The following is a 72,089-nucleotide window of genomic DNA, read 5'->3' as shown; positions in this document are numbered from 1 at the left end:
TCCAACATTTCTCCGGAACCCAAACTGATCTTCCCTCGAGTTCATCTTCTACCAATTTTTCCATTTGTCCATAAATAATTCGTGTCAGTATTTTGCAACTTTCACTCATTAAACTGATAGTTCAGTAATATTCACATATGTCTGCATCTTCTTTCTTTTGAATTGGAATTATTACATTCTTATTGAAGTCTGAAGGTATTTCACCTGTCTCATATATCTTGCACACCAAGTGAAATGGTTTCATCATGGTTGACTCTCCCGAGAACCTCTCTAATTCTGAGGGAATGTCATCTACTTTGATGGCCTTGTTCTGACTTTTATCTTTCTGTGCCATATCAAATTCATAATGCAGTATCATTTGTCCCACTTCATCTTCATCTACTTAGTCTTCCCTTTCTATTGACAGGAATATTAGATTGTGTAGTGTTACTAATACTTAATAAGTGCTAATAACATGCTGAGAACAGACTTGAACAGTTTTATAAACATGAAATAACAGAAGGAAAAGAGTACATGAGTTACAAATCCAAAGAATAAGTAGTAAACATTAAAACAGCAATCCAAGATGCAGACACAAACTTGGTGGTCAACGCCATTCAATTTGCACCACTCAGCCATGCCACTCGTGCCACAACTGTATCTCTGGATAGTGTGAACGGAGCTAACATCCATGACCACAGTAGTTGACATATTTAGCAGTCACTACAGGAGACCCCTTGGTGAAACTGGATCATGGAAAATCTTCTCTGAACTGGGCCAGACAGTGGACATGTCATCCAGACAGGGTGGTGCACGTTTGTTCTGCGTTGACTTCTTGTGGCAGCAGGGCTTGAAGTTGGGGTGTTGCATCTGACTGGTGTGCAGATCTTGACCACAAGGTGGGTGATGCCTCCGTGAAAATGTAAGTGGGCTGCACTCCACTAAGAGACACGATGGCCTTTTTTCTGCTCACTATGATGACCATCATGTGTGTTTCAGTGCAGGGTGCAGTGGAGTCCAGTATAAGGTGGTTGCAGTTGTGGCTTGACACAGTCTGTACGTAACATGACGCGCAAACAGCTGTCGAGGTTGTTGTGCACAAATGTTGTTGGACAATTATTCCTGCACGTCTTTGAATGTTTTATGTGTTTCACATCTTCCAGTAAATTTCAAAGGAACTCAAGTTGGTTGTCCGTTTCTAACAGGAGGCTAGCATCATAAATCCACTGACAGGCTCAAAGTCTTGCCATGAACCAATTTCGCTGCCAATGACTATATCTGGTTTGTATGTAGCTCGTAGGCCCAGCAGGTTTACAGGCAGTGCCGATGTCCAAGACAACTTATGACACATTAGCGCAGCTTTCAGCATTGATGTCACTGCTCCATCACACCTTTGCAGGACGGATGATAACTGATCTTCTTGTGTTGGACATAACAACTGAACTTCACTAACTGCACGAACAAGTCTGACTTGAACCGTCAGCCTCTGTCTGTAGTGGTATGGAGCAGACAGCCATACCTCACCAGCAAGGTTGATTTGAAAGTGGTGGATAGTGTTTTTGTGGAGATGTTGTCTGCAGGGACTGCTTCAGGCCATAGTGTGTATTCATCAATCATTGTGAATATATGACATCGGCTGCCCAATGGAGGAAGGGATCCCAACACAGCAAAGTGAACGTTGGCGAATTGTGAAGAAGTATCTGGGAACTCTTTGATCAGCAAATGAACGTGGCGAGTGATTTTGAAAAGTTGGTAATGCTAACAAGTTCTCGTCCACTTGCAGCGGTCTCTTTCTATCCCCATCCACTGATATACTAGGTTGAATGTCAACTTGAACAACATGCTGCAAAATGCAATGGGAATGAAAGGGCATGATCGGCCATGAGACACCTCACAACATAATTTCATGTTATTGCCAGGCATGTCGACGAGCTGCAACTTAAGTGCAGTAGTGTCATCATGCAATATAGTGTGCAGCTCGGGATCTTCTTGAAGTTCCTTGTCAAGCACCATCATATCCACAGGCCATGAGACACTGGCCACTCAAGAGACAGTCCACAATCACATTAGTGATGTCCAATATGTGGCGAATGTCCATCCAGAACTGGCTAATGAATTCCAATTGGCTATACTGCTGTGGGGAGCAAGTGTTGCTGTTTTTCTTGAAAGTGTATGTTAAAGGTTTGTGGTCAATGTATATCATGAGCTCTCTCGCTTCAACCTAGTGGGTGGTAATGCATTCGCATAGCTCAGGATAGGAGGCCAATGTGGTGTCTGATCGTGTAGCCTCACCTCTTCACCCTGTGAATGAACAGGTGGCTGTACCTTCAGCAGGGTCTGAGCAGGAACATGTGGGCAGGGGTTTGCTAGTTATTGGGAGCTCCAATGTTAGGTGCAATATCGAGCCCCTTTGGAAGATAGTGTTCAAGGCTAGAAAAAAAAAAGCCAATATGGAGGCAGCCTCGCCTGCAGATATCGAGTGTACAGGTTGCTGTCGTCTGCAAGTTGTGGCTCACAGCAGCACCAACGATAGGTCATCCTCAGTTCTTACAGGAAGCTGGTGGAGATGGTGCACACTGCTGTCCTTGCATGAGGGTGCAAGCAGAACTCGGAATTTGCTGCATTGTTCCCAGAGTTGATTGGGGTCCTTTGGTTTGGAGCCGATTGGAGGGTTTCAGGCAAGGGCTTCATCGTCTCTGTGATGACCTTGGCTGCAGATTTCTGGAGCTGCATCATTGGGTGGTAATTTGTAGGACTCCACTTGATAGGTCAGGGCTGCACTACACAAAGGAAGCAGCTACTTGGATAGCAGAGTATTTGTGGAGTTCACATGGGATTTTTTTATGGTTGACCTGGCATAGTTCTCATGAACACTCACCAATCGATCCAAATATAGGGATATCAGACGTTGTTAAGAGTAAAGACAGAAATTTTATCAGTAGACAGTCGAAGTATTTGAAACAAACTTCCCGAATTTACTGCCCACCAGGCAAGTTCTCAACCTCAAATTAATCTTGGGACTGAGATTTGGCTAACACTCGAAGTAAAAACTTCTGAGATATTTAGCGAGGCTTGTAATGCTTATCAGAAAGACATATTAGATGCCGTAGGATGGGGAATGTTCATTGCAGTAGAAAAAAATATTGTCTCAACTCAGGGTTATATCAAGTGTGATTGTGAAGTTATCTGGTCACGCATAACAGGTTTAGCTGAAACTAAGTTAATTGTTGGATGTTTTTACCGACAGCCAGACTTCGCTGTGATAGTTCTAGAGTCATTCAAAGAAAATCTATGGTCCTTTGTGAGTAAATACCCAGATCATGCAACACTGACTGTAACCTACTGAGTATAGACTGGGACATGTATTGATTCATTGCATCTTGTGAAGTAGAGGAAAGGTGCCTATTATGCGATAGTTCCCTAATGTGAGACACCCCAACTGTGCTCATGTTAGGGGTTGCACTCTGGTGGAGAGGTCTATTGCGTGCCAGACGACGACACAGCGAGTAGGACGCCATAGTTGAGCCGGACACAGTACGTAGAGGTTGACACAAATTTTCTTGTGTTTGGAGTTTTTGTGACATCGGTGTTGAGACAATACTTCAGCTTAAAGGTGAGTGGATATTACTGTACTCTTTTATTGTTGTTATTTGTAATGGTATTACCTATAATTATTGGCAATTAGGTTCATCTTCCAACGAACGTTGTTAGCAAGTGCGTGATTCTTTGTGTAAGATGGCAAAATTCCTAATATGCGATAGTATGGGAATCCAAATACGCGACAGTGTCGCATATTACGATACCTATCGCATATTGGGGGAACTCGTTCTTTCACGATTTTTTATATGTAATTTACGCAATACTATGATGAGATAACAATATTTCATCATTTTTTGTAGTAAAATTTTGGCAACTGCGTTTATTTTAATTCGATTAAATTATCATAAACAGGGATTACTTTGACTGGTCTTATGATCAGAAATTGGAATGTTTTCTGGAACTTGATGGACGGTGCACCTGCAGGATTAATATCAGCTTGTCATCCAAGTGGCTGGATACAAACTTACATTTTTGCTCAGTGGTTTGCTCATTTTGTGAGTCATGTAAAGCCATCTTCAAATGACCCTGTCATTTTGATTCTTGATGGGCATTATTCCCCACAAAGAATCTCGATGTGTTAGATAAAGCACGTTAAAACACTGTTCATATTGTATGTTTGCCACCTCACTCCACGCATAAAATGCAGCCACTTGACGTCGGATTTATGGGGCCTTTGAAAACCTACTATGCCCAAGAGATAGAAACGTGGTTGGCAAGTAACCCAGGTCGTGTTATCACCCCATTATTAATAGCCAAGTTATTTGGGGCAGCTTACAACCGAGCAGCAACAATGGAAGCATCTGTGAATGCCTTCAGAAAAACAGGTCTCATCCAATGCAACAGAAACATCTTTAGGGAACATGATTTTACAATTCATCGCCATGCTAACGCTCTTCAAGAAATAGGTGCCAAAAACGAAAATGAAACTACTGATGGAGATGGTCAAGCTGTCAACCCGGCAGACATCAGACCTCTCCCACACATCGCAAAACCACCTGGAGTTAGTCAAATAGGTCAAACATCGCGTTCGTGCTCTGCTGCGTTACTAACTTAAACTCCTTATGTGAAGCAACTGCAAGAATCTAAACAGAAGAAATCAGAGGCTGAAGCTAAGAAAGCAGCGAGAAAGTTATTTGGGGAGAAGAGTGGAAAATCTTCCAACCGTAGACCTAAAGCAGAAGAATCGTCTACTGACTCGGCATCCGATGTCCATCTTGATGACAGTGGCGATTCAGACAGCAGTGATGACGACGCAGAGTGGATACACGACGCATGTTCATATCTGCAGTTAAAATTGACTAAACTGCATCGAATCTTAAATTAAGTTCATCAGCCATCTCCCTAATTGTAAGTCTACGACCAGAGCACACTAAGTCACAATCTTTCACAAAATTTTCATTCGTTTTTGAGATGGAAGGACGGCCAGACCGTGGTTCATCTTCAGATGATTCACGGCCATTTTTAAACCTGTTGAATCAGACAAAAACATTTGACTGTCTCATACAATTATCTCCAAAAACTGTTTTTAATAGTTCGCAAGCCTCAGAAGTTGATTTTCCAGTTTTAAAACAGAATTTCACACAAACTCGTTGCTCCGTTTTTACGTCAATTTTCACGCAGACAGACTCGCACAGCCGGCCGGGGTGGCCGAACGGTTCTAGTCGCTGCAGTCTGGAACCGCGCGACCGCTACGGTCGCGGGTTCGAATCCTGCCTCGGGCATGTATGTGTGTGTTGTCCTTAGGTTAGTTAGGTTTAAGTAATTCTAAGTTCTAGGGGACTGATGACCTCAGAAGTTAAGTCCCACAGTGCCCATTTTTGAAGACCCGCACACAACGAGCTGCCACAACAAACTGAATAAAGGAAAAACAGTTTCCTGTTACAGGGCGTACAAGGACAAGGCAATGACTCACTGTTCTGTACTGGGCGTTTTTCTGAAGGCAAACACGGGGAGAAATGGGCACAGTGCACGAAATGTTATCGCTGGTCTCATGAAGATTGCGGTGTCACAGAAGACAATTTTGTTTGCCCAGGATGTCGTAAATATAAAGCTAAGTAGTGTGAAATGAGTGGAGGATAACAGACATGAATGAACATGTAAAAATTGTATATTCATATGTCATTATTATGTAATAAAATAATTAAAGCAAAATATTATTACTGTCTCATATTAGGAAACCTTGATCTCATTAGAACGAAATGCCTTGTTTGTGATGATTTAATAACTACTCTGAAAGATTGTTTATTACTGCAAATACGATAATTGTATGATAAAATTAAATAATGCCAGATATTATTACCATAATAAAAAATACAATTGGCACTTACTTTTAGGTCTTTCAAATGGGTTTACAAAAGTGTGTCTCATATTAGGCACCTTTCCTCTGCTCTTGAACACGTTTTCCAAAAACTGTCTTAAGCAGCTAGTTTGGCAGCCCATACGCAATGGAAGTTTCTTGGACCTTGTAGCTAGAATCTGGCTGGACCTTATCAATGGGGTCAGTATAGAGAAGGGGACTAGTGATCATGTTATCATAGTGACTATGGTTACGAAAGTTAATAAATCTCTCAACAGGGCTAGGAGGGTATATCTGCTAGAAAGAGCAGACAATGAATCACAATCATTTAATTCCAGAACGATGACCATAGAGGAATTATGGGTAACATTTAAAGAGACTGTAAATCATCCTCTGGATAAATACGTGCCTAAAAGTGGGTTCAGAACAGAAAAGATACACCGTAGTTTAATAATGAAATTCACTAAATGCTGAGGAAGCAAAGGCTGTTACACTCTTGGTTCACAAGAGGATGCACAAATGACGACACACAAAGATTAGTAGAGATCTGTGCATCTGTGAAAAGCTCTATTTGCGAAGCCTCCGAAAGCTACCACCACATACCTTGGCTAAAAATCTGGTGGAGAACTCGAAAAAATTCTGGTCCTATGTAAAATCTCTAAGCGGGTCTAAGGCTTCCATCCAGTCTCTCGTTGACCGATCTGGTTTGACAGTAGAAGATAGGAAAAGGAAGGCCGAAGTTTTGAATTCCACATTTAAGAAATCGTTCCTGCAGGAGAACTGTAAAATTGTAGCGTCATTTGACCATTGCACAGTGTCCTGTATGAATGACATAGTAATAAGCACTCGCAGTGTAGAGAAACAACTGAAGAGTTAAAAACAAATAAGTCACCAGGCCGGATAGAGCCCCAATTCGGTTTTGCAAAGAATACTCGACGTCATTGGTCCGTTACTTAGTTTGCATTTATCGTGAGTCACTCAACCAGTGCAAAGTGCCAAGCAACTGGTAAAAAGTACAGGTGACTTCTGTATATAAGCAGAATAAAAGGACAAAGCCATAAAATTACACACCAGTATCCTTAACATTGGTTTGCTGCAGAATTCTAGAGCATATTCTCAGTTCAAACATAATTTCCTAGAGACAGAAAACCTCTTGTCCATGAATCAGCATGGCTTCAGAAAGCATTGCTCGTTCGAAACCCAGCTTGCTCTTTTCTCATATGATATACTACGAACTATGGATGGAAGGCAACAGACAGATTCCATATTTCTAGATTTCCGAAAAGCATTCAACACAATACCCCACTGCAAACCGTTATAAAAGGTACATGTATGCAGAATAGGCTCCCAGATATGTGTTTGGCTGAAAGACGTCTTAAGTAACAGAACGTTGTCCTCAATGGCAAGTGTTTATCAGAGACAAGGGTAACAGTATGAGTGTTCCAGGGAAGTGTGATGGACCACTGCTATTTTCTATACACATAAATGATCTGTCAGACAGCATGGGCAGCAATCTGCAGTTGTTCGCTGATGACGCTGTGGTGTATAGGAAGGTGTCAAAGGTAAGCGACTGTAGGTACCCTCTGCTATGCACTGTATGGTGGCTTACGGAGTGCGTGCGAGGTGTGATTGGGAAGTTTTAAGAATGGATCCGCTACAGTTTACTGGTTTGGCGGGCGGGTACACGGAGGGATGGGAGTGAGTCATTGCCTTGTCCTTGTACGCCCTGTAACAGGAAACTGTGTTTCCTTTATTCAGTTAGTTGTGGCAGCTCGTTGTGTGCGGGTCTTCAAAAATGGGCACTGTGGGACTTAACTTCTGAGGTCATCAGTCCCCTAGAACTTAGAACTACTTAAACCTAACTAACCTAAGGACATCACACACATACATGCCCGAGGCAGGATTCGAACCTGCGACCGTAGCGGTCGCGCGGTTCCAGACTGCAGCGACTAGAACCGCTCGGCCACACCGGCCGGCTGTGCGGGTCTGTCTGCGTGAAAATGGACGTAAAAACGGAGCAACGAGTTTGTGTGAAATTCTGTTTTAAAACTGGAAAATCAACTTCTGAGGCTTGCGAACTATTAAAAACAGTTTTTGAAGATAATTGTATGAGACAGTCAAATGTTTTTGTCTGATTCAACAGGTTTAAAAATGGCCGCGAATCATCTGAAGATGAACCACGGTCTGGCCGTCCTTCCATCTCAAAAACGAATGAAAATTTTGTGAAAGATTGTGACTTAGTGTGCTCTGGTCGTAGACTTACAATTAGGGAGATGGCTGATGAACTTAATTTAAGATTCGATGCAGTTTAGTCAATTTTAACTGCAGATATGAACATGCACCGAGTATCCACAAAATACATTTCAAAAAAAATATCGACTTGAAGTGTGCCAAGAACTGATTAATCGGACTAAAAATGACCCAGATTTGTTAAATAGGGTAATCATAGATGAAGAATCGTGGTTATATGAATATGATCGTGAAACCAAAGTGCAGACTTCACAGTGGAAGACGCCAGCTTCACCACGACCGAAAAAAGCGCGGCAAAGTCGGTCGAAGGTGAAGACAATGTTGGTGATTTTTTTCGATTTTACCGGTATTGTGCATCATGAATTTACCCCTGGAGGACAGACAATTAACCAGGAATACTACAAATGCGTCCCTGAGCATTTGCACGAAAAGGTGCAGAAGAAAAGGCCTGCATCGTGGAAAGACAGCAGTTGGGTGCTACACTATGGCAATGCTCCAGCTCATCGTGCCTTCTCCATCACTGAATTTTTGACCAAATTCAAAATTCCTGTGCTTCCACAACCACCATATTCCCCTGATTTGGCCTCTGCAGACTTCTAACTGTTTCCTAAACTGAAATTTTCAATGACAGGGAAGCGATTTGACTCGACTGAAGACATCCAGGCAAATACGGAGAGTGTCCTTAACACACTGCAGGAAAAAAATTTCCAGGAATGTTTCCAAAAGTGGAAACATTGTTGGAGTCGGTGTGTTCAGTCATAAGGGGTCTATTTTTAAGGAGATGCATCACAGTAGCATGTAAGTACCACCATTGTACAATACAAGCCCATTCTTAAAACTTTCCAATCACACCTCGTATATAGGTGTAGATGAACCTGTGGTTGGAAGTACTTGATTACTTAATATACGGCTAAAATTTCCTGATCATATGTGCTTTATCTTAGCTGGAAAGATGATATCTTGTGCAAAAAATAAACCAGCAGCTGCCCACACATCGTCCACCCATTGTTGGCTGACTGACTGGTGTCCGCCATTAATGCCAGTGGAGCTTTGAGATTGTGGTGCACCAGTAGTGCAGGCTCTTTTTGATTGCTTCAAAAGCTGCATTGATCTTCTTGGTCCATTGCACAGGAGAACTGCTCTTAACCTCGGGACCAGCCAGTGCTGTGTTCAACAGTGCCTGCTGCTCTGCAGTGTGTGGTAAATGCCGGCACTAAAAATTGAGCATTCCTAAATATTATGTTGCTCTTTTATTGTAGACCGCTTAGGTAGCTGCAATATAGCTTCAACCTTCTCAGAGAGTGGTAATGAGCCTGCTGAAGGTATTCGATGACCTGACTTCAGGTTGTCCAAACACACATTTCGCCATGTTCAACACCATGCAATATTTTTTTTTAAACACTCAAAAACTCCTCTCAGGTGCTGGCAATGTTGATCCTTCGCCAGTGAATACATTAAAATGCCATCCAAATAGGCAAAACAAAAGGCCAACCCAGGCAAGAAAGAGTCGATCAACCGCTGCAGATTTTTGAAGCATTACATAGGTAGAGTGTCAAACTTGCTCTCACACAAACCAAATTGTGGAATAATTGCAGTCTTTAGATTGTCTTCTGTTGCCACAGGAATATGAGTACATGCCTTCACACAGTCTATAACAGTGAATACAGTGGCTTCGTGCAGCATGTAGTTATAATTTCTCATAGCGGCACTGGGTAGCAGTTAGGCTCGGTTGGTGAGTTGAGTGCTCTATAATCACCACACAGACTCCAGGTCCTTGCTTTTTTGGGTACTAAATGCAGTGTGGACACTCATGGGCTGCTGGAATGTCAGATGATGCCTTCTAACATTGCATCGAAATCCACTTAAGCAATGATGAGGTGTCCTGCAGCCAATCTTCTTGGCTGGTAAGACTAAGGCAGTCTATCCCCGGTTCACGATGTACGCTCCCCGGTTAATGGCTGTACCATGCAACACTTGCTGTGACACACCTGGAGGTCTCATTAAGGTTTACAACTCACACAGTAGTGAGTGGTACTCCTCATCCGCAACCTGTATGACCTTGATGTCGTATGTTCTGCATCACCATGATACCCAGTGTCTGCAAGTCTGGTAATATTGTCCACTAGGTGGGCATTTGCTGTGTCAAGCACAATCTGGTAGCGAGCTAAGAAATCAGCACCTATAACTGCTTCAGCCACATCTGCCACAGTAAAATCCCATGTGAAATGACAGCAGAATCCCAAATTCAGCTCTTCAAGTCACATGCCAGACATCATAACTGCTGAATTATTTGCAGCAGATAAGCTAAATGCAGTGGGCAGTCTGCAACAGCATAGTGATACTCTGGACAGGACTCTAATGCCAGGCCCTATATCTATTAAAGACCCAGTCAGTAATTAATAGGTACCAGGAAGTTGTTGGGCAGTCAGTGGCACCTACAGCTGACCACTGTTTGCATTAGGGCAGGAGCAGGGGATACTGCATTTTTTAGCCTGTTCTCCGAATCTCCTGTGGTACATGAAGGTTGGCAGACCACTGTCTGATATGGACTGAGTCGAGGAATGGCTCCTAGATTACCTGTGGCTACATCCTGTTTATTGACTATGAGCTCCTTGTGACATCAATGTCTGCTCAGTGCATCAACTTTGGTGGACATACCATTGTAATCTGCACATGAGACGGGAATGGTCACAGACACGCCACTACCAGACGTTGCCACAGTACTAACCTGTTGATTCAGAGCAATGGCTTCTTGGATGCTGCTTCTTCCACAACAGCATCCAGAGACACCTCTGTCCATGATGCAACGATCGCTTTTACCTGCAGCGGCAGATGGCCATTCCATAGAGTCCGCACAAGATTGACAAGTACTGTTCCGATTTCCCCCTTGCTCTGGAAATGGCCCAGGTACTGGGATGGTTTTCTGTCACCTATGTCTTCCTGAGTCAGCACTTGTCTGATATGGTCTTCCTGTGATGCTGCGACTCTACAAATAAGCTCTGTCTTTAATCTTCTGAATGTGTTCTCTGCTGCTCGAGCCAAACTTCAGAAACATAGCATTGATCGAGCTGACTTACTGTTAATTCAAATTTAGTTGCATCTGTTGTAATTCTGGCGTAGCAAATGTTGGCTCTGACCTGGGCAAACCAGAGAACTGGATTATGCAGCTAAAGCAGTACGAGGCGTATGGCCAGTCGCGATACTTCAGGCAGTTCCATCCTGTAATCAATACTGCTGCTGACCAGTTTCTCAGCACTGACCACATCAGGGTCACCACTAATGGGAATATTAGATCATGTAGTGCTACCTGTACTTAATAAGTGCTTAATCACACGCTAGAATAGGCTTGAACAGTTTCATTAACATGAAGTAAGAGAAGGGAAAGAACTAGTTGCTGTAAGTGACTTGCCAATATACAGCAAGCGAAGAGCAGAATAAACATAAAGTAAACAAGTTACAACTCAAGGAGTAAGTAATAAACATTAACACAGTGCTCCAAGCAGTGGACACGAACTTGGTGGCTGACGCCATTCGTTTGTCACCACACATTCACTCAACTCATGCCACAACTGCATCTCTCGATGGCGCAAATGGAGCTAATGTGTGTGACCACATCAGTCAGCCTGTGTAGTTGTTGCTACACTATAATATCATAGTCAAGTTCATTTCCCTTGCAGAGCCCCTTTGTATAATATTCTTTTCAACTTCCAGATTTCTTTTCTTTGCTTGGTACTCACCATCTGTGCTGTTAACAGTCATTCTCCCTGTTTCAGTCAAATGTTGCTTACTGCTGCCACTGAAACTTTCTACTTAATGCTGTCTATGAACCTCTCAGTAATCTTAGTCTGGAGAAAAAGCCATCATCAATGGCATAGCATTCATCGTCTTCCCTGCCCCCCCCCTCCACCACAAAAAAAAAAAAAAAATCCCAAAATTAAGATGACATTGATTGCCTTTTTTCAACAAAAAGGACTTGATTCATCATGAATTTCTGTACAGGGGAGGCAGGGAAGATGAACACCACAGCACTGACTGACACTTGGTCTCTGAATTGTATTGGTAGCACCAGGCCTCATCTCCTAAAATGACATGACTATTGAACAACGTGAGGCCACAGTACTCTGACTGACTGCACAACAGGCGTTTGTTGACAGTTTCCCATGGCTTTATGACTGATGTCGAAAGTGTATAGTTGCAAATAGTGATTACTTGAAGGCCAGTGTAGGTATTTTGTTTGCAACTCTTGTTTCTTTTATTTTACGATACCATTCACCAAACTTTTCAGATACACCTCATATATAAATGATTTAGAGGTCAATATGAGCAGCCCTCTTAGATTGTTTGCAGATGATGCTGTCGTTTACTATCTAGTAAAGTAGTCAGAAGATCAAAATCAATTGCAAAATGATTTAAATAAGTTACCTGTATGGTGCAAGAAGTGGCAACTGACTTCAAATAACGAAAAATGTGAGGGTATTCATATGAATATCATACTAAAAGGAATCCATCAAATTTCAGTTATGTGGCAAATTACACAAATATGAAGTCTGCCAATTTAGCTAAATATCTACGGATTTCAATTACAAGGCATGCTGTGGAAGGGTTGGTGTTATTGTGAAACAGTGTGTAGTTTTCTTCCTGTGATATAGTGGCATTGAGAGTGGACTCACTTGATCGCTCTTCATTTTGCAGACACGCAAAAGACGGAAATAAGTGACCACATTCTGTTGACCTGCCTTCCCTCACACTTCTATCCTTGACATTTTCTCTCTCCCACTGCCACCAGTTACATCCCCAGAACACAATGTACATGTCTCTACTGTATTTAGATACGGTACAGTCATTTAATGGTTGATCCTAACCCACTTCATTTAACCATAAACATTAATTTGATACCATTAAATGTTTTTAATAATTTATGATATTTTAAATCCTCTGCAATGCAGGGATTATTAGTTCTTGAGAAAAAATTAACTCTTAGGAGTACATTATCAGCCACGTTATCCCTGTTATGTGTTGCTAGATGTTTTCCATAGATTTAGCCATCCACAATATTGTGACTACTATAAAAATTAGTATTTTTTTCAATTTGTTTTCAGAGACCTGATTATGATAGAAAGCTGAATTGTGAATTATACAATAAAGTGTGATCAAGATAGAAAATATTAATAAAGTGCATCTTAATGTGTAGCTTTAATGTGAAATAAATGCACACAAGTTGTTGAATGGAAAATGAAAAAGTAAAATAAATGGGCATATATGTTTTCATTCCTTATAATTACAGTAGGGCCTGCTCTGCTGCATACACTGATAAAAAATTTCTCTCTTCACACTTCATTATTGGTTCTGCAAATTACATTTATTACCTTATTAATCTAGTACTATTAATTAAGAATGTGATGTTAATCTCAAAACTGTGGTATCTGAAACCACGCATTAGTTTCAGAACCTATTTTGGACAGAGAGACTTGAATAAGCAATCTTACATTTTTATTATAAATTTTGGTTGTGCTGTTTACTACAATCACCCTGAAGTTGTTAATACCATGAACTTAAAAAGGTTTGTCATCAAACATGAAAAATAACTGTGATTGAAAATCATACATCCCAATGCATATTTATTATTCATCACTCATCATTTTATGTCAGTTAAACTGACCTACTTTTTACAATGGAGCCAAGCCTATCTAATGGAAATCAGAGAAAAACTAAGTTACCTCAGCTTAGTTCTAAAGTTGATGAATGCTAATCAAAATATGTTCCTGTGATTTTGATGCAAACAACAGCATGGAATGAGCAAATGTTACCAGGAACAGAAAGAGAAAACCAATCCAAAAGAGCACAGCAGCTGGATCTTCAAATGGTTTAGCAATGTGACTGTCAAAAATAACAATCAGGTAGGTTCCTAAATCATTGACTGATGGAAAGAATAGAGTGAAAGGGCCATGCCTAATCACCATACATATTCGTCTGAGGAAGGGGAAATCGCATTTAACAAAATAACAGTTGAATCTCTATCATCAGAAGCATCTCTTCAACACCTTTAAGAAAAGAGTCCCTTGCAGGAGAACAGAAATCATCTGTCGGTATCAGTCTCTATCATTCTTGTGTAAGTAACAATCACAATACTACTGTCAACCTCCATGGACTATTGATTGGCATCTTACCCGTACACACACCTTACACTTGGCACTGATAATGCTAAATCAGGACCTGCTACAAGAAATAACCAGTGACGTGAACACACAGGTTGCCAGAGGAGGAGGAGCAGGAGGAGGAGATTAGTGTTTAACGTCCCAGTGACAACACTTGGATTAGGGACGGATGGGGAAGAAAATTGGCTGTGCCCTTTCAAAGGAACCGTCCCAGCATTTGCCTGAAGTGAATTAAAGGAATTGGGAAAACCTAAATCAGGATGGCTGGATGCAGGTTTGAACCATCTTCCTCCCAGAAGAGAATCCAGTGTGCTAACTACTGCGCCACCTCGCTTGGTATAAGGTGCCTGACTGGCAGGATTGTGTCATGATGGAAGCCACAATTTTCTTTACAATACCAGTATTTAACTATTAACCAATTATTCAAATTCAACAAGATGCCTTTTCTGGTCTTACATACAGGTGGGGACACTGTGTATACTGATTTTTAAGTGTGCCTTATGCCACACAGTGACAACATCCCTTGCTTAAAAAGTTCCTTACCATTTCTTTTAACTTTATTTCTTTTCCAGTAGATCACCAGTTCACTTAGGACACACCAATAAGGGGACCACAAAATCTGAATATTTCATTATTATCTCCAATTTTACTATTTATTTGGTACCAAGAAAGGACATTATGGATTTGTGTACCCGACTGAATTGTGTTTCTGCTTTGTGAGTCCAGTCATTTATTTACTTGTCACAATTCAATTTCCTCCTTTGTTTTGCATAAACTGTCCAATGTTTTATGACTTTCCTCTCAGTAAGACAATATGTAATGCCATAACAAACAGCAATTTGTTGGGGTTACACCTTCTGAAGTGTAATATAAAGTCACAATGCATCACACAGACGAATTTTGTGATAAGTATTCATTATACAAAAGAAAGAAATTACAATTACATGCAGAGTTCACACAGACAATAAGTTATACTTTGGGGGTACAATATCTGTTTCACTGAGTATATTAACCACAAACCTACAGTATAATCATTCAATGAAGAAAATTGTTAGGATCAATTCATTAGCTTTTAGAATAATGAAAATAATCACTAACATAATAATACAAGGAAAAATAACTGCGGTAGTTTTAACTGAATCTTACAGTGGTACAGAAAGATGTGAAAATCACAAAACGTCTGGTAGACAGTAACAACAGGCTTCTCTCTACGCATACTTAGTTCTTTTCTTCTGGACATTGCTTTCTACAACGCAGAGTAATAACCGAACTTAAATAACTGGTTCATTACATACCCGAACATTGTCAGAGAGAGAGAGAGAGAGAGAGAGAGTGTGAGTGTGTGTGTGTGTGTGTGTGTGCGCGCAACCTTTGTTGTTTCTGACACATTTCACATACATTTTATCGCGAATTAACGAACTAATTATGCAAACTAAAATTGTTAACAAAAGTTCATGTCTGCCGCGAATAATAATAATTTTTTTCCGTTATTTTTACTGACAACATCTCCGTAGCTTATAAAATTTTGTTGACAGCAATGAAGAGCCTGAAAGGCGTACTACTTCAGTTCTAAATGCGAAAAGTAGACGTCTAAAAACAGTTACTATTAACCTACATCATCAAACTACAGATTTCAGTACCTCTTCTGAATAAAGCTCTTCGTTCCAATTGCCGATCCTTACACTTGAGGAATACTTTGGTCGATCCATAATTTTGATAAAAAAGAAGGCTACCACTTCTGACAAATATGTAAAGCCTACATTTCAAGAGTGATGAATATTACCAGCAAAACAGCCTAATCGTCTGGCGTCCAAGACAGCTGATTTTTGTTCGTTGTTGCCTGGCAACGAAAATCTCTACATCCCTTGCAGTGCATTCTGGGTTCAAGGCTTCGTAACATCAGCAGCCGCCATATTTGTTAGACGTAAAGGAGTGTGTAGAGAGTGTTACACATGTCAACAGTAGACTGATGACGTTGAACAGCTAGTAAGCTCTCAGTTGCCGTACAACACCTACAAAATCTTCAACAGACAATCGCTAGAAATGCATCGAGGTGATGGACTTGTGCAGAGACGGAATGTGTCTCGTGAAAATGGAGAAGGAGTGTCAAGAGATAACATAGATTCAGATGACAAGAAGTCGGGAGACCGAGATGACGACTTGGAGGATGGAGATTCGAAAGAAACAAGACTTACTCTTATGGAGGAGGTTCTGTTATTGGGGCTCAAGGATAAAGAGGTGATTAAACTGTGTGTGTTATATCAATATGCTATGTTAAGGGACAGCTAATGAGAAGTTCTGATTAACTTTTCAGTGCGATAGCAATCTTAAGTTTACAGTGAGAGTCACCATCACACTTCCCAGGCACTCATTCGTTTTCAGTTTATGGTGTACTAAGTGGTTATTAGAAAACAGTAAGTTTGGCGGAAGTAACGAAGTTATGGCTACTTGCTTATTACGAAGCATGTGTAATGTGCGTATTGCGTTAGCTTAACGCTGTTGCCTTCTTCGACGTTCGTTAGTATAGTCTTCATGTATAAAGCATTTCACCAGACATTTTTGCTTTGCTGGGCAGCCATCTAAGTCTCATCATTGTGACGAAGATTATATTTCTTCCGTAAAATGTTTCGTGACAGGCCACATGCGTGTGTGACATTAATTCTGAGGGGGCGGGGAAGAAATTTGCTGGACAGTTCTGTATGTCCATGTTGTGCTTTCAAAATCGAGATAATAGATTTATTGGTTAAAGGAGTCGTTGTCACATGAGTTGCACACCATACGGATTTGAGTAACACAACCAATGTACAATTATATTCAGAAAACTGGTTAGCAGAAGAGTGGCATTAATGTCGTAAAATTGGCAAAAACGATTGCCCACGTTTCGATATTGCTGTGCACTACATTTTCGAACTTTAGTATTATGGAGTTGCTTTCCTTGCGTGCCCTGAAATTGCTTCTGAAATACGTTACCAATGAAAACGAAATGTTAATTTCACTTCGGTAGCTAACGGGTATTTACGTAGATGAGAGGCACAACTTAAGGATTGATGAGTGAGCCTGTCAACTCTTGGGTGAACTGCTTGGTGCATGATATATTGGTGCAATGTATCATGACATACTCGCGCATTTTCCATGAACATTCTGCATTGTGGAATGGGAGGAAACTGTAATATGTGCTGCAAAGAGAAATACTTTTTGCCACGCACTTAGGTGGCTTACAGAGTATGGATATGTTACGTAGAATTGGTCAGAGCAGTTAACCAGAACTTCTTGTGCAAAAATTGTTTATTCTGATTTCACCACTGCTATAGCTTTTGAGTACTGGCACTCTTTATTCTGCTTCCTACTTGTACATAAAAACTGGTCTTCTATATAGAAATGGTGATGTTTCAGCTACTGTCTTCTATATAGAAATGATGTTTCAGCTACTGTTTGTCAAATAGTGTACACTTAAACCCCAACATGTGTATGTGTTCATGTGTAAAGTTAGCACCAGTTTAGATTATATTGCTTAAAAACGGAGTTGGGCATTCTGACTACTGCTACCAGTATACTTGTTCCCTCATGAAATCATCCATTACAGTTCAGAAGGAATGACTACATTACTAGAAAAAATGACATTGATTATGCCACATTAAGGTTGTCTTTAACACAAATGCTGCAACCAAAAGTTTTGATCACTGACTGGTGCCCATTGATAAAAAATGTCTGATAAACAAAACAAATTTGAAAATAAACTGGAAAAATTTCTCTTTGCCAACTCCTAATCCATTGAAGAATTTCTGTTATTGTACTGTGTAGGCTAAAAGCTGGTGGGTAGGAACCACTACATAATTGACATCTGTATGTTTCATGTAAGCATATTTACAAAATAATTTGACTTGTTCCACTTCATAACAATTTATCACACAAAGGATTCATGGAACATGAAGCTACCAATAACACTGCAGAAAAGTATAGCATGTGCTGGCTCTATAGCCATCACAACTAATTTACCACCAGATCCCCTTCCTGAGGAGATGCATTGCATTACGTTTGAAACAGAAAACCAACAGCAGAAACATTGTTTTACAAAGACAGATACAATGCAGATGGTCATTGTTTGAGTCAAAAGACATTTATAATAAATGAGTAACTTATTTCTGTAAGGTAACATATTCACTTACATTGTAGAAATACTTCTCAACAGGAAAGATTTTAACTCGGCTCTAAAAGCCATTTCCTTCTCCAATCTCTTTATGAGAGTTGGGAGTGCATTATAAAGAATGACACCAAGTGGTTCACTTGTTTTATATGGTGGGAACCACAGGTGTGAGTATTATAAATGTGGTAATCTTGAAATCTTAGTCCCAACATCAACTTATATTTGTATATGTGAAAGAAGGGTATAAAAACCAAACCTAGTTTTTTAAGTAGGGGCTTGCAGTAAGCTCTAGCAGAGCTACATGACAAGATTTGAATAGCCCTTTTCAGCAATGTAAAGATTTCGTGTAATTGACTATTAATTTTATCCCAGTAGAGTATTCCACAAGCTATAAGGGGCAGGGGGTAACCAAAATAAGCCATTCTAGCTCTGCCAGAAGAAAGTAGTTTAGAAATAATTCTCTGAGAAAAGTATGCAGAACTGAGTCTCTGGAAAAAGTTCAGTTCAGTCTTCCCAATTTGTCTTGATCAAGATGCAATCAGAAAAGTTATGGGCAGTCGTATTTCTGCCCAGCACCAGTTGGAGATCTTGGTTTTGAGTTACCTTCTCAGATTGAATATAATTTGTTTTCTTCACATTAAGGTCAGCCTGGTGGCACTGATTTTATAATTAGAATGCACTGCTGTAGAATATACAACATGTGATCTATTTTGCAAACTTCTTGTTTTCTATCCATTTTGTACCCATTGCTTGCAGCTTGAATGTGTACAGAAAATTGCAATAGAGATCAACATAAATATTTCCATGCTTTTTATTGCTCATGAAAACCACGCATTGCATGTTGTACCACCACACAGCAAGACCTTCAGAGATGGTGGCCCAGATTGCTGTACACACCAGTACCTCTAATACCCAGTAGCACTTCCTCTTGCATTGATGCATGCTTGTATTCGTCGTGGCATACTATCCACAAGTTAATCAAGGCGCTTTTGATCCAGATTGTCCCATTCCTCAACGGCGATTCGGCGTAGACCCCTCAGAGTGGTTGGTGGTTCATGTCATCCTTAAACAGCCCTTTTCAGTCTATCCCAGGCACCTTCAATAGAGATCATGTCTGGAGAACATGCTGGCCACTCTTGTCGAGCGATGTCATTATCCTGAAGGTAGTCATTCACAAGATGTGCATGATGGGGGCATCCCTGAAGACGAATGCCTCGCCATTATGCTGCCGATAGGGTTGCACTATTGGTTGGGGATGGCATTCACATATCGTACAGCCGTTACTGCGCCTTCCATGACCACCAGCGGTGTACGTTGGCCCCACATAATGCCACCCCAAAACATCAGGGAACCTCCACCTTGCTGCACCCACTGGACAGTGTGTCTAAGGTATCCAGCCTGACCGGGTTGCCTCCGAACACGTCTCTGACGATTGTCTGGTTGAAGGCATATGCAACACTCATTGGTGATGAGAACATGATGCCAAATCTGAGCGATCCATTCGGCATGTTGTTGGGCTCATCTGTACCAAGGTGCATGGTGTCTTCGTTGCAAAGATGGACGTCGGGAGTGAAGTTGTGCATCATGCAGCCTATTGCACACATTTTGAGTTGTAATGCAATTTCCTGTGGCTGCACGAAAAGCATTATTCAAAATGGTGGCGTTGATGTTAGGATTCTTCTGAGCCATAATCCGTAGTAGCCATTGGGTGGCCTGAGTGAGGCATGTCATTGACAGTTCCTGTCTCTCTGTATCTCCTCCATGTCCAACACCATTGCTTTGGTTCACTCAGAGATGCCCTTGTTGAGAGCCCTTCCCAGCACAAAGTAACAATGTGGACATGATCGAACCGCGGTATTGACTGCCTAGGCATGTTTGAACTACATACAACACAAGCCATGTACTTCCTCCCTGCTGGAATGACTGGAACTGATCAGATGTCGGACACCCTCCGTCTAATAGGCGCTGCTCTTGCATGTTTGTTTACATCTTTGGACGGATTTATTGACATCTCTGAACAGTCAAAGTGACTGTGTCTGTGATACGATATCCACAGTCAATGTCTATCTTCAGGAATTCTGGGAACAGGGGTGAATCAGAACTTTTGTGCATTTCATGTGTGTAATCAAACGCTGTTTCTGTATGTTAGGTTTGAAAGCCATGATGATTATTATTCAGCAGATTATTTAAGTACTTAGTGATTTGCTTTCCATTAATTTTTCAAGTACTTAAGAGAACGCTGACAGGAGTTAAAATGGCTGATAATTCTCAAATTTATTCCTATTACCACTCTTGACTTAAGGTGTCCCTTTTGAAATTTCTAATCTGTAGGGAGGGAGGCGAGGAAGGGGTAGGGGACACTCAATGAATGATAGATTTAACAACGTGAGCCATGGGCTTTGCAAATATGTGAAGCAGTGTGGCACTGGTGCATCATCTAAACCTGCTGACATTTTGTATTTGAGGCTTTTAATCACCTTTAGTACTTCGTGTTCACTAGTTGCAGCTAACTTCATGCTGTATGCAAGTGTATAATACCCAAGTTCATCCTGATTTGCGAAATTTAAGATGCATGTTTGGGAATCATTTATAAGGTAGTCATGTATGTAATTTTACTGCACGGTTTCACCTTTTACAATGTCTGACATAGACTGGGATTTATTGCCTGACATTCTTATTGTGCTATTGTTCGATCTTTCCATTTGAGAACTGAGTGTTATTAAAATCCTACAGGAAAGTTTAATGCCTTATGTAATCCAGGAAATAGATTTAGTTATCCAACACGAATGCACTCTGGTCAGTTTATTCATAAAACACATTTCAAAATTGGATATGAATATTGAAGAGAGATCATCATAAGCATTGTTAGTACCTGATTGTAAATGCACTCCTAACTGTCAGGATTTATTATTTAGGTTTTAAACAAAACTAGCATTTTTTTCCACAGAAAAATTTCTTCTGTAAGAAACAAGAATGTCCCTTTCTGTCACAGATGTAGCTGGAATTGTAAGGATGAGGGGCATTGTGATCAATCATTTTAAAACTCATAGAACACCACAGAAAAGAGCAACTGTACAGCTACTTCGAGAACAATAAACTAATTTCTTCTTTGCTATATGGCTTTAGGCCCTGTCTATCCACCACTGAAATTGTGAAATCGTCTGTTATGTCAGATGTTTGAAAATATTGTGTCTTACCCTCCTTCATCTGAGCAAAGCGCTTGACACTATATGAGATGATACTTCAATATTGTTTGTGTTTTCCATGTGTTCGTTGGAGCACTTATGCAAATACCAAAATGGTTCCTTATCATGGCCACAGCTGACCACCTGTCCTTTCCCCATATTTTGTGTCCTGTCTTTATAAAGTGTGGTATGTATGCTGTGTTTCGTATATTTTGATCTTTTGATTTGCATTATATTGCCTTGATTAATTGAGTATCATTGAGAGATGATCCTTGAATGAATCTAGGTGAATAAAACAAAAATAACTCTGAATTTGAACAAAATGGTGTCAAGGTCAGTTATAGTATCTTTAATTGAATCATATTTCTGTTAAATAAATGTTGATAGAGTGCCCTGTCAGTTATGACAGGAATACTGGGAGATTCTGTCCTAGATCCTTTTCTTTTTCTACTACAAATGAATGATCTCTCTAGTTCTTTGCTCTAAAAGCCAGAGATATGTGCTGATGATATAACACTTTTAATGACTGATCAATGTATAGATGAAGTGAAAAGGAAAACAATGACAATAGTTGGTAAGTCTGCACAGTGGCTACACTGAAACATAGTAATATTAAACAAAACTGGAACTATATACATATTTGTCCATAAAAAAAGCACTCTGTCTTCAGGCCACAAGTGGCCCACCAGGAATATCTGGCAGGCATGTCATCCTCTGCTGAGGATGTGGATGGGAGGGGTGTGTGGACAGCACACCACTCTCCCGGTCATTATGATGGTTTTCTTTGGCTGGCGCCACCACTATTCAGTTGAGTAGCTCCTCAATTGGCATCATGAGGCTGAGTGCACCCTGAAAAATGGTAACAGCATGTGGCAGCCTGGTTGGTCACCCACCTAAGTGCCTGCCATGTCCGACAGTGCTTAACTTTGGTGATCTGACGGGAACTGGTGTATCCACTACGGCAAGGCTGTTGCCATATTTGTCCATAAACTGGGTGAAAAATATGAGTGTAAATCTGTCTAGCTACTAAGAATTCATTCGTAACCACAATTGAAGTGGAATGTACACATGTATACAGAGCAGTTGTGCATTGAACTATTGCAAGTGATGCATTTACTATGCAAATCAAACCCAGAGTCAGTAAGGAACATCTTCTATCTTTGTACTATTGCTTCCACACTCACTTACCATATGGAAATATCCTATGGGGCAACTCTTCTATTGCAAAAACAGTGTTGTGTGTGTAAAAAAAAGGGGGGGGGCAGTGAGAACAATTACTAGAATTACAAACATTCATGCCAGCCACAGTTGAAGAAACTAAAAATACTAACTACACTTTCCTTTTACATTTAATCCTATCTCCTCTCAATGAAAAATCAACCAGAAACTTTAGTTTGCAAAAGTAAGGTCCACAATTAAGGAATAGAAATAATATAGATTTAGAATGCACTAGATTAAATAAATATGCCAAAATAGTTTTACATATACTGGTGTAAAGCTGTATAATAAGGGATGATCTGATGGAATTACATTCTCTTGGAGACATATGACTCTCATCTTTATCTTCGATAAGGACAGAAGCTGAAGCAATGAATTAAAATTTGTGCCATTACGTACAAAGCTGGGGTGCTATTCCAGTGTTGGAGAGCCTCAGCAATTCATATGATTTAGGAAGGGGAAAATGGGCTGAAGGGGTGATATGAATGCTGTGTAAGGGGGGGGTATTGGAAAGACCATGCAACTGTGCCAGCTACAGTTCTACATTGGTGGTCATCAGCATATCTGCCTAATAAGCAGGCTACCTGGGTTCAAGTCCAGGCCATGGCATATATTGTAATTCACTGCTTCAGCTTATGTCCTTATCGAACAAAAGTTGCCATTCAAAGGCCATACAGTCCAGAATTGGTACTTCGGCTGGGCAAAATTGCCATGATCATGGAGGCAACCATCTCACCAATGAACTAAGTTAACGGTACCTGTTTGGTAAAATAGCGTGGTTGGCTGCATGAAGAAGTCCGTAACTGTCTGCTGCATATCCTCATCCCGCAGGAACTGTTGACCCTTCAAGGCCTTTTTCAAAGTACTGAAGACAGAGTAAGCCCATGGCAAAAAGATGAAGGCTATACGACGGGTGCTATTGTCTCCCATTTGAGTTGGGTGAGGCTGGCCTCCCACATTGAACAGCATCTTCTGTCAAATTGTGACTGGCTCAGGACTTGATCATTTCACAGTGGTGGTTATTGACAGACATGCTACTCCACACACATTTTTATTCTCCAGTATATGTCTGCCGATGTTTGTCTTTTGATGCCAAAGAAAAGAAAAAGCATGTTGGTCCTGTTTGGACGCATGTGCTAATAACTTCACCATAGTTCACATTTCAGCATTTGCTGCACACACATCAGAAAAACACAAATACTACATAAATGCCTGGCCTACACATTGGTGAATGTATTTGTGCATCGGAGTTGCACTACATTGCGTATATGCTGCAGGAACGCCCTCAAATGGAAACTTTTTGAGCAGCCCTTGCATGAACTGCCCTGACAATGTGAGAGCTACCGTACAATGTCTTTGAGGGATATATACATGGAACCTACTAATCAACCGCTATATTAATGAGGTTCAAGGTGTGCCCCAAAACTAACGAAATATATTTTCTTGCTGTACCCTAAAGGTCACAACATGGTTGAGCCATTTGAGGTAGATTGCACCCTAGATCAGTCTGCTCTGTGCGCCAGTGGTGTCAGGATTGCTGATTTAGCCACCTCATGGCAGATACTTTGGAAAAATGTTGGGAGATAAAGTTCTGCACAAAACTTGACAAAAAGCTGCAGAAACTCGTTAAATGCTGAAACAAGTCTTCAAGAAATCTGCTTTTTTGTATGTGTAAGTTATGAGATGGATGAAAAAGTTCACAGGGGACCAAGAAGGGGATCCCTCTGCCAGGCAATTAAATGTGATTTACGGAGTGTCTGTGTAGACGTAGAAGTAGATGCAAGCGATGGCCCTCACTCTCATTGTCCATCAACAAGCCAGATTGACGAAAATGTAACTCTTGTGTGGTGGTACTCGATGCTGACCTTCGAATGAGTGTTCAGCTGTTAGGTAACATTTAGAGCATTCTAAAAACATCACTTTGTCTACAAATTGAACATGTGGGAGGTGTGTACTAAGCTGCTCCTCAAACTGTTGACAGATGAGCAAAATGCTAACAGTGTGTTGATCACAAGTGGACTGAAGAAATGTGTGGAAATTGAACAAGATTATTTGAACGATGATGCTACTGGTGAAAAAATGTCTAACTAGAGACAAAGCTCCAGAGTGTTGAATGACACACCCTGGAATCCCTGAAACAGAAGGTGAGGATAAGCAATCCAAATTGAAGGCAATTTTTGATAGTCTTTTTTGATGAGAAGGTTGTGGTTGACAAAGACTTTACACCTCAAGAACAGAGAACTGTTAACACTGCCCCTGTGTGGATATTCTGGGAACATTGTTGTAAGGTGTTACTTACACGCAGAAAGATAGTGGCACTACCTGGCTGCTGCACCACGACATTGTGCCCAGTCACACGTCTCATTGCATCTGAGTTTCTGACAGTGCTGCTACAGCCACTCTGTAGTCCCAACCTGGCTCCGGCTGATTTCTTTTTGTTTTACAAGGTCAAGAACACACTCAAAGGGCACCATTTTGACAGCATTGAGCTCTTCCGTGTGGCTGTGACCAACAGCTTTAAAGCAGATTACAGTTGAGGTCTTTGATGGGGTGTACAGGCTTGGGAGAGTCAGTAGAAAAGATGTTTGTATGCTATGGTAGGTACCTTGAAGAATTATTAACACTTTGTATGGGTACTATTAATAATACCATACTATTAATATATAACTTCTGGGACACATCTTGTAGAATAATTATATAGTAGTATTGTGTCCTAAATCAGTAATGTAAAATCTAAATGTAAACTATAATTCTTAATGTAAACTCGTATTGTATTCCTGCATAAGTGCAGTTACCAAAATTGGTATCATTTGCATGATCAGTGCTTTATGAATAATATGGGAATAAACAATCCTTTGGAAATAAATGCAACAAAGTTACAGATGGCGAGGAAAAGTTAACTGTATGAAGTTAGTTTTGTAATATTTGTTTTCTTTCTCTTCTCTTGCCCTACAAACATGATTTTTGTTTCCTTACGAGGTGCATTCAAGTTCTAAGGCCTCCGATTTTTTTTCTAATTAACTACTCATCCGAAATCGAAACTGGCATTACTTCTTGACGTAATCACCCTGCAGACGTACACATTTTTCACAACGCTATTTTTCACAACGCTGATGCCATGATTCCATGGCAGCAGCGAAGGCTTCTTTAGGAGTCTGTTTTGACCACTAGAAAATCGCTGAGGCAATAGCAGCATGGCTGGTGAATGTGTGGCCACGGAGAGTGTCTTTCATTGTTGGAAAAAGCGAAAAGTCACTAGGAGCCAGGTCAGGTGAGTAGGGAGCTTGAGGAATCACTTCAAAGTTATCACGAAGAAACTGTTGCGTAACATTAGCTCGATGCGCGGGTGCGTTGTCTTGGTGAAACAGCACACACGCAGCCCTTCCCAGACGTTTTTGTTACAGTGCAGGAAGGAATTCGTTCTTCAAAACATATTCGTAGGATGCACCTGTTACCGTAGTGCCCTTTGGAATGCAATGGGTAAGGATTACGCCCTCACTGTCCCAGAACATGGACACCATCATTTTTTCAGCACTGGCAGTTACCCGAAATTTTTTTGGTGGCGGTGAATCTGTGTGCTTCCATTTAGCTGACTGGCGCTTTGTTTCTGGATTGAAAAATGGCATCCACGTCTCATCCATTGTCACAACCGACAAAAAGAAAGTCCCATTCATGCTGTCATTGCGCGTCAACATTGCTTGGCAACATGCCACACGGGCAGCCATGTGGTTGTCCGTCAGCATTCGTGGCACCCACCTGGATGACAGTTTTCGCATTTTCAGGTCGTCATGCAGGATTGTGTACACAGAACCCACAGAAATGCCAACTCTGGAGGTGATCTGTTCAACAGTCATTCGGCGATCCACCAAAACAATTCTCTCCACTTCCTCGATCATGTCGACAGACCGGCTTGTGCGAGCCCGAGGTTGTTTTTGTTTGTTGTCACACGATGTTCTACCTTCATTAAACTGTCGCACCCACGAACACACTTTCGACACATCCATAACTCCATCACCACATGTCTCCTCCAACTGTCGATGAATTTCAATTGGTTTCACACCACGCAAATTCAGAAAACGAATGATTGCACGCTGTTCAAGTAAGGAAAACATCGCCATTTTAAGTATTTAAAACAGTTCTCATTCTCGCCGCTGGCGGTAAAATTCCATCTGCCGTACGGTGCTGCCATCTCTGGGATGTATTGACAATGAACACGGCCTCATTTTAAAACAATGCACATGTTTCTATCTCTTTCCAGTCCAGAGAAAAAAAATCGGAGGCCTTAGAACTTGAATGCACCTCGTATTTGTGAACTCCACAGGTTCACGAACATTTATTTGTAACCTCTAAATCTTCAGTCTGTAAATTCATATTTTTAAAGTCAGATGCATTTTGTAAAGTAGCTACATCTTCGCTTTTAGGAGATCCATATAATATAACTTTCCTTGCAGCCTTGCATTTAATATTTTGTTTCCAGATGTCATTTTTTTAAGTCTGCTCTTCAGCTTTTTCTGGTTTTTTAAAGATTTTTTGTTCAATTCAATTTCTACTTAATACTGATGATTTCTCTCTTTCACTTCCTAAATTTAATTTTTGGCAGCTGTCTTTGGTAAAAGCTAGATATCATCATCTTCTTCTTCTTCAGATGTCCTTCTGTCCTTCAATTGTGCTTGCTTACAGTTCTTTGTTTTTTCTGTTTCTACAGCTCAGAACAGCTGATTTTCTTTATTTTTGCTAGAGTAAGGTTCAGTTGTGCAGTTCATTTCAATAGACAAAGAACCAGCTACAACATCCAGATCATATATTCAAGAATTTGGATAGCTAAAAAAATCTGCTCGCCATGCAGCGGCAGAATGTGTATGTTCTGCCGCCACTTGGTGAGTAGATAAGTGATAAAAGATTGTTGTGCTTGGCAAGCTTCAGGAGCCAGTGGCTCCTCCTTCAGGCGGAAAGGTTGAAGGGGAAGGAAGAAGAGTGAAGGAAATGGACTGTAGATGTCTAATAGAAGGGACAGATTTTACACAAGTCTCCCAGAACTGCAGATCAGGGGAGACTTACCATGCTTGATGAGAAGGAAAGATTCTTTCCTTCTCATCCCGCACAGTAAGTCTCTCCTGACCCATGGTTGTGGGTGACTTTCCCAAAATATACCCCTTTTCCTAGACCTCTCCAGTCCTTTCCCTTCATCCTTCTTCCTTCCCCTTCAACCCTTCTGCATGAAGGATGACCCCCTGGCTCCAAAAGCTTGTCAATCACAACACTCTTTTGTGTGTGTGTGTTCTGCTGCTGCTTGGGGAGTAGATTTTTTTATCTATACAATTAAATGATTGTATCAATAATTTATTGAGATCAACTACTCAGTTTTCTGTGAAATCATATGAATCAATGACTCCTCAAGAAATCCTTAAGCCTGTAGTTCCACTAGTAAAAGTGCACTTTCACTGCCAGTGGCTGTTGCAGTTTGTGCTGATGTTGGTAACACCTTGTGTAATGAATGATGGGAGCTGTGCTCGGTTGGTGGTAGCAAATAATGTTTGTTTGTAATTATTCAGTTGAGAAGGGCACACCACAGAATTGCTGAAGCACCTAACAAGTCTGTATTTGCAGCGAGAATGTCAGATGCAGGAGATATAAATATAAAAAAAAATCTTGCGTACTTCACTTACTTTCATTCTATTATGTCATATGGGATCTTATTCTGGGGTAACTCATCAAAGCTGTCAAAATTTTTTAGTGTGCAAAAATGTGTAATCAGACTCATTTGTGGTGTAAATTCAAGATCATCATGTAGAAACTTGTTCAAGGAACTTGTTATTTTAACCACTGCTTCTCAGTGTATGTATTCCTTAGTGAAATTTGTTGCTAGTAGTATGTGTCTATTTCCAACAAATAGCTTAATACATAGTTTCAGTACTGGGAATAAGAACAATCTACATAAAGACCTTGGACCAAAAAGAAGTCTAATATTCAGGAACACACATTTTCAATAAATTGCCAGCAACTATTAAAAATTTTGTTTCAGATAAAGCACAGCTGAAACAGAGTTTGAAAGAGATGAATATCTTAACAGGGACTGTTAGACCAGCTTAAGTAAAAATGTCTGTTAGATTTTAGTTTTCACTGCACTTGGTCACTACAATCAAGATTATGTATGTTGTTCATGATAAATTTATTGAAAGTGCATAACATTATTTCATTCTGATAGTGTATTAATTCTGTAAGTATTAGCAGTTCCAGTTGGTTGTAATGCATTCACATATTTTGACAATTACCTGACAAATGATCAGGGTAGTGAGTATCATATTCAGATGTTTTAAATTTTTTTATACTCTGACTTGTTCCACACCCATGAGAACCATGATTTTTTTTCCCCCCAATGGACTGAAAACTGAATCTGTAAAAATTTGTAAATAAAGTAGGCTAAGACATAAAAGTAGGTTATTGCAGTGTGAATGTTTATTTTAGCTGTGCTACACATCAGTATATCACAGTAATGGTATTTTCTTGCAAAGAACCATTTGGAAATAGTCATATTTCAACCTCACCTAGGCCTTGAGCTTCCGACAGGCCAGTCTGTTGGCATATCTTGTTTCTTTCATTTGCCAAATAAATAAGAAAGGCAGTGACCTGCCTGAAAAATCATAAAAACCAGGTCGTTATAAGTTATTCTTACACTTCCTGTATCGAAAACAAAGATAATCAATTCATATAATCTGCTGAAAGACATAAAATTCAGTGATCCTAACTGCTCTGTACCCTATCACCTGATTGGCTACGAGTAATGTCAGTGAATTGCCAATACCAGCATGATACTCAATAGCTTCCAACACCATAAGTGCACTTTTACTAATTCCAGCTATATCATTTGCATCCCAACTACTTTGTATGCTTGAGTGCAACCACCCTATAAAATAAATGTTAGCTGCCACATTTGCTTGAACATCAGTCTACTGTTGATATTTTTATATTTTAATAATGTAATAATAAAGCTTACATTCATCTGCAGTGGAAACTTTTCTTGCCTATTTTGGATGATTACAGTTGTTAATGTTGGTATGTGATTGCTGTCAGCCTAATATCACTGCATTACTGTGTGTTAATCTGTGAAATAAAACAGATTTGCAGCAGTTCAAAGAGTCATACCATCTTTTACTACTCTCATGGCTTCGCAGTGTTTTCCTGACTCGCTTTTCGTATAATATGCATCAGTTTTCAGATCCGCACAACTACTCAAGTTTAAAAGAGAGCAACTTACTTTCTACTTATTATTCCATCTGTTGAAATATTATTGTGAAATTATTTATGCTGTCTGGCTGTGCAGTTGAGTGGTGTTATTTACACCCAAGGTTTTGTTGAAACCTGCTCCCATATGGTAGCAATTAAGGTTAAAGTACTGTTTACGTGTTTTGGAAAAGGTGTTCCAAGTGGTATATGTAGGTGCAAAATTTTCTAGTTAATTTTGGGAATAGGTCTCAGTTAATACTGAGTGACAAATATGCACCTCTGAAACCAGAAATGAGCCTTTACTTTTCATACCATGGAAGAGTACTTACTGAATAGCAATCCTTTTTTGGGTAATAATGGAGAGAAACCTATTGTCTACATCTACATCCATACTCCGCAAGCCACCTGACGGTGTGTGGCGGAGGGTACTTTGAGTACCTCTATCGGTTCTCCCTTCTATTCCAGTCTCGTATTGTTCGTAGAAAGAAAGATTGTCGGTATGCCTCTGTGTGGGCTCTAATCTCTCTGATTTTATCCTCATGGTCTCTTCGCGAGATGTACGTAGGAGGGAGCAATATACTGCTTGACTCCTCGGCGAAGGTATGTTCTCGAAACTTCAACAAAAGCCCGTACTGAGCGTCTCTCCTGCAGAGTCTTCCACTGGAGTTTATCTATCATCTCCATAATGCTTTTGTGATTACTAAATAATCCTGTAACGAAGCGCGCTGATCTCTGTTGGATCTTCTCTATCTCTTCTATCAACCCTATCTGGTACGGATCCCACACTGGTGAGCAATATTCAAGCAGTGGGCGAACAAGTGTACTGTAACCTACTTCCTTTGTTTTCGGATTGCATTTCCTTAGGATTCTTCCAATGAATCTGTCTGGCATCTGCTTTACCAGCGTTTAATTTTATATGGTCATTCCATTTTAAATCACTCCTAATGCCTACTCTCAGGTAATTTATGGAATTAACTGCTTCCAGTTGCTGACCTGCTATGTTGTAGCTTAATGATAAAGGATCTTTCTTTCTATGTATTCGCAGCACATTACACTTCCCTAGATTGAGATTCAGTTGTCATTCCCTGCACCATGTGTCAATTCGCTGCAGATCCTCCTGCATTTCAGTACAATTTTCCATTGTTAGAACCTCTCGATATACCACAGCATCATCCGCAAAAAGCCTCAGTGAACTTCTGATGTTATCCACAAGGTCATTTATGTATATTGTTAATAGCGACGGTCCTACGACACTCCCCTGCGGCACACCTGAAATCACTCTTACTTCAGAAGTCATTATCCTGTTGTGGAACTTGTTTAACTGTTGGCCAGTTACACCGAGGTTCCTGTCATGAGAAATTCATACTATTGAAAGATGCTGCAGGTTGAAATGTACCCCCTCTCCCATACAACAAATTTGATTAGTTACTTGTGGGTTATGACACACATTAGGCCTACAAATAAGGCAGAGAGAGCTGCTTTTTCCATTGATAGTGCTACAATAAAAGGCATAAAGATTTCATGTGTTTGAAACCAGTATATAATAGTGTGAACTTCTATTGTTTTGTTCTCCTTCTCTGCAAGGAATGGGTTAGGATGAAACTTTCCCTTCCTGGATCTTCCTGTTTCAGTTTTCCCATTAGGACTACAATTCATTGCTGCTGCTGCTGGCATTATACATCCAAGTTGCCTTGCAAATATCCATACCATCATGGCTCTTTTGTTTGTTATTTATTTTTTTAACCAGAAATGCTTACAATTTAAGCAGTTTAAATTTTTCACTTATCACAGTGTTTCTGCCTAATGTGGTACATAAAAATGCAACTCAGAAAATATCATTTCTTCTGCTTTTATTTTTTCCTTCTCTCTTTGTACTTTAAACTTGCTTCCACACATAAGAATTGGAACAGCTGTTGTGTTGAAAACTGTTGTGTGTATACTTATGACCTCTTTTGTGATTTTTGTGGATCCATGTGCATATAATTTCGTGGACATTTAAGAAGTTGGATGAATATATTCTCTCTTTATGTGAAAAATTCCAAAGTAAGATTGTTAGTTTCTTTAATATGTTGCTATAAGAACCTAAAGATTAAATTGAAGGTACTACAGATACTTTATGTTCACAAATATAATCACATACATTGTTGTTTTTCTGTGAACAGTGAAGGCATCTGTGGTTTTGAGGAATAACATATAAAGGATTGCCTTGATTTTGTAGTGTGAAGCTCCATGAATGGAAAAGTCACATCTTCACATTTCAAAATGTAGAGCAGTGCTCATAAATCCACTCTAACAAAGATTTCAATGTAAACTTATACACTGAGTAAAACTATTTAATTAAACTCAGGAGATGTAGTTATGACAGAAAATATGGTAAACAGTATTATGATAGGGATAGTTCTAATCAGACATCAACAGACTATTCATTGATGCTGTACCATTGGAGTGGTTGTGAGAGTTTGAGGACACAGTACACAGAGGCCAACCCCCATGTGTCCCACTCAATGTAGTGTTACTATTATTGTAGTCCTACTCTTGCAGTTAAACTTAAAAACGAGGGTCTTTTCTGGCTACCAGTTTATAAATAGAAATTTGTTAGAGGAATAGAAGTTGTCCAGGAGAGAAGATTTGCAGAAAAGCTTCTTAAAGTCTGAGGCATTTCAAACCACCTGTCCTAATAGAGACCTAGCAGTGGATTCTTTCATGACAGAGTTTCAGTGGAATGCTCAAATGTCCATGTTAAGGTTGTCTTTGGTCTGTACACATTACATCCCTTTTTAAAATTTTCTTATTTACTAAAAAAAGTTGCTGGACAAGGCTCAGGATAACAGATACATCCACAAATGAAAACATTTCAAAAGTATGTCATGAGTGCTTTCCAAGACTGTAGATGGGGCCAGATTGCAGAACTTCCAAATTACATTTTGTGTATCTTCTTTGGATCCTTTTTTTCTATGATTTTAGGAGGAAAAAGTCTGTGTTCTCACATAATAAAGCAACTAACTTAGCAAGGAGAAGGAAAATGGAGATGGCTTTTCATCTAACAAAACCTCTATAACAAGGAATCTTTTTCCGTAAATGCAGAACTCTGACACTATAACACTATAATTAAACCAGAATGCTTTTGTGTGTCAGAATGCCATTTGTTAAATACAGGTAAACAATTAGGTGAATTATAAAAGAAGGAAAGAAAAATAATCAAGGAAGTCTTGGAACCAAAATTTGAGAATGGGAAATGGAAATTAAGAAGCAATATAGGCACAAGTTATTTTGTGTGATCCTTAATAGGCCAAACCAATAATAATAATAATAATAATAATAATCATGGTGGTGGTGGTGATAAAAAAAATTGATAATTTATTGGCACTTAATCTACTTTCATATCAGCTTTTAACATCTCTGCAGTTTGCTTCTCACACTTTGCAGTGGTCTTAACAAGCCATGTGTGTAAGTTTTGCTGAGATATTTGCATACAGAGACAGAATGTTGCCAGTAGGGGGCATTGCTCAGTTTCTGCAAGGGGTGTGCAGTGCATTTGTGTAGTTTGCAATTGAGGAAGATCGATAGATACTGACAAAGTGTGAACTTTCCTGCTAGTAGATAGTGTAATAAATATGCTTTCAGTGTCAAGTCAGCATTTTCTGGATACTCAATGCTGCAGTAAGAAAAGTACTAATTCTGTAAAAGTAAAGCATCCATGAGCTGGTCTTGCAAAAATCTGAAAACTGGGTTCATACGAGATGGAATAAAGTTTAGTGTTCTGTTGTATTTATAAAGTGCTAAAAACTAAGACTACACTGAACAGGGCAGTACAGCATGAAGAGTCATTAGTTTAGCTTTGTTTAAGATTTGTAAAAGTTGGTAGGCAGAGTGGAAGGTAACAGTTTATGGAAAACTGGTTGGGGCCTTTGGTGAATTTTGTGTTATGGTCATTAGGTTGTGGTCCAAGGCATATTTATGTGCCTAATGTTTCATCTCCTAATTCTGGAGACATCATCAGAGACTATATGTACTCAGATAGAAGTTTCAAACTTCAACAAGCTCGGGAACTGTGAAATCCTACATTGTATGATCAAACTGGTTGGGCGTAATCGTTGTGGACAGTTTGGTGACAGCAGTTCAGTCAAACCTGAGATAGTGGTAGTAAGTGTTACAGACTGCTTTATTTTCCATAAATGTAAACACACACACACACACACACACACACACACACACACACACACACACTTAAAATTTATAAGTTTAAAGTTGTTTTATATTTCAGGGCTACACTTCATTTTGGAATGATTGTATCTCAAGTGGTCTTCGTGGATGTATACTAATAGAATTGGCACTTCGTGGTCGTATTGAACTAGAAAAGCCAGGAATGAGACGCAAGAGCCTTTTGAATAGGAAGCTTCTTGTCAAGAGTGACACTCCAACAGGTGATGTGTTGTTAGATGAAGCACTGAAACATATGAAAGAGACAGATCCACCTGAAATTGTACAGAGCTGGATTGAGTACTTGAGTGGTAAGTCCACATTGTTTACCAGCCAGTGGTTTTATGTGCCTACCATGACTTACACAGCTGAGTTTGAAATTCTATATGCTATATATTAATTACTTAAGCCACTGAATGTCATTAAGCATTGTCATTTAAGAAAAATTGTAATGCTGCCTATGTAGTACATATGTAATTTTTTGTTTTTATATTTTGAATAAAAAAAAGAAAAACAAGATTTAACCTCAGGAAATTCTGATCACTTACACTGAGATGCAACACTTTGTTAGATGTAAGTAGCACGGCAGTGCAGTGTGTATTTTGTTATGCAAGTCAGTTGGTACATGATAAATCTTGCACAATGGAAAGTCCAGGATGGAATAATGACAATGTTGTGAAAAGGATAGACTGCTACTCACCATACAGTGAAGATGTTCATTCGCAGATAGGCACAACAAAAGATTGTTAAACAAGTAAGCTTTTGACCAGAAAGGTCTTCATCCGAATTAGACGAAAAACACACACACACACACACACACACACACACACACACACACACACACACAAACCACATGCACACACAAATGCATCTCACACACGACCAGTCTCTGGCTGCCGAGGAAGTCTGGCCTTGGCAGCTAGGGACTGTGCGTGTGCATGAGCGACTTGGATGGAGGACTTTCTGGCCGAAAACTTACTTGGTTGACAGTCTTTCTGTTTTGTCTATCTGCGATTCAACATCTCTGCTGTATATTGATAGATCTCTTGTGTAATCAGAACATTTCGTAAATTCTCTTCTAGGTGAAACTTGGAATCCTCTTAAATTGAGATATCAACTTAAAAATGTTCGTGAGAGGTTAGCTAAAAACCTTGTGGAGAAAGGAGTGCTAACAACTGAGAAACAAAACTTTCTGTTGTTTGATATGACGACTCATCCACTTACTGACAATGTTGCAAAATCCCGTCTGGTAAAGAAGGTAGGTTGGGTAAAACTACTATTAAGTTAAATGATGTTCTATTTTTCATAATTTAAATAGTCTTAACAGTTGCCAAATGAAATGTAACGAAATGGTAGACTTGGTTATCTGGTGTAATTTGTTTCATTGATAAGTGTTGCAGAGTCCTGTATATTTCTGCTGTGTTATTTATCTCCCAAACGATTTGTCACTGCAAGATGCTCATTAAGTTCTTTAATTTTTTTCATATACTAAATTTCCATTAAATTTGTGGGTGATATTTTCAAATTCCAAAGTGTGATTAGGTCTTTACATTGTTGTGGCAGGTTTCCCTCAACTTCCAATATATTTTGACAATCACTGTTTTAAGACACAAAGGAATTACAGACATTGGCTGCAAGCCAGATTGAGATTCAAACATGGTCTTCTGCTTACTAGGCATATGCTGTGACCACTGAGCCATCCAGACACAGTGGCCATGGCAACTGTAGTGACTACCCTAGCATGCTTCCTGTCAGATCTAAATTCTCAACTTCTTCACACACTACTAAGGTAGTGCCCCTGCCCATGATCCTCATTACTCATGGCATTTCACCGATTCTGGTAAGAGTTTGATTCTGGTAAGAGTTTGAGCCTGGCATGACGTCTTACTTCTGAAGAACAGACACCCCCCCCCCCCCCCCCCCCCCCCCCCCCCCCCCCACCACCACCACCACCAAATATATCGTATATATTCGTGCCCTCAAATAATCCGCGCGCCCCAATTTTGAGGAAGAGGAAAAAAAAATTATTTTTTGCTTTAAGTTGTTTTATTTACACACACACACACACACACACACACACACACACACACACACACACACACACACACAAATGTTCCAATGTTATGATATGTTCAAAAGTATGTATAATAACTATTGTTTGAAGCAACGCTGCTGTACAGGTTGATACGTCGTTAAAACGCAACCGATTCAGCGGCATGCAGCTGGCCAGCCAGTGGGCAGGCGGCCAGCGGCGTGCAGCTGGCCGGCTGGTCCATTAGACGGACGGGCGGCTGGGGAACATTATCACCGCCAGCCGGGACTCTACGCGTACCTACAATAGCAAAAAAAGAAATGTGAAATATCTTGTTTAAGAATTTGCTAATACGGTATGTGCAATAAAATATTTTAGTCAATACCAGTATGTTTCCTCTCTTACCACTCTATTCATCACTTTCATCGTCACCACTAGCGGGAGAATGATTGTCGTCTTCACCATCTTCCTATAGAGCGTCTTCCTCTGTTCCATCCAGTGAATTTGTGATTCCACAGTTTTTGAAGGATTTTTCTGCCAGTGGTTGCAGAATGGAGTCCCATGCACTTTTCACCCATTCACAAATCTGGGACAAATCCGGCCGTTTGATTTTTCCACTAGGTGTGAACTTACGGTTTTCATCAGCCATCCATTGCGTATATCGCTGTTTAAGTGCAGCTTTGAATGGCTGATTTATACACACATCTAGTGGTTGTAGGATGGGTGTTAGGCCTCCAGGGATAATGACCAAGTCAGTTTTCCCTTTTTGTAATTTGCCTCGCACTTCCTTAGTTTTATGTCCACGGAAGCTGTCCAGGACCAACATGTTTCATAAATTCAGTAACGCACCAGGATGATGCCAAACATGTTTCACCCAGTCAATTATAAGTTCATTGTCCATCCATCCTTTCGGATTCGGTCTCACTAATACTGGTATGCCTTTTACTGATATTTTTGGAATAGTTTTCCTTTCAGATATCATTTAAGGTGGTAGCTTTCGTCCATCGCCACCACATCATCACTGTACATCTCTGTTGTTGAACGGCATCTCAAAATAGACTGCCGTTTGATCCGCATTACCAATTTGCGATAATATATAGGACTGTTTACGGCGCAGGTTTATCACATAACGATGAAAATTCACTAATTTTTCCTCATAATCGCCTGGAAGTCGCTGAGCGATAGTAGTTTTCCTCCAGAATCCTAAACCATTTCGGTTTAAAAATCTTGATAGCCAGCCCCGGCTAGCTTTGAAACTGGTAATGCCTAGTTCTTTGATTAAAGACAATGCTTTGAGTTGGCACATTTCACTCGTCACCGCGTTCCGTATTGTCACTTCTAAGAAGAACTTGTAGCCATAATTAAAAAGTTTGAAGACGTTAATACTTCACTCCTAACATGCTACTGATGCGTCACAGACTGAGGCCACAACAATGCAATAGTATAATGGGATGTATTGTTGCAGGTGGAGCAGTACCAACAAAATATTGGGCAAGGGGCAATACATTAGTATCTAGAGTGGAAGCAGTTCTATTAAATTTTGGTGTTGGTATAAATATGAAATGTGTGTGAAAAGCAGTGGCTGCAGTCACAAAGTTAAAAATCACCATAAAATAAATTTGTGGCACATGATTATGTAGCCAAAATGACAATGCAGTCTGTATCACACATAAACAGTGATCTCTAACTATTTTGAGAGTAACTGTTATGTCTGTTTAACAAATGTTGCTGAAGCTGATGGTGTCATATCATATACATCGGTGCCATCCATTCACAAGCATACTATCACCTTTCTGACTAATCAGTACCTCAGGCTACACTGTAGACCAATGTGACAACCATCTTCATGCCAAAGAAGCAGTAAAAAAAAAAAAAAAAAAAAAGAGAGAGAGAGAGAGAGAGAGAGAGAGAGAGAGAGAGAGAGAGAGATGAAAGATGATTATTGAAGATGGCCATTGGTTCCCAGCATATCCACGGCATTTGGGTGTGGAATTCGTGAAAGCAAACAGTGGTTATTTTTTTTCTGGTAGAAAAGGCAATTTAAAAGTTAATTTGTGATTATTACATAGGCATTTGAAAGCCATATCTGATCCTTACATGACATAAAGAAAGAATGAAATGATTTCCACGATTGCCACACATTTGTTTACAGTCATAATTTTGGTTATTGTGTCATTCTCAAGCCTCTTTGGAGTCTGTGATTGCATAATCATTTCTCTTAAGAGAAATACAGATAACAGCGCCTAGTGAACTGTACTTTATGACCATACGTAATAGTTAAACTTTTGTCTAGCAAGTTGTTTGTAAGAACATGTTACTCTTCAAAATACTGATTTTGCTCTCTTGTTGCTCCACCTGCCAGACCTTTCCTTCTCAATCAGCAGCTCATAAATTTCAACAGAAACTCCCCTTTCTCAAAGTTTTTCTTTCTATCTGAGACACATTGCCACCAACATACAGAGTTCATGGCATATAAATTTGTTTCTGCAGATAAACAGGGTGTTTTATAATTCCTATTACAGGCTTCTAAGGACTGTAGGGGGACTAGTAGATGAAGTTCTGACAAGGAACCCATGTCTTGAAATGTATGATTTAGATATAAAATCAGTTTGAAGATCGAATCACTTTCAGATGTCCTGCTTCATGGAGCACACACAAGCAGAGAAGGGGGTGCCATTATCAGTCCCTGTTGTCTGTATGACATTACGTAACACCTTAATCTTACTAAAACGGTTGTATGACATTACGTAACACCTTAATCTTACTAAAACGGCTGTGAGGAGCTGATACATTCGAAGTTAGGAGAGTTGGCTGTGGTGCTCCTCAGATGCACTGCACTCTCGATTTTGAAGAGGACTTCCTTTGTCATGTAGAAGGGAACCCGAGGGCAAGTACTTGAAACATTGCCCGTGCCTTATGCTCTTACAACATGAAGGGCAGAGCTCATTGCGAGATTTGAAAGTGATCTGATCCCCAAACTGATTTTACATCCAAGCGATCAATTTCTGGGCATGGGTTCCTTATCAAATCATCGTCTACTAAATCCCTTCTACAACCCGTAGAGGCCTGTGATAGGAAGTTTGAATCACCCTGTATACCCGCAAATAGAGGAACTGTTAAATACTTACCAGTTTAAATCTGTCGGCAACGAAACTTTTGACCCTCTACAAATAACACTTTGAAAAGTGGCCACTGTTGCTGCATCTCTGTTGTACTCCATCAAAAATAGTGCTACATTCTTTCAGGGTCATCTCTCAGTCACACTCATCATGTTACGTTGATATAAATCCATGCAATATAAAGCACACTTAGTCACTGTGAACTCAGTCAAAATGCTCTGTTTAATTGTAGTGGCAGCCACTGCTCCCACAAAAAAATGCAAATAGCACAAAATCATTAATAACTTGCAAAGAACATAGAATGGTTTCACTTTACAGCTCTAAATACATCACCTCCTTTTTCGCTTCTCATTCGTTACATAAAACTAGCCTCCCATAGGTTATCCAAACTTGATAACATTGCCAATCTGCAAGCCATAGAGCATCATAGATGATGTCTACCCTGGTTTAGACCTTAGCTTCCATTGTTAAATCTGAGACTTGTGGCTGGCAGTTCAAGAGCAACTCTAATTTTGTTGTTATCTACTTCCTTTTTCCCTCCAATTTCATAGAACTGCAGATTATTGTGTTAAATAATAATTAGGGATTGACTGACAAAGTGTCAGATAATCAGTGATCTGAGGCATTCTGATGTATATGCTGCTTCTAAGGTTACTTGCTGTACTACTGGATCCAGTCATAGAAGGTCCACAATGTTTCAGCGAACAACCATCCCGCCGTCACCAGGTGGTGCTGATGGAATGAAGTGTCAACTGCATGCTGATGGTATTCATTCTTGCCGGACCAGAGTTTGGGCCTAGACGGCCCCACGCCATGCTCAGTGGTGAGGGGGAGTGTGGCTGCAATGGTGGGAGTGAGTCTCAGTTGCCTTCCAGGCACTGTCTGTCATATCTCATGTCTGATTGTTACGTTCTGCTTTGATGGAGCTTATTGTTGGACCTTGTGCCTTGCTCAGTTGGAAGGCCTCTATTGCAGAATCGATGGGCAACAATAAGTTGTTTGTAAATCAATCTCCAGTTGTGTGGATCATTTGTCCAATATAAATTTTTCTGCATTCACATGGAACTTGGTACACCTGAGACCCAGGTCCTCTTTCACTGTCTCCAACAAAGATCATGTTTTGGCTGGCTTTGTGTGGTGTTTTTGTAGTAGTCTTCCAATTTTTGATGACATAGTCTTCCAATTTTTGATGACATAGTCTTCCAATTTTTGATGACATATTGCCAGCAAACAGCACAAAAGTGATCTCATTATTATCGTCTGTGTTTTTGACCATTGTGTCATCCTTGGGGCTCTTGGATTGCAGGGCTGTCCAAATCTGTCAGTTGCTGAATCCTTTCTCATAGGAGATGTAGTTCAGGTGCTGCTACAGCTCTGCCATCGGACATTGTTAGTTTGAAATGGACTATGCCCTCTGTACTAGTGTTGAGCATGTTGTTGTTCTCCGCACGTTATTTAAAATGGTTTTGATCACATGAAAACATTTATTAAAATGGTGAATGGTTTGTCAATCTAAGACTGTTTTCAGACCAACTCTGAAACATAAGTACAATTACAGACTTAAAGGGACATCTAACAACAAGAGATACAAATATAAACATATGATAGTAAGAATAATTAAAAGAATCAAACAATGAAAAATCCAGAATGGAATGTAACAATATTATGAGAAGGAAAGTGCTACTCACCATATAGTGGAGATGCTGAGCCGCAGATAGGCACAACAAAAAGACTGTCATAAATAAATAAAGCTTTCAGCCATTAAGGCCATCGACACACACTCACACACACACACACACACACACACAGTCTCAGGCAACTGAAACCACAATGCAACAGTAGCACCAGTGCATGATGATGGAAGTGGTGACTAGGGAGGGTAAGGAGGAGGCTGGAGTGGGGAGGGGGAGCGATAGTATGGTGAGGGTGGTGGACAGTGAAGTGCTACAAGTTAGATGGAAGGCAGGGGAGGGGGGGGGGGGGGGAGTAGCAGAAAAGGAGAGAAGTAAAAAGACTGAGAGTGGTGGTGGAATGACAGCTGTGTAGTGCTGGAATGGGAACAGGAAAGGGTATGGATGGGTGAGGACAGTGACTAACGAAGGTTGAGGCCAGGAGGGTTACGGGAATGTAGGATGTATTGCAGGCAGAGTTCTCACCTGCGGAATTCAGAAAAGCTGGTGTTAGTGGGAAGGATCCATGTAGACAGGCTGTGAAGCGGTCATTGAAATGAAGGATGTCATGTTTACCAGAGTGTTCAGCAACAGGGTGGTCCACTTGTTTCTTGTCCACAGTTTGCCAGTGGCCATTCATGCGGACATACAGCTTGTTGGTTGTAATGCCCACATAGAATGCAGCACGGTGGTTGCAGCTTAGCTCGTAAATAATATGACTGGTTTCACAGGTGCCCCTACCTTTGATGGGATAGGTGATGTTCGTGACTGGACTGGAGTATGTGGTGGTGGGAGGATGTATGGGACAGGTCTTACATCAAGGTCTATTACAGGGGTATGAGCCTTGAGTGAGGTAAGGGGTTGGGAGCATGAGTTGCGTAAGGGTGGATGAGTATATTGTATAGGCTCAATGAACAGCAGAATACCACTATGTGAGGGGTTGGGAGGATAGTGGGCAGGACATCTCTCATTTCATGGCTCGATGAAAGGTAGTCAAAACCCTGGCGGAGTATGTAATTCAGTTGCTCCAGTTCTGGGTGGTACTGAGTTAAAAGGGGAATGCTCCTTTGTGGCCATACAGTGGGACTTGAGGTGGTGGGAGACTGGAAAAATAAGGCACGGGAGACTTGATTTTGTACAAAGTTGAAAAGATAATTACGGTCTGTGAAGGCTTCAGTCAGACATTCGGTATATTTCGAGAGGGACCGCTCGTCACTGCAGATGCGACAACCACAGTTGCCTAGGCTGTATGGACTTCTTGGTATGGAACCAGTGGCAGCTATCGAAATGGAGGTATTGCTGGTGGTTAGTAGGTTTGATATGGGCAAAGGTACTAATGTAGTCATCTTTGAGGTGGAAATCAAAATCTAGGAAGGTTGAGTAGGACCAGGTGAAACAAATGGGGGGGGTGGGGGGGAGGGGGGGGAATTACCCGTGAGGGGTTTAGAATTCTGAAACCAATATATGTACAAACCTCTCTCTCCCCCTAACATTTTCATGTCAATATAGAAGTGAAATCTGATGTGTGTTTTGATAAAAACAGCCGTGTTCTCAGTTTCCATTGTAATACAACCTCAGGGAGGGCAGCTGCCCAAAACATTTTTTTCTAATTTAACAATAAAATTAAATAAAATTAATTTACAAAAATTTAATTGGACAATTCTAATATGTTTTCAGAAACTACATGTCCGAATGGATATTCAGGGAAAAACTGTCAGCATTCCTTTTTTTCTTTCTTTTTTTTTTATTTTCATGTTTTTACAGTTTGCTGTAAAGTAGTGCATTGTATCAAACTTTCAGCAGTTGCTGCCAACAGAATGTAAATAAAGCAATAAAAATTAGCAAAAGTTCATGATATTAGATACAAAAGCAGTATACAAAATCTCAGTTCACAACGAGATAATGGGTGTCATGGCCTTGGATAACTTGACATAGAATGACCCGTTCCCCTTTTTTTAGACCCCTTCACCAACAGCCGGTGACATGGTCGACAAAAGCCATTGCAACAGCTAGACAGGCTCATTGAAGAGCCCTGCAATTTCATAAGTGACATCCTGGACAGACACTTTCATCACTTCATGTGGCTTTGTGCAAAGTATTGCTATGTAATTAATTGCAGTAAGAAGGAATTCTGATAGCACTCATCTCCTTCTTGGGAATATACACCTCTTGATCCCAGGTGTACACCAAGTTTCATAGTCTGCTGGGCTGGCACATACAAACAACTGTTAGAGGTCACCTCCATTGTGGTGGTATTTCTACCAACATATTGTTTCGTGCCGAATGATTATGACCCACTTTGCAACAGTGTGGTCATACTTTTCTTGCTCAACTACCTTTGAATGTATTAAAGACAAGTTAAAGACATCTCTCTATCCCTTTACCCTTCACGTCAAAGTATATAATGAACCTTACACTGGCTGGGAACCCCTTCAGGCTCTTGCCCTGTAAGCCCTGATTTGATTCGTAATTAGATGATCGAAAGAGCCCCATCTGCCCATGATCTTCAACCATGTTTGTGTATTTGGCTAGAAGAGAAATTCCCTTTGCAATGGAGAGACAGTATCATCACAATTCTTAAATCAGAGAAAAACCCAGCATTCATCGACAGCTATTGACTGATTAGACTGACCAACATGCTCTGCAAACTGCTTGAAAAGATTGAAGGCCAATGATTATGCTGGCTTTTTGCATCACAGGGATTTTTGTCGTGCACACCTCTTGGGCTATGGATCGTGTTACTCTATACCCTATTTACTAAGCCTTATTCTTGTCCCAACTGTACTGTGGTACAACATTTGCGGCTCAGCAGTACCTTCGACTTTGAAATTATTGGACTTAGTCCATCATCATGAAGTAACACTGACCACTGGCACCTTCTTGACCAGTCCTGTAGACAGTGTCTTAGCTGACATTGGGATCTTACCTCTTCAGTTCCAACTTTTGCTCACTTAATGCAATCACTATCTACCAATTTCTTAATAATCCAACTTAACAGATACTTTTTGCGTATAAAGGGTACCGATTCCGTGACACCTACCATTATTTGAGATTACCAGTTAGAATATACATTGAGGACCTCTGTCAGGATCTCCGAATAACCCTCTTAGCATATGCCCGCCATGTTTTCTCACACAGCACTCCTTGGTTTGTACCCAAACTGTGAATTGGAACAAATCTGTTTCAAGGACCTAAAGTTTGTCATCCCACATGACCTTTCTGTGTCTGTTGCCTTGGGAGTAACAGGGTGCTATCATCATTTACACTGACAGCTCAAAAACCATTGATAGGACATAATATGCTTGCACAACTCCCATGTGGTCAGGAGCATCATTTGCTACCAGAAACTTGAAGTGTTTTTAGGGGAAGCTACTAGCTATTGATAGAGCCTGACATTTTATTAAAACAGCCTCTCTGGGCCATGTTTCTGATTTGTAGTGACTCGATTAGCAGTCTCCAGGCTATTGATTGGTGTTACTGTTGTCACCTGTGATATGTGCTGTCCATGATCTTTTGTCTAACATTGGTTATACTGCCTGCTCAGTTGCCTTTTTCTGGGTACCATGTCATCTTAGTATCCTAGGTAATGAACTGGTCGGCTGTTTGCTAGAGAAGTGATTATTTAACCAAAATTGGCTTTGATGATCCCAGGTGCGGATTTATGGGGTGACTCTCCATGCTGAGCATGGTCTTCCAGATTCTTTATCTCTAATATTGGCAGACAGCATATGGGTGGTTGAACTGATCCTTAGTTTTCTCTGAGAATGTGGGTTTTATTCTCAGAACCACTGTTTTAAACTACTTTTGGTATAGGTGCAGAGTTGCATGCCGGGGCATCTCACACCATATGGTTGGTCTGGGAGACTTTTGACTCTCCCTCCTCTGACAGCAGCCTTAGCTTGCAACATTTGCTGTTGCAACTTGTTTTATGTTTTAGGGGTAACATTCCATTGAAGGAAAGCCTTTAAGGGCTCCTCGTACTCAATACTAGCTGATGACAAAAGAACAGTTAAAGCAAATTATTTTTCTCGCCTTGGCTTCTCACTTTTACTATTATGAATCTCAAAGCTAAAACCCCTTCTTTCCTCCATAACTGTCATGACCTTTAATCAGGTATGTTTGGGATGGGGGGGGGGGGGGGGGGGGGCAGCACCTCAGATACATGTAAGTTTTCTCCCATCACACACAGTCCCAGATGAATCCCTCATCTATCCTCTGATCTGCATACCTGCCCAAGCCATACACTTTTACCTCTCTTCAAATTATTTCTTAACTCTGGCATCAATATTTCATAATTTGATCAGATTTTTGGCTGATGTCACTAACTCCAGGTGACTGATCTCTTGACCAAGGGGCTGATGACCTTTAACTCCCAAACCAAACCAACATAAAAGTGTAACTGTTGGTAGTATTTGATTCTGAAGCTAGTTAATCTACCAGTCGACTAAGCTGCCAGTACTAGTAGAATGTTGTGTGTAAGCTGGCTTGTCCGCAGTCTTAGTAGCAGTAGCAGCAGCAGCTTTCTTCATCTGTAGATCTCTCTTTACGAGGATATAGGAAATGTCAAAGTAATTACAAATTTAGATCAATTTAAAATAAGCTAATTTGTATACACATATATTTACAGACTTCTAGTTAGGGACAGTCATTAGATTTACTCCTGATATAAATACTATTTTTACAAATAACTTATTAAACAATGTAATGCCACGCTGTTCTCTCATACCTCACTATCAGTCACTGCACACGCTATACACACATTGTTTCATAACACTTCAATCACTACACACACACACACACACACACACACACACACACACACACACTGGTGATCTCTGGGCCATTTTCTGTACCGCAACTTCCTATTTGCTATCCTGAAAAACTGAGTCAGCATCCTTCCATAATGAGTGAGATGTTGAGCTGAGAAAGAGGAAGAGGGGTTAGTATTGTGCTATGCCTAGCTTGGGAGTAAGTATTTTTAGAAAGGAAAAAAGAAGAAAAAAACATAAAGTGAAGATGTTATGTGGAATGTTAGATATTTTATTATTATTATTTGTATAACATTTTTTATCAAACCCCTACTCTGTTTTAGCCAAGTAACCTTCAGTGTATAAAACGTATTCCATAACATGTACTTTTTAGCTGCCTTTTTAAATAAGTGTATTTTTGCTATTTCTTTAATCTCTTTTGGTAATTTATTATAGTTTTATTCCTAGGTAGAAAATGCTGTTTTGAGTTTTATGTTTATTTTTTCTTGGTAAATGTAAGTTGAGTCTATCTCTTGTTGCATGGTCATGGACAGAGCTGTTTATGCAGTAATTACCAATGTTATTTTTGATGTGTACAACTGACTGGTAAATGTATTCGTGTGGAGCAGTTAAAATCCCCAGTGTTTTTAACAGATCTTTATAATGAGCTCGACTGGTATTTTTGGTTACTATTCTTTTGGCTCTTTTTTGGAGTTTGAAAATTGTGTTCATATTTGTGCATTTGTTTCCCAAAAAAGAATGCCATAGCTAAGAATTGAGTGTACATATGAATAATACGTAACTAAAAGACACTGCATGTTACACGCTGATGATAGGATTGTAAGGGCATAACATGCTGATGACATTCTGTTTGCAAGTACCTTTGTGTGTTCACACCACTTCAACTAAGAATCAATATTCATTCCCAGAAATTTTGCCTTTGCTACCGTCTATAGAGGTGTCCGCTTTAAACTGAAATTCATTGCATTAGTTTTCTTTATGTTCAATGTCACCTTATTGCTTATTGACCAATCATAAACTTCCTTGAGAGTTTCATTTGCATTCTCGGCAAGGAGTTCTCTTGTTTTCTCAGTGACTATAATATTGCTGTCAAGAGAATTTTTTCACCATGAGTAACACTACTGGAAAAGTCATTGATGTGTATCAGGAATAGTATTAGTCCTAATATGCTACCTTGCGGAACCCCTATATTAATGTATTTTGGTTCTGATAAGTGTTTCACTAAATGTTTCGATCTATTTGAAGTATGTGTTATCTCTATTCTTTGTACCGTATCTGTTAGGTATGATTGAAGCCAGTCATTAGCTACCCCTCTTCTTCCTAATGCTTCTAATTTATTTAATAGAATCTTGTGATCGACTGTATCAAGTGCCTTAGAAAGATCCAAAAATACGCCTGTGACACACATCTTTATCAAGAGCATCAAGTACAACTTTTGTGAATTCTACTATGGCTGACTCTGTATTTTTGCCACTTCGGAAACCACACTGTGATTCGCTTAAAATATTGTATTTATTCAGGTAATTCATTAATCTGTCTTTCATAATTGCTTCTATTATTTTTAAGAATGGTGACAGCAGGGAAATGGGCTGGTAATTTTCTATGTCTTCTGTTTTACCTTTCTTAAGAAAAGGTACAAATCTTGCTGTTTTAACTGCTTTGGAAATGTCCCTGATGTGAAGGATTCATTTATTATATTTGTTAAGGGGCCTTGTATAATCCCTATGCATTGTTTCAGTACACACATTGGTACTTCATCTAAGCCTACTCATCTAAGACTACTGACTTATTATTTTTTAGTTTTTGAACTTCATTCTCTGTGGTTGGAAGTAACATTATTGTATTTAGTGCAACATTATTTACAGGTGTTCTATTTGTTTGGGGGATTTTTTGCTGTAGCTTCTCTGCAATACTTGAAAAATGATCGTTTACATAGTTTGCTAAGTGTTGTGGATCATTTATTGCCTTATCCTTCTCCCTTAGCAGTACATTATTTTGCGTTTGTTTGCCTCTCCCCGTTTCCTTTTTTTATAACATCCTAGTCTGCTTTGCTTTTATTCTCTGCATCATATATTATTTTGTCGTAATTTGACCTTTTTTTTTTTTTTTTTTTTTTTTTTTTTTTTTTTTTTTTTTTTTTCCAGCAATCAGCAACTTCCTATAGATCTTTTTGTATCTATGATAGAAATTTAAGAATTCTGTATCATTGCGAATCTTTTTCGTGAAAGTGAGGTGTTTAAGTGTTTGGGAGGACTTCTTAATACCTGTGGTTATCCATCTGTTTTGGTGAGATGTTGATACAGACAAGCATACTTTTGGAAATTCCTTTTAAAGTTCAATTTAAACAATGTGGAGAATTTAGAGAATTTCATATTCACATTGGTTTCCTTATGCACTTCATCTCAGCTTTGTTTTTCTAGTTCTTTTGAAAAATCTTTTATTTTGATTTCTGATAGATGTCATTAGTAGGCTTGTAGTTTAGGGAATGATTCGATGCCTGATTTTACTGTTGTTATTTGATAGAGACGATCTGATAGTGAGAGACCTTTTACAGCTCATCACATTTTTCCCTATACATATTTGTGGCCACATGGTCAATTACTGATGAAGTCGTAGTAATCCTTGTTGCACTATTGACCAGTAGGGACATGTCAAAACTTTGAAGGATGTTTATGAAGGTGCTGATGGATTCATTTATGATATTAGTGTTGGTGTTAATGTCCCCACGCAGAATTATGTTGATCATTATACTTGAGGCTTCATCTAAATCTTCTGTTAACTTACTGAAAAAAGTGTCCATACTACCACTGGGAGATCTATACACACACAAAATGATTAATTTCTTTGTTATATCAAGCCCTGTTAATTCAATAACTGATATTTCAAAGTGTTTTTCACTTACTGTACTGAGGTCATGTCTTGATTTGAACTGTGTTCCTTTTCTGATATAAATGAGTGATCCTCCGCCCCTTGAAGTAGTTCTGCAGTAAGAGTTTACTTTTTCATACAATGACAATACTACATGTTGGATTTCTGTCTCTACACCAGTGCTCAGTAATACAAACTACTGTGCAGTTCAGAGATTGGGGCTCAACTTCTAATACTTGTATTTTATTTTTTATTGATTGCATGATTTGATGGAGGATTGTTAAGTCTGTGAAATGCCGCATGTTACTGTTTCTAGTGGTTTGTTTTTCTTTGTGACATCTGGTATATGTGATATTTGAGGTGTTAAAATCTGTCTTGTGAGTGATTGTTTCAGTATTTTTTAAAGTGCTGCAGATACTCTTTAGGTGGGGGAACCTGTTGTCTGGATTTATCCTAATAAAGATGTACTTTTCCTACCTATGGCAACAGGTATTTGATCATGTGTGGCCCGAGATCCACTCTCTATACTTTCATGAATCAGCTGTACCAATCTTCCCTTCCCATTCCAGTTTAGGTGTAGGCCATGCCTAGTGAAACCCCATCTGTCGATAGTCCCGACAGACACCAGAGAACCATGAGCAAAGTTGGCTGTCCTCAGAGCCATCCCTAACCCAACATCAATTCGTCTCACAGCTCCATCAAGGTGTAATTGATCATGACGCCAGAACAGCTCAACAAAGTATATGTTGGTGCCATGAGACAGTCTTTCGCAAACTGTATTGAAGAAAGTATTCACTAAAAAAATTGGATTTTTTTTACTTGTATATTAGTTTCATGGTGCACTGCCTGTATTTTTGGTGTAGTTATTGTGATATTCCGATACTAAGTATCTCGTCATACAAAATTTGAATAGTTTACAGTGTATCATACGAGTCACTTGTAGTTCACATTTTGTGCACATTAGGGTATACATTGCTTCATATGAAATGTAGATAACATCTTGATTTTTTTTTTTCTTTTTTACCTGTGAGGAGATCTGTGTCTCTGGTCGTGACAGAATGGGTTCCGCGTAGCTCACTCACTACTGTCCATGCACTACAGTACATTGAGACTGAACCATTAATAAAATCCCATCATATTTCATAAATGGTTCAAGCTATTGTGAAAAGTGATTTTGGCAAATGGTAGTACTCAGAGAAAATACTAGATGATATGATTAATATGCACAACTTTTGCCTATGTAGTTAGAGATAAAAGTACATATTTTTCAGTGGGATAGGAAAAATTATGTTGGTTTGCAACAACATACTTGTATGTGAAGAGATAACATATTTGTTTTTAAACTGTTAATGAGCTTTCTTGTAAGCTATTGATCTTTCTTGTCCTCAGTTGCTTGTTTAATAATAGACTATGACTCAGGTTTCTGTAACTACTACAAGTATATTAGAATATTAGTGGGGTGAAGTTTGAAACTCTACTTTTTTTGACAGAAGCAGCAATTTAACATAGATGTTTCTTGAAACTTACTAGTGATGACACTTTTCTCAAAGAAAAAGGGTAAATAACTCAGGTGAAAATAAATCATGTGTTGCAATTTTTGGGGATTCCTGTAATCCAGCGTACTTTTGCTAATGAACATCTGGGTCTGAAACTTGCCATAAGATTTTCTTTCCACTCCTCTATGATCAATGAAGAAAAGATTCCCAACAAATTATGTACCAGCTTTTTGTTCCTATCCCTGTGCAGTGAAGGACTGAATTTTCTCACTTCAAATGTATATTACCAAACAGTCGAAATGGTCACCCGTTCCCAGTTCCAGTTGCCTGTCTGACAGCATGCAGGGCAATGAAAATCTAGTTTTCAGTATTTCATATAATTACTGACCTAATTTAAAATTCTGTCTTAAACTACTTAGGAGGAGGTATAATTATATATTAAAGATACAACACAATATATTAAGTGTTACAGGAAGAAACTGTGTATTTCTTAAGGCAGCATAACTCGTGCCACGCATATTACCAGGACTGTTATTGATCCATTATTTGAGAATAAGAGCACTTAGCGGCTTCCAGCAGATTTAACACATAATTTCAAACCGTTTTGAAACTCACTGATGCCCACATAAAAAACATCAGTTATTACATTTTCACTTTTCAAGCAGTTCAACCTCAATGCCAGGCATGACAATTTAATTTCTTACTTCTTGACTACCAACTGTTGTCACAACACATTTTGCAGAAAGTATCCACATACACCTACAAATTTATGTGCAAAACTATATCATTGTACAGCGTAAAGTTCATGAGATGTCATGAACATTGAGATGCATGAAAAACCAGCTTCTTCTTCTTATTCTTCTTATTTTTAGTGGTATGTTGTTGTTCATCAAAGGTATCGATAATCTGTTTTCAACTAGACGAGTAGTAAGCAGGGTTCTGCTAGTTATTAATGTGTACACAACTTTAGAACTACAAAATAGTTCTATTGCCTCAACAGGAATTACTACTTTGGAGCAAAAAAAGCAGTATAGCTCTGTTAGAAAAACAACCATAGGTGATACCTGTATCTCTACAAATAATGAGCTCAGAAGTCGACAAGTTCAGCATTTCATTGTGAATGGGGACAGGAACAAAAAGGTTTACATTATTTGCTGTGAATTGTTTGACATTTCTAAGATCATTTTAGCATAGGGAGAAAATTCTGTGCTGAGTTTCCATTCCAGCTGTTCATCATTAAAAACAATGGATTACAGGATTGTACCAAAATCGCAAAAGAAGACTTTTTTCTGCCAGTATTTTAACATTCTTTCTGCCAGGGACACTATTACTGGTGAGTTTTGAGTAAAGCCTACATGTTACGTAAAATTTTGCTTTTGCTAAGATGTGATGGAGTTTACACAACTACACGTCACTAACAACTGCAACGGAATCATGAATCATAATCTATTATTAAACAAGCTCCTGAGGGCAGGATAGATCCATAGCTTACAAAAAAGGCAATTCTCGTTACGAAAATAAATGTTAATTTCTTCACATGTTATTGCAAACCCACACAAATTCTCTTGCCACTAGCTGTCGGTGCCTCCTAGAAATAAAATTACTTCATTGAAGAAAAAAAAAAAAAATAAACTATAGCTACTTCTGTATCACCGTAGGGAAGAAATGGTAGTATATTAACTATATAAAAAATACTTGCCTCTTTTCATGCTATCAGTTGCCAGAACCTCATTTTAATATCTTTAAGTGTTCATGAAATATGATGAAAATTGATGAATATTGTACTTCTCTCCCACTGTATTGTAACACTTGTGGACAGTAGTGACTGCTCTACATACAGTCCATTTTTTTTAGAGATTATAGTTCTTCTGCAGAGTTTAAAGAAAAATTAAATATGTTAGCCATATCTTATACACAGCAGAGGATGTGACATGCACCAAATGCAGACTTGTTGCGACTTCTCTGTCTTATTGCCGTCTGTTGGGATTTTGTGTGGTGGGTTACAGTTTCATTTATATATATTATGCCAAAGTGGAGAAAGAATGTTTTGTTCAGTCCGCCTAGGCAGACAATGCCCATCTTCTGTGGTTGCTGCTGCCACACAATGTGCTCCCCCATTAGATGACATAAGAATATTCTAAGCGCTGCTTTGAGCTCCCTTACACTGGTCTCTGCTACATAGGTAACCTGCTTTGTTCATGTGCACACCCTTATGGGGGATGTAACCAAAAAAGTAAACATTTATTTAGAAAATAATTACAGCCATATTTATTAATGTACAAATCTAAAATTTTGCATGTGTAAAGCAAAAGAGCTATGTTTTAACCAAAAATTAGTAAAATATGCAGGATTAGTATATTGCCAGAAATTTGAATTTTTAATTTTCTTTTTACAGAAAGCCATAACTCAAATTCTAATCGTGCAATAAATCTGAAAAATTTACTGTAGTGTCCTGAGAAGGTTATAAGACCACTGAACTACAGTTATTAATTCATGGTACAAATTGTATCATTAACAGTTTTTAAATTTGCACATCCAAAATTAACTTTTTTCTACATACAATCATCTAAAAATCAGACTAATTGCGGGATCTCGTATTTTTTAGTTCCAGCGAGACAGCAACACATTGAGAACAGTTCCTGAAAATTTCATAGCTTTAGCGCATATACTTTATGAGAAAAGGCTTCTTATAACGTAATAAATGTAACAGAGAAAATGAGGTTCAAAGATTTTCTTTTCATTCTTCTACATGTAACATGCATACCTCAATTTTAAAATCCTTCATACTGATACTCCTCATCCTCCAGGTTTCTCTTCTCTCCTCTTTGAATCTGCCTGGCTTGTATTCACAGATAAGACACTGATCTGTTAGCTTTCTTGACCCTGCTCTTGTTGATGGTGTAAATTGCGTTTGTAGTAAAAACACCAGGATCTACACCAACTCTCTTCAGAACTTCAATTCTGCCATTATTTCCGTTATTGTAACATAAAACTGCATCATAGGTGCTTATTTTGAGTGCTTCAAGTTCACAGAATGTCCTTTTTGTGCATCTAATCCAAATTAAATTATTGAGGCTTTCATTTACATTTTGTGTCTGTGCGTGAAGACACTTCCTCAATAAATCAGGGTTTGCAAGAAACCTGAATGTGGGCTTAATTGCATTCATAACAGGTTCTGGTAATGAATATTTATGTGAATATGTCTCATTTCTGTTGTTGAACTTACACCAATCGTCTTCCAGACACAGATAATGCATTGGTGTTTGGTCAGTGGATAGTTTGTGGCGAAAAAAATGCCCACACAACATGCCTCATTGCCTCTAAATTGTGTGTGTGTGTGTGTGTGTGTGTGTGTGTGTGTGTGTGTGTGTGTGTGTGTGTGTCGATAGCTGTCCCATGAAATAACTGAAGAGAATAAATTTCTTTCAGTGTAAGCTTGCCTTTTCCTCCTAATGGTCTGCCATCCTCGAGTGCTTCACCTTTCTTCTCTTTCAGCAAGCAACGAAGCCTACCACCAAGTCTCTTTTGGATGTGGCAACACATTCCAACTTTCCTATTGTTGTATTGTATGGATTTTTATCTGTTACAGCTTTGAATGAAGAGGAGGCCCCATCACCCAGGTATTTAGTATATCTAACACCGTACTTGTCCTCAGATCTGGAGAACATCCTCACAGCTGTAGCAGCCTCCATGTCCCCACTTGAGCCCCTATAATTTTTAGAGCATGCTACTGCATGCTTTTCTTGCCACAGTTTCTCACTGTCTTCCTTGCTGCACACTCGTGGCAGTATTTTGACATAGTTTCTACATTTAAAACTTTACCTGAGTCAATACCAATAAATATGTAACTCCATAGATACATGTGACCGCATTTCATCCAGGACACACACACACACACACACACACACACACACACACACACAGACGGGTCACTGTCATGAATATCTACCACAGGATCTATTTCTTTTCTGTTTATTTCCACCAATTCCTCCACTGCTTTCTTCACAGAAACTTTGGCAGTATCGCATACAGCTTTAGACATTTCTTTATTTATTTTTTCGAACCTTGCAGAAGGTGGAGGCATGTTCAGAAAACCACACAATGAATTACCTCCTTCCTTGCCGTGTCCAAGACATCTCAGAGTACATGCTAACCTAAAATTGCTTTCATAGGTACCAGTGTCAGATTATTTTGGAGGAAAATGAAAATTCATAGCCACACGAATTACAAATTAATTTTAAATCACAAGCTATTCCCACTCTTTTTTTCTTTAACAACAATCATGCATTCCATATGTTTACAGCTAGCACATGAACATGAAAACTTTATAGCCTGGCAAAGAACCTATAAATCAATAAGTCTGAATCCAATGGAATCCATATCATATCATCATTCACGCATCTGTACAATTCTCTTGTCCCAAGTTTCGATGCTGAAGCTGAGAGCTTATGTTTTTCATTTCAAGCTGCTTCCTCCTTTTTGTTGGTAAATTAATTTCCATGGAACCTCTGTTTCCTAAACACAGTTTCTGCACCACGCATTATGCGTAAATCTCGACTTCCACTTAAAGGTTTGTGAATTCAACCTTCCACCTACTAATATTTGTTAGTATTGTCAAAACTAAATGAACCACATGCAAGAAAGTTTTCAGGTAAAGATATAGATGTTAGCCAAAGATATCGAAAGAAAATAGCCTTCACACTGACAAAAATTCTGCTGAAGCAAGCAGTTTCCCAATGACAGAAAAGTTGGGAGTGGCTGCCAGTGCAGAGTTAAAGTTTTAACAATTTAAAGGCATTTCTAAAGCTACTATCGTGATAAAATTCACACACAACATAGATTAATCTGCGTAGATCAAGAAAATAATATTTTTGAAAAATTGATTTTTTGGACCAAAATCCATTACATCTCCCTTTAAACACTTAAATCTTGCATAAAATATTAGGATCTAGCTTTGACGCATGCTTTCATTTGTACATCAAGGACATACCAGTAATCGGCTTATAAGTGTAAATGAAGGTGCAGAATGTGAAAATGGTGGAACACAAAAACACATGTCTACTATGAAGTGGTTAACCTGTAACAGTGCTCTTAGGGACCCATACTCTACTAGAACTGCTATTCCAAGTCTGCACAGCACATCTGTATGAATAACTTTATATTTTTCATTTTTATGGACTGCTGCGAGAATCTCGTTCTTAATTAGCAAGTTTCATATGTTCTGATGGAAAAATCCGGTTGGATTATGTTACCTTTTGTGCTGTCCAAGCTGGCATTTTTTGTTTCTCCACTAGTTGTTGCAATTGTGTTGACCAGTATTCAGCATTTACATATTTTGGATAACTTTATCCTTAAGAAGTTCTAGTGAAAATATTGTAAGTCACAGGGATTGGGCACACCCAGTACTCTGATCATACTGAATATATCCACAATCCTGGAATTCTAGTGTGTGTGTGTGTGTGTGTGTGTGTGTGTGTGTGTGTGTGTGTGTGTGTGTGTGTGTGTTTCAACCATGTGAGGAATGAACACATCTGTCGTAGCTTCACTTTATAGAGCAACTGCTGAAACTGTGCATTTTGATGTTCAACAGAATGCATCATCCAGGCAATGTTGTATACCTCAGTGGCGACACAGTCTTCACATTAGTGTAAGGAGCATTCTGAGCAATGAGCGTCAGTTGTGTAGTTGGAGTTACGGGCGAAACTGTTCCCAGCATAGCCAATAATCACTGCATGACCTTTATCGAAATCTTTCCGCAGAGTTCTAAATCAGAAGTAACATTACTGAACCATGCATTTGGCTTAAAAATAATGGTTTTCTGGCAATTGTTATAATTCTAAGTTTGACATTCCACTTCTATAACTGCTCACTAGCAGGAAGAGTTCCTAGTTCTCTTACCCTCTGACTGCTGCTAACCTTAACTTTCACTTACTCCTCTATCTTATCTGAGTGTTCCTGAACTCCCTGAGCTACCTGCTCACTTTTAGTCATAACTTCCAGAACAATGTAACTGTTCCAGATATCTAGACTAAAACTAGCAGACCTGTAGCTTTTCTTGAACATTGTACCTGATTTGGCAGGTTTGATCACAATCAAGTCATGTCATATTCTTAACCTTACTGCTGCCAACTGTGGCTCTGATTGCTGTATTAACATCTGTGCTACTGTCTGATCAGCTTTGACTTAAGATCAACTGCTCCTACATAATTGTGGATTGATAAGCACAGCTACTGCAGTGATAAAAGCTAGCTACATCTCCATCCAATTTGGTTGCTTCACAGCATCCAACACGATAAAAGTGGATGCAGTCTTCACACTGTCAACCATTTCTCACTACTTTAAGAGAGCACCGTGCAAATTTCTTGTAAACTGGTAAACATTTCCTTAGCACAAGAGGTCACATTCAGTCTTGATGGTATCTGTGGTGTCACCTCCACACACCACACTTGCTAGGTGGTAGCTTTTAAATCGGCCGCGGTCCGCTAGTATACGATGGACCCGCGTGTCGCCACTGTCAGTGATGGCAGACCGAGCGCCGCCACACGGCAGGTCTAGTGAGACGTACTAGCACTCGCCCCAGTTGGACAGCCGACTTTGCTAGCGAAGCTACACTGACAAATACGCTCTCATTTGCCGAGACGATAGTTAGCATAGCCTTCAGCTACGTCATTTGCTATGACCTAGCAAGGCGCCATAGCATTTGATAATTATTATTGTGAAGCCTGTACAGTAACAAGAGATGTTCACCAATTGTGGATTAAAGTTAAGTATTCTACCAGTTACTCTTGTTTTGCTAGTCTTATTTCTCTGACCTGTTCCAGACCTCATGCCAGCCTGCGTGAGCTTAATCGCGTGCCTTTCGGCTTCCTCCAAACTCCGTGAAATGGCTCCTGCCAATTCACAACAGTATCTGTCTATGTATGAGGTGATCTAAATTTAATGGAATGTCTGTATTATGATTGAGTTCTACTTGCCAAAAAGAGGACATGGAGAAGAGGTTATTTAGCAGGTAATCATACGGACCAAGTCTTCCCTGAGAGGTAACGCAACCACGCAACTCATGCACACACAGCTACTCTTCCAGCAATAAGGCCTGACTGATAGCTCTCTCACTTTTCGAAGATGCTCATATCTTCAATGAACTTTTCTACAAGTTTGCCTAACGTGCATTATTTTTACCATTTGTCTTTGATTATTGATATGCAGTATGTCATTATTAGTGCTCTAGAATTAGGGCCTTTACCCTTTATCTCGTCCATTTGTGGTGCCTCATCCAGAGTAACATCTCACTTTCATTTGGGCTTACTTCATTTCCCTTTCTGTCTACTTTTGCCCTTGTTGATGAAACTATTTTCAAAGGCTTGGCAATTGATGATTGTTTTTTCAATCTCCTTTGCTATTCTTGTGTCATTGTTGGTAAGCAGCCATTGACATCTATCCCATATGTCATATAACTTGTGTTTCAATAAACTTTTTCTCCTTAATTTGTGGCAAAATTTGTGGAATTAAGAAATTTCATAAATTATGACTTGTATACTTGGTAGTAGTAAAACATGTTGTAATATCTCTGATGTACCAGTTCATGTTGTTCATTTCATATTAAGGTACTTCATTTTCAGCATGTCCTGCAGATATTTGGTTGTGCACAAACACAACTGTCATAAGAAATAATGTACACATATTTTATTGGATTAATTGAAGGTAACCACAGATTGTAGAAAGCGAAGCTTGTAAGTTGAGTTGCCATATTCCAGTTGTTGTTTTGTATCTAACTACAGTTTATTTCTTCTTCTCTACAGTCAGTGTTTATCTTCACCCATTCTGTGATTTGTACTCATAACAATTTTTTAAAAATCTTACTGTCTGAAATCAGAATGTGTTAATTGTTATTTATTGAACATGGGTTAATTTTATGTGCAGGTTCAAGATGCAGTCCTTGGAAAGTGGGTCAATGATCCTCACCGTATGGACAAACGATTGTTATCCCTCATATTCCTGGCCCATGCTTCTGATGTCTTAGAAAATGCTTTTGCACCTCTGAATGATGATGACTATGAACTTGCTATGAAGAGAGTGCGTGAGCTCCTTGACTTAGATTTTGAGTCAGAGAGCATGAAACCCAATACAAATGAAACAGTATGGGCAGTATTCGCAGCATTTACAAAATAAACATCTGATACTAAAAGTCATAGAGCTGAGAATATTGAACTTGTGTGATGACATTTGTGCACTCTGATAGGACAATATGTTAAAGAATTATTTGACCAGATTCACAGTTATTGAAAGGAAAGTGGTTTTTAAATTTTTGTTGGAAGAAAAACAGTTACAAATCCCTGAAAGCATGTTATCTAGTATTAACCATTCCATTTATAGCTATATTACATTTAATGTGTTGGGCACTGCTACAGGAAGAGAATTCTTTGGCTAAACTGACATAGTGTATATTCAAGCAGTGACCACTCTTTAGCCAAAATGGAAAAGCGTTTGCAAAAATATGTAACTTGCACTCCTTTTTTTGAGTGTGGTCATTCGGAAGCATGAATTGTTTTTGTGGAAGGAAGATTGTGATGATGTAATGAAATCTGTGTGAAAGACTTTTTATTCCTATAATAGAGGAAGCAGTTTATTTGCACAAACATTCAAACAATATTTTTGATCTTCTTAATTATTTGATGATGTATTTCTTTCAAAACACTTGAATTCTTGTACATTAATTGAAATTCATAGCCTTAGAGTAGTTTCAGTTGTGCTGTGCTTTCTGTTTTAATAACTGTACATTGCAAGTAACAGATTAAAATTGCCATTGTGTTTTGTTTATTCAGTTGTTTGCTAAGTGTGTATGTATTGATAATTTGTATCAGAGTGTTGATTACTGTGGAGCTAGTTTTCGTCTCTATTTATTGCACGCAGTTGAAAACGGTGAATGTTGACACTTCAGACACTTTTTAAGTAATCCAATGCTACAGGCATTAAAAATTTTAAGATAATGTAGTTCAATGTTATTTCATAAAATATTAATATGTTGATTTCTTGCTGTACATACTTAAGCAGTTTTGTATCTATGCATATCACATTTGTATTATGTTTATATTAGATTCATTTCATGTTTCATAAAATGTAACTACCATGAATGAATTGCAGCATTATCTGTGAAAGTGATCATGAACTGACTGCAGTTGCAGGTTTTTAGTATGTGAGAATGTGGCCATACATTTGAGAAGACAATGGAGGTTGTAACATGGATTGTGGGAAGATTCCTATGCAGAGGATTTATTGATGCCAGTGAGACTGCAGATTTAGATTGTTGGTTTTGTAAATAAATATATTATCAGGCCTCTTCTTTGTGCCTGCATTTTATTTCCTTTGTTTCCTTTCATTGTTTAAAAGAACTGTTTGCTGTGATTAATAATACATTTTGCAGTTCCCCCATTAGTAACTAAAAGATAAGCACCATAAATGATCATTAGTTTATTTCATTTAAAGTGCCTGATCACAGAGGGTAAATTTGATTGTACTTTTGTATGGGAATACAAACATTTTCAGATTCAGTTAGATCTGTGTGTTGCAAAAGTATACATTTATTTCAAACCTATGTACAAGTAGATGTTTACAGATCACATGTAGCCTTTTGTATGCACCCCTTTATTTTTTATTGGATGCTTTACACATGTAGCACTGGCTCCATGAACTAGTCTTGTGTATTTATTTCAGTATCACAATGCTAAATGTCCTGTAGCGTACTTATTTGTCGTTACTTGGTAGCCACTTTAACTTTCATCTATTTATGACTCCCAGTTGTCCACAAATTGAATTGGATCCAGGCACGACCAGGGAACTAATTTTAGTTGCATTTCATCCAGATGCTTGAAGGCACTTTAATTTTACATCATTATGACCATTGTGTATGAAGCAGACTTATTTTTGTTTGTTGTAAAAGCTCATTACAGGGACTTGATTATATGAAATGTTCATGTTCATCATGCTTAATATTTCTTTTAATGCAGTCTTCTAGGGTTCTCCACTGACAACACATTAGGCGTTGATTGCTTCTGACAGCTACATACACTCAGATTCAAATACTTCTAGTCTTTTGTGATGGTGCTTACTTCTCTTATCCATCACAGTGGACACTGATTGATAGTGTATAATGCACACAGAATTAAATGTATATTTGGAAAAAAAGACATGAGTACCAGTAATAAGTAGGATAACATGGCAACACTGATTTGTGAAACTTGAGGACAACATGAAAGTTTAGAGTAAAAATTTGATTTCAGTGTACTTACTCATAGCTTCTGTTAACTTTTTGTTTCTCAATCTTCAGTTACCCATTCCTTGTACTTATTACTTCATTGAAATGTCTTGGGCTTAATTGGTGGTGTAATTTTCTGTTTTCACACTAGTCAGTAAGTTTTTAAACAAGCTAAGCAACTAATACAGTGTAGCCATGTTTACAAGTTTTGTACTTTTTCTGTGTGTTGTTTTCCTTTGACTTCCATATTTATGCACACTCTTTCCTTCACATCTCTCACCCTTTTTCGTTGGTGTAATGAAAAATCCGGATGGAATACAATATGTATGAAGGCAGGTACACAGTCACTGTTGCCTCTGATCATTGTCTCTCCACCCACCCCTCCCCCTCAGGTGCCAAACTCAGATTGGTTAAGTGGAGAGAGTGGTACAGGACAGGGGTGGGCTGGGGTGGGGTGAAAGCTGATGATAGAATTGGCAGATGTGTGCAGGTGTAAAGTTCTGCGAAAGTCTTCTAAGACTGAACAGATATGGTGTAGGAAGGAGAGATGATGTGCAAAAGATTCATCTGGAGCAACAGGAATTGGAACGAGGTGGAAATGGGAGGATGGTGGAGGGTGGTGGACTAATGCAGACTGACACCAGAGGGTTTCGGCAACTGTGGGGCCTAGTTCCTCTGCTTCAGTTTGGCAGTGGCTATTATTCTGGGTGAACAGTTTGTATGTGGACACACCCATGTAGAATGGTGTACAGTCATTTCTGCAGAGTTGCTATATGATGTTGCTGCTTCCATAGGTAGCTTTACATTTGATGGAGTAAGAAATGTCAGTGACAGGTCTGAAATGAGTGGTGCAGGACAGATGTTTGCTCCTTTCCTTGTGTACATGTATGCCACGTGAAATGGAATTGGGAGCAATATATGTAAAATGACAAAGGATATTATGTATCTCAAAACTGTGGCAGAGAATGTGATTTAGCTGTACCTGTCCTAGGTGGTATTAAGTGGCTAAGGAGATGTGACAGATCATCGGATATGTGCAAAGTGTTGTGTGTTTGGAGAGTGTACGGGAACTGATTTGGGACAAGGTTCGGAGGGTGATTAATTGATGAAAGTTTCAGCAAGACCGCCAGTGTGCCAGAAGAGGGCTGCTTGTCACTGTAAATGTAGGTTCCTGAGATTGGCAGAACGACACTTCCAGTGCTGGTGAAATGAGTGGGGAAGTTTTAATTCTCCATAGGAATAAGGTTTGGGTGACCTTACTATGTGTCCAGATCGCAAATATGTCATCAGCGAATTTGAACCAGTTAAGGGGCTTAGGAATCTGTGTCTAGAAAGATGGCCATCAAGTGATGTGGCACAGCTGTTAGAACACTAGACCCATGCCCACTTTCCTTTTCCATCCCTTATTATCAGAACGTCTGCTTTTTCTCTAACGACTTTATTGTTGACAAGATGTTTAATTCACAGATTCTTTTTTGTGTGATGCTTTCAGAGGAGAAGTAACAGTGCTTGGTGATACAGTCAGTCATGATTATCTGGAAGGATATTGCACGTTTGGAGTCAACTGGGCACTGGGGGAGGTAATCTTTGCTGGTGACAAGACAAGTAATGTTGGAAGAAATAGAGCTGGCACTGCCTGATAAGGAGAGTAGTAAGTGGAAAAGAAATAGTAGCTTTTGAAAGCTAAATGGTTAGTTAGTTGGATACAGGAGAGTATGTAGCTGACAATATGTGGGAAACCCTTTCAGTGAGGACGTGGTGACTAGGCACAGTGGGCCATTTCTGGTTGCTAGGAATGTGGATATTGGATAGAATGTAAGAATGGGGTGTCCAGTGGTTGATGAGAGTATAGAGGGAGGCAGATTCAGACAGAGGGTGCTGTTGGATTTAGTAGGGGTTTGACTTCTGGTCTGAGGGTCTTGTAGGTGGATATGTCAGCTGGCAGAACCCCTCTGCCATACACTGAAGAGCCAAAGAAACTGTCACACCTGCATAATATCATGTAGGGCCCCCACGAGCACACAAAAGTGCAGCAGCACCACGTAGCATGGACTCTACTAAAGTCTGAAGTAGTGCTGGAGGGAACTGACACCATGAATCCTGCAGGGCTGTCCATAAATAAGAGGATGAGGGGGTGGAGATCTCTGCTGAACAGCATGTTGTAAGGCATCCCAGATATGCTTAATAATATTCATGTTTGGAGAGTTTGGTTGCCAGTGGAAGTGTTTGATCTCAGAGTGTTCCTGGAACCACTCTGTAGCAATTCTAGCTGTGTGGGGTGTCACATTGTCCTTTTGGAATTGTCCAAGTCTGTCTGAATGCACAGTGGACATGAATGGATGCAGGTGATCAGACAGGATGCTTATGTATGTGTCACCTGTGAGTTGTATCTTGACATATCAAGGGTCCCATATCACTCCAACTGCACATGCCCTACACCATTACAAAACCTCCACCAGCTTGAACAGTCCCCTGCTGACATGCAGGGTCCATGGATTTATGAGGTTGTCTCCATACCCGTACACATCCATCTGCTTGATACAATTTGAAATGAGACCTGTAGGACCAGGCAATGTGGTTCCAGTCATCAACATCAGTGTTGACGGGCCCAGATGAGATGCAAAACTTTGTGTTATGCAGTCATTAAGTGTACAAGAGTGGGCCTTTGGCTCCAATGATGTGTTGTTGAATGGTTTTCATGCTGACACTTATTGATTGCCCAGCCTTGAAATCTGCAGCAGTTTATGGAAGAGTTGCACTTCTGTCACATTGAACGATTCTCCTCAGTCGTCGTCGTTCCCAGAAAAATGCTACAGCGATGTTGGAGATTTGATGTTTTACCAGATTCCTGATATTCATGGTACACTCGTGAAATGGTCATACGGGAAAATCCTCCTTCATAGCTACCTCAGAGATGCTGTGTTCCATCACTCATGTGGCAGCTATAATTCCTTGTTCAACCTCATTGAAATCTTAATAACATGCCATTGTAGCAGCAGAAACAGATCTAACAACTACACCAGACACTTGTTGGATATAGGCGTTGTCAACCGCATTGCCATATTCTGCCTTTTTAGATCTATCAGTATTTGAATAAGCATTCCTGCGCCATCTACAGGCGCCCGACAGATGTGTAGGAAGATTCTACCATGGTTCTGATCAAAACGGGCCAGCAGTAGATTTCTACTTGCTCTAGCAATCACTTAAGCCATCATCTGCCTAGTGTCGGATAACATTTTGATCAGAACTTAGGTGGAATCTTCCTAGATGTTGGTCAGGGGGCTGAAGATGGTATAGTAAATCTGAAACTAGTAGCCAAATAAAATAAGTTTGGAAACTAGATGGCTGATGTCCTGTATCAAACAGCTGAATCCCGCAGCCATCTCTGAAAAGATGGACATACAAGACAATAAGAAGGCAGTAGGCATGCACAGGTCAATTTGGAGGGAAAGGCATGTGTGGTTGTGCTAAAAAAAAAATCACCTTTACTTCGTGTGAAGAGAATTGCTGTAGCACATTCAGCTATGTCAGTTGTGATCACCAGAAGGTACAGCATGTACTTTAACTATTTGTATGCCCCAGAATTTTGTAGTTTCAATAAAGCTTATAATTTGAATGTGTCTTTGGTTTGTATATACTAATTATGCAGGAAAATGTGGCCTTTTTATTTATTGCTGTCAGACGGTACAAATACTAGTATTTTATCAGGTACTGGCAACTTTTTTATAGGACACACAATAAAAAATGATTCATATGAGAACTTAACTACAAAAGATGAAATAGCCATACTGGATATAGTGTACTACACATTGTGGCCCAGAAAGACTCTGTAGTCTAATATTTAGAAATGAATTTTTTTCCCCAGAAATGGAGTAAGAAAAAAGTCGTAAGTATCCTATCGTAAAACTGTTCGTTCATAATAGTGTTTATTTAGCATACTTTCTCAGAATGGGGGGGAATGGCAAGCGGTGCCACATGAGTAGCAGGTAGGGTGAGGAAAAAGTTGTTTTACTGTATGGGAAGTTTTAATTTTTTTTTTTTTTTTTTTTTTTGCCAATTGTATTATTTTCTGCGAATTTTGTAATTTTTTGCCAATTTATTAGTTTCTGATGACTTATTTTTGTGTGTTTCTTATCTTTGCCATATTTCATTGTTTTTCAGCATAACATTGAGAATGAAACTGTACCAATCAATTACATAATATTTATTCTCATTGCAGATCACACTTACATAAATTATTAAAAAGAAATCATTTACATTAAACCTATTCCATCTAATTAGTTAAAGAAAAAATAGCTTTGCAACAAAATATTTTTGGAAGTTTTTCAAAAGAAGACATTGTCATAACTTCAGAGTTCTTTTCTGAGACATTTTTCTGCCCATCCTTCAACACTTCACTGTAAGATGAAAATATCTGCCAAGAATATAAATTTGAACTTCCAAGAACCTATATTTGAACATTAATGACAAACTGCAGTTAGCACAACACCAGACATTTTTTCTCTAAATTAGGAGTGGATTTGTATCCCTTCAGAATATCTTATAGGGCTGAGATTTGCTGTCCTATAGATACAAAATGGGCTCTTTGCCATATCAGCATTAATATAATTATCCTTTGGTTGAAACAAGTGTGTAGATCTGTGAACTTAGATCATGTGGATCTGTAGTTTTTAAAGTTGTTAAGGCAGTTTGAAGGTACAATCATTGTGTTCCAGTGTTTCCTTCACCTTTACTGTAAATATTCTTCTCTTTAGATTTCTCAAAATATTGCTGCTTTAATCACAAAAATCTTTTTACCATGATAATTAAGCAACCTTCACTTTATCCAACGACGTCAAATTTCCCATACTTTTGGCCAACAAATCGAACAAAAAATGATTTTTTTTTTGTGAAGATGTTAAATGTGACACATTAATTAAACTGCATATATTTGTAATACAAAAGCAAAAGTACGATTATGAAAATCACCAAATACAACACTTTCACTTCACAAACATGTTAATCAATGTGGCGCTCATTGAATTGCTTGTGTGAGCCAGTCAGAGAACAGGACATTTAATGACATGCAAAAGTGTTTCTGGTGAAAAAACAGAACACTAAGAATATTTCTTTCAATATTTGTGCAGTATTGTTTTTACTGTATCAAGAATTATGTTAGCAGTGACAGCATGATCTGTTGAGTGGACTGGGACGTAGGTTTGCACAATAAAGGTGCCATCCATATTTAGCATTTTTCACATTTATGCTCGAGTACTATGAAAATATGTAATTCAGTAATGTGTCATTTTTTGCGATATAGTTTGTCCAGAAGTGTCTTGGGGGGTAAAACTGTTACTGGAATGAAGATTGTTGAGTGGAGTATTTCCATTTGACTTCATATCTAAAGCAATCAGTCAACAAGAATTTCCTGTGTGCCCTGTTGTGCCATAGTTCTGTATGCAGGAAACCGCAAGTCATTTTAAAATCATACACAATTCTCAGTGTTGAGAAAATTGTCAAAATACATTTTCAGCATTCAGTAACTGTTACGAACATTAGTTAATGCTCCCCACAGATTCATGGTATTGTTACAATGGAACAGGGAAAATGCCAAATTTTACATTTTATAAAAATGTGCCAGTTTTGTGTTGTCACTAAAATTGGGTTTCGCCTTATCATTTACCTGAATGTCCTCAACATACACCAGGTATTCTCACCAGTCAATAGATAGGGAGCATTTGACTGCAATGAGGGAAAAAATGGTTAATTGGTGTTTGATGCTCAAGCTCTCTATAGATAAGTTTGTTAAAAGCTGCATTTTATGTCTGTCTGAGACCCGGTATAATCAATGTGTGCTGTTCAGCATCAGCTCAAAGAAAATATTGACAGTGGTTCAACCATGGTGAACAGCAAAAGGTTGCTAGTGCAGTTGAATGTGAGGTTTTGGAGATTGATACATGTTAATGATGTGATGACCCAGCACAAAGTAGTTAAATGATAACATAAACCTGACAGCTATGTTCAAACAGTTGGGCTATTTCACTACATGCTTTCACTTGTTCATATAAATCTGTGAAAAGTGATTAATTCGTTGCTTAGATGTTTACTGAATGGAAGTCCAGTTGACACTGAGGCCTGGATTTCACATTGCTCTGTGGATAGGTTTGTGCGTGCTTATATCAAGTGCAAGAAATTACAGATCTGTCATACATTCTATACAGTTATGACAAGTTATGTTGTGGGTTGCATGTGAAAATCACATCTTGAATGTTAGGTACCTGTCAGTTGATTGGGAGTGTCGGGCAATGCTGCATCTCTACATAACAGTGGCATGTTTTGATATCATAAGCTTTTGTACACATTCACTACATTGACACTGAAGGCCACATTGGATACTGTGGTAGGCCACATCACACAACTGTCTGAAATGTCATTGAAAATTAATTGTACCTAAATGCTGTTTTAGCTCAAGTGGAGTGTACATACGAGGTGTTGGGCATAGTGTCCTAATACAGTGATTATGTGAAAGTAATAGCATCTCACAAAACAGTTTTAAATGAGCATATGAAAAAGTTATCAGTTTGAAAGGGCGTAATTTGTAAGTTGGAAGTATTGCTAATATTAACAGGCACTTGCTCAACTCATAAAAAATGGTAAAACAAGAAAGTAACTAAATTTTATTTATGGAAAATTCATTATTAATCGTGTACAGAACAAATAGAATGTTGTATGTGATATAAGTGGAGAAAGAAGTACAAAATCTGCAAATCTTTGTTGTGCACATAACTCAAAAGTAATTCTCAGCTGTACAAGTATTAATAAATTAAATACTACGAATGCTGAATATGAGAAGGGATTGGAATCATAGCATGTGTGAGCATCCACTGTAGATTTACCAGATCTGAATGCTTTGTCAGATCACGTTTGCCAAACAACACAACACCTCTAGGTAACGAATGCTCAACTAACAGAAGAAAATGTTATCAAAATCTTGTGCTAATGGTTTAGTGGAATAATTTAGTCCAAAAAAGTCAAACGATAAGTTGAATGTGTTCAGTTGATGGAAAGATCTTTTTATATTTTCTCTTACTGTAGTGTGGACTGTTTTCTCTGAAAGGGGCAAAATGTGTTCATATACAATATAAGTTGTGATCAAGAGCAGGTGCAATTGGTAAGCAAGAGCACAACCAAGATACGAGCTAAGAAGTGGTGGTGAGGTGTAATTTCATTGAAGACACTTTATATCTGATAACTAGTAACTCAAATGTCCTTAACAGTGAGAGTATGGTTTGTATGAGATTTGTACAGTTTATTTTGCTGGGTTCAGTTAAATGCAAGTAACTTCTGTATTCACATTTCATTAATTTTTTGCACTTGGTGGTAATATGAGAAAAAAGTTGTGAATGAAAGTAAATTACTGGAAGCTTTCAGTGTGTAGAGCCATTGGGCATTTTCAGTGGCACTGACAACAGTATTGAAATAATTTTGAGATTTCAACACATTGTTCTGGGTGCATTTGATACTAATTGATATCCATTACAAGTTTTCTCTGCCCTCTCCATTATAAGGCTCTCTCTTATTTTTTTTTATTTTAAAAAGGGGGTGGTTACAGCTTTTTTGGCCACTAAGCAAGTTGGAACACAAGTTTCCACTACTAAACTTATTTTTGCATCAGCGAATAACAGCATTATGGTGAACTTCTTAGGAGATGGAAACTGTATATTCAGTTGAGTGTATCTGCAAAACAGCTTCTGTATCATGCTAGGTATGCCCCAACACTTTATCATCATCAGATATACCACTGCTGTAATATGGAGTTGCCTGTTTGATATGTATGCCAAATCAATAAAAAAAATTGTACATAAGTCAGAAATTTGTGTACTGTGTGAACAACAAAACCTTTTGCTTGCATAACAATCAAAACTCAGACAATACTACCAGAACTTAAATTGTGTTGTAAGGGAAAGTCTGTTACACAAATATTAACAAAAAAACTACCAAGTGTTCTGAATGGGGTTAGAGTAAACAACAAATAAGCAGTCACAACTGGAAAAAATTCCTCTCTCCTGAAGAAACATATCATTCTGCACAAAATAAATTTATAATTTTTTAATTAAGGTTTCTGTCAAAGTTACATATAATATTTTTATTAGTAACTCAATTTTAACATTTTTGTTGTTCTCAAGATATTACCTACATTTGTAATGTTTGATTGTGCATAATTTGAATGGAGTATGTAATAGATTTGTTTTTACATCAGATCAGTATAACAAATGTTATTTTACTGAATTATGATTATCTTGCTACATTCAAAATTCAATAGGTGTCTTTATGATAGAGCTTTATGAACCCATAATAGACAAAAAAAAAAGCCTATCAAATTTTGAATGTATCAAAAGAATTAGAATACAATCAAATAATATTTGTTATGTTAATATGGTGTAAAAACAAATCTGTTATATGTTCCATTGAAGTTATGTACAGTCAGACATTTGAGAAAGAACGAAAACGTTTGAAACTGGTCACTATTAAAAATACTGTATGCAACTCTGATGGGAACCTTAATAAATTACAAATATAAGTGGCAATCAAAGTGTTTCCATTTGAGGGCATTGGTACAGTGTACAGGCAATGTGCTGCAATTCAAGTGTGGGTATACAGGCACTGACATATTGCCAAGGGATTAATGTGGCATTCGTGTCTTTTTGAGGTATATGTGGTAAATGCGGAAATGTAAACTGTGGCGGCATTATTACCAGATGTGTCTAAACAGGTCTAATGTGCTGTTATTCTTTTCTTGGCTGTGGAAGGACAAACATCAATAGACATCCGTCAGAGAATGAAGAATATGTGTAGGGCAGTATGTCTGTCGAAAACCGTCATTGTGAGCAACAGGTAGTGCTGCTTCAAGATAAAGCATGTCCCCATATCACAAATGTTGTAAAGCAGAAGTGGGAGCCACTTGAGCACCCGCCCTCTAGTCCTGATCTCTCCCCATGCAATTATCATGGCTTTGATTCCTTAAAAAGGCCTTGAAGGCCTGATGATTCCTGTTATGGACTTCTTCATGCAGTAGGATACAGTGCTTTACCGAATAGTAATCTTCAACCTAGTGTGTTGGTGGGATGATTGCCTTAACACCCATGATGATTTTTGTCTGATTGGTTTTCTGATTCTGGACTGTATGGCTTTCAAATAGAAACTTTTTGATGGGCCCTTGTACATGGAACTGCTGATCGTAACTCCAACACAATGTTGAAATTGCATAAAATTGATGTAGTTCTACTTCAACACATAATAATAATTTTCAACACATAATAATAATCACCACCAATACTGATGTTATAAATTTATTCAGGCTGACAGAATGCATGAATAAAGCTTCTGTTTGGTGTGTAAAATCTAATGAGTCACTAAATGATACTGACTCACCTGATGATAATAGTTTGCTTTGGGAAATAATGAAAATTTGAGCATTTATAATAAGCCTTATCCTAATATATTCCTGACATTGTCAGTTTGGGGGTGATCTGCAGTTTATGACAACTGAAGAAAATTTAAGTCGATTATGCTAAAAAAGCATTTTACTGGAGGACCGTTTTTGACAGAGGTATGTTGTCATCATTGGATCTTATGCTTTAAAACTGTTATAGCATATTCCACCACTGATGGACAATGTATTGTACAAATTTTAAAGCATAAGATCCTATGATGACAACATAGTGATCTTGGCTTATGAAGGTTTCTTCAGTTATCAAGCCTTGTCCCACACTGGGAAAATGGGTCTCCTCTCTGCATTCTTAATCTACATGTGCCTTATCGATGTTGCTTATTGATGATCCCCACCTCCCCCGGAACAATGTCAGAAATGACTGGGTTCATATTTTTATATGTGCTGCTTGCCGTGTTATGGTTAATCGAAGGCTTTTATTCAGCATCCAGTATGTGTACTTTGAGGCAGGAATCTTTGTTTAATCTTTTACAAGGAGTACCCACAAAGCTTTAAAATTCATGTTGAAAAAATGAAATTGCATATTTAATTTTTCGTTTGTTTTGCATGTACAAGTGTGCAGTTCTGGTACAGGTCAAAATTCTTCCAAAGTATGCCTCTAGAGGAGCCAAACCAAAATGGCACAGCTCATTGGTAAAGTGGAGAACTGTAAGGTAATTTGGATTCTGCATTTGTACAGGAACAAAACTGCAACAATCCATGTTGAGTTGGTGACAGTGTACAGCAACAATACACCATAATATAACACAGTGGGTATATGGTGCAAACTGCCACCGAATGTTCTGAAGGACACATGAAGTGACAGACCATCTCACAGTGGAAAACTTAACAACTGCAAGATGTGTTGAGGCCGTGGTACTTGAAAGGAGCAGGCATATCAAAATCAAATTGATAGTGGAAAATGTGAAACCTCATTTGTGGATCAGTTTTCAGCATCTTGCATGACATTTTGAACATGACAAATGTCACATCCTGGGTTTTGCAGCTTTTTGCAGCTATTCAAAATGCCCTCTGAAATGAGGAAGCAGCAGAAATATTATACCTGTGTTAGGCCATTCCAGATAGCTTTTTTAGCAACCTACTTACTTTAGATGAGTGCTGAGTGTACTAATATTTGCATCAAAAAAAGGAGCAAAGCAAGCAGTGGAAACATCTGGATTCACCATCACTTTAAGGCAAATACCAAAGCATCATTGGGCAACATCATTCTCTGTCTTTTGGAGCTGCCATAGTGTGCTGCTAACACATATCCTTGGAAGGGGCATATTGTCACAGGAGCGTACTATCAAATTCTTCTGACAAGGTTACAGCATGTACAGCATGGTCCTAATGAAGCTGTCCAAGGACATGTTTTCACTCTACAGCAGCACCTCAGTGCATACTGCTTCTGTGGGCTATCAGATTTTGCCTCATGTCCCTCTTCCTGCCCCTGCTGCCCCTTCCCCACTCCACAGGCTTAAATTCTTCTGGCATGGAACACATTGACCTTCTTGTCTTTCCTTGGATGAAGAAATCTTTGCATGACATCCATTTATGGAATGACAATGAGGTGATTTTTGAGATTTAATGTTTCTTTCCATCTTGTCATACATAGTTGGGAAAAATGTCACATTGGAGGATGGGGGAGGACTAAAGTTATCACCAAATTTTGTGGTCGCAGACTAATTTTTTTTTGATGTGAAATTAAAGCTTTGACTGCCACTCACATATGGTAGACATGTTTAAAAGGGCTTTTAAAGTTACCGACCTGTTACTTTGTCTCTCAAGTCTCATGAATGTTCACCTTCAAAAATCTTTTTTAGCTAATTCATAGGTTCATTCAAAGTAAGTAATGACTTAATATCACAACACAGTCAAATTCACTAGTTTCATTCATTGCACTTAATGATGATCCATGATGATCAGCTTGTGTTCAGTAATTTAACAATTAATACATCACAGGTCAGACTTCACATAATTGGTAATTTATTCAAAGGAAATCTTATAGTGAAAACATACGGAACTAACATGTTAACTTCACTCATATACTGCTGAGCACTGACAGACTGTCTAACATAGTGACTGCACTGACTGAATACCAATTGCGGACTGCCAAAGGCTTTGGGCATGACACCTGTTTATAGATGTGTGTAAATTACAAAT

General features: G+C 39.0%; 1 protein-coding gene across 1 annotated transcript; it reads left to right on the top strand.

The window, feature by feature from the left end:
• Positions 1–16,181: 16,181 nt before the first annotated feature.
• LOC126190853 (Golgi phosphoprotein 3 homolog sauron) lies at positions 16,182–59,562 on the top strand. Its single transcript, XM_049931442.1, has 4 exons — positions 16,182–16,518; positions 34,316–34,562; positions 35,334–35,509; positions 58,126–59,562. The coding sequence occupies exons 1-4, from the start codon at positions 16,324–16,326 to the stop codon at positions 58,372–58,374; spliced, it is 867 nt and encodes a 288-aa protein (XP_049787399.1). The 5' UTR covers positions 16,182–16,323; the 3' UTR covers positions 58,375–59,562.
• Positions 59,563–72,089: the final 12,527 nt, after the last annotated feature.

Source organism: Schistocerca cancellata, chromosome 6 (assembly GCF_023864275.1).
Source record: "Schistocerca cancellata isolate TAMUIC-IGC-003103 chromosome 6, iqSchCanc2.1, whole genome shotgun sequence".
NCBI classification, from domain to species: Eukaryota; Metazoa; Arthropoda; class Insecta; order Orthoptera; family Acrididae; genus Schistocerca; species Schistocerca cancellata.
This window is presented reverse-complemented; position numbering and strand designations above follow the sequence as displayed.

Coding starts and splice junctions, on each gene's coding strand:
- LOC126190853 (XM_049931442.1), top strand. CDS start 16,324: ATGCATCGAGGTGATGGACTTGTGCAGAGACGGAATGTGTCTCGTGAA. Junction 34,563..35,333: donor CTGGATTGAGTACTTGAGTG/GTAAGTCCACAT, acceptor ATTCTCTTCTAG/GTGAAACTTGGAATCCTCTT. Junction 35,510..58,125: donor AATCCCGTCTGGTAAAGAAG/GTAGGTTGGGTA, acceptor TTTTATGTGCAG/GTTCAAGATGCAGTCCTTGG.